At 43.7% G+C, this 72,089-nt stretch overlaps 1 protein-coding gene across 1 annotated transcript; it reads left to right on the top strand.

The window, feature by feature from the left end:
* The first annotated feature begins 21,937 nt into the window (after nt 1–21,937).
* LOC148008355 (uncharacterized) lies at nt 21,938–56,289 on the top strand. The gene is made up of 6 exons (XM_087674284.1): nt 21,938–22,125; nt 51,505–52,719; nt 52,798–52,898; nt 53,031–53,145; nt 53,395–53,472; nt 56,101–56,289. The coding sequence occupies exons 1-6, from the start codon at nt 22,057–22,059 to the stop codon at nt 56,287–56,289; spliced, it is 1,767 nt and encodes a 588-aa protein (XP_087530410.1). The 5' UTR covers nt 21,938–22,056.
* Nucleotides 56,290–72,089: the final 15,800 nt, after the last annotated feature.

Raw genomic sequence — 72,089 nt, 5'->3', positions numbered from 1 at the left:
ACCTATCTATCATTGGCTTTGAAATCAAATGTAGAATAGAATAGTCATGGAGGCTCATAGATAAATAAATCCGTAAGTTTGATAGAATGAGAAAAATAGAGACACACTTTGCATAGAGCTTGTCTCTTAAATAGGCATATAAGTACATTGGATACATTGTATTGAGTCCTCTTTGACTTGCCACCTCAGATCCTTATCCATCCAACTAATCATCCTCATCTCTTCACACTCTAAAGTCTAGTTCATATTATATTTGCATACAAGAAAGGCACCATGCATATGGAGATGCATATTAATATTTTACCATTTATGGGTACATCATCCAAGAAAGGCATAATTAGATGCTCGATATAATCTCTGAGCACTTTATTCATGGCATTCATCATATGGATCATAGAGTTGTAGTTGCATGAGACAAAGTACACATGTGAACTAAACCCAATGGAGTCTTCATCATGGTAAGATCTTTGCTATCAAGTGCCAACTGAAACTAGTCATAGCCTGAGTACAAAGCACCTAATGAATATATGGCTCTTCATACAAAAACTTCAAGAAACTCATCTACAATTGGTCCTACTCCCACATTCTTGATGGTCACCCTATTCACTAGCTGCATATCTTATATAAATCTCAACATCCCATTCTTCTTTGACACAGTGAACCACATGTTGGAATATGGAGCTGAAGAGGGCTCTAGTATTCCCATTCTTATCTTCTCATTCAAAAAATCTACTAGTTTAGGCAAGTGTGCCCTCAAAACTAGAATAGGCCTAAGTTCTAAGGTATATGTGGAATCGTAAAGATAACCATAGTTGCAACAACTCTTAAATCATCAATCCTATCTCATGCAGTTGAAATGCAAAAGCTTTGCCATGCTTGGATAGCATATCCTCAAAGGGTCCTTAAAGCATTATCTCTCCATTGGTAATAGAAAATCTTGATATCCAATTTTCAATTGTTTGAGCAAATCCAGAATAAATTTATGACTGATCTTCTTTGGATCCCTCAAGTTTTGGTTGTTCAAAAGCCAATCCAATCAATTTCTCACTATTAGGAGGCGATGGTATTGCAACTAGTTTCACCTTCTTGCCCATTGTTGTATAGTTTGTATACACTCTAACTTCAATCCTATAATCTTATAACTCTTTTTGTATCACAAAATAATCAATAACTTGAAACATATCCAAATAATTCATATGTATAATGCTGGACTCAAAACTTTACTCAGATCCTAGTATGGCTGCAATTTTTGACACTGTATCTACATCAGAAACTCCATCATACAAACCAAAAACACATTCATCATCTTGAAATAGTACATGCTCTCTCATATATTTCTCAATCTTGTATACATACTATTAAAGGGGACAATAGTTAGTAGCCTTTTAAGCTAGGAGTCGCTAGCAACGCATTAATCAATCCATGGGTGCAAGAGCAGTGATGACTATCTGGCACGGCACATGGGCGGAGAGAATGTTGCAGTAGGCAACGGGCTATATAAGGAAGGGAGCGATGAGATAAAGGGTTGCATAGTCCAAGGAGATCAAGGGATTAAGTATCCAAGGAAAATTAGGATTCGAAGACAAAAGGGCTCCCATGCTCGACTGTTAGATCTTTTGAGTGTTCCTTCGACTAGTCCTTTGAGACTGGTATACTGAGTGCTATCTAGTAGCAAAGCTAACACTTGTATTGTACTTAGTCACAACATTTGGAACTAGTATTGACATTGTCTTATATTCATCGATTGTCTTGAGTTCATGAAGGTTCTATGATCCCTTACTGGTTGTCCCCAAGTACTATGTCTTTATCTCTTTCCATCTCTGCTGAGACAGTTATATTGTTTTTCATATAGTAATATACATTCGGGTTTGTTCTATTGAGTGCATTTTGGTATGTGATTTTTCATTGTTGTGACTATGTCGAGCTTTGTACAATAGATGATGACTGTAGAGTAGGATGTCAGTGTCCACCTATGTCAGCTTTGAGTATGATCACACTCCATTCTATGGCAGTAGTGCTCAAACTTGATCACACATAGTGACCATGATTTGTTCCTTAGTACACTAAGCTGAATGCATATGCATTTTCATGGTCTGCTCGATGCAGTTTTGGCTCTAGGCCAAGCATGGCAGCCTAAGTCTAAAAAGTACCCAACAATACCATTTCCTAAGGCTTCTTTGATCCTCAGCGATTATATATCTCAAGTGCAATAATCTTCTCCCTAGTTTTGAAGGCACCGTTCACATTTTACTCCTTCGACTGGTAGAGAATCTGATCTTTCCCTAATTTCGCCCACTACTCCACTAAACCTAACAAGTCATTTCTTGGCTTTTGTTAATCAAGTTGTTGTCCCCTCAATACCCCCAACTCCATCCTCACTTTCCATTCCAATGGCTCACCCACCTAGTATCTCCTTTCCTTTGTTCTTTGGAACTTACAATGAGAATCTGGATGCCTTTATTTATCAGTTTGATGTGGGATACATGGTCAACTTTCTTGGTCAAGTCAATGAGTCTCATAAGATTTCCATATTCAAATCTTTGATGTGGCATACATGGTCAAATTTCTTGGTCAAGTCAATGAGTCTCATAAGATTGCCATATTCGAATCTTTGATGTGAAAAGAGGTTGCGACCTAGCCTAGAACATGGTTTGCCAACCTAGAATGATGCACCCATCGCATTTTGTATTCAACAAAACAGATGTGTAGAAACTTGAAAGACTCTGTCACTTTAAGCAAGGAGATTGATTAGTCCAGGCATATATTGCCAAGTTCACTATTCTCAACAATAGAATTGACCCCAATTCTCAACCAAAAGATAAGATGTTGAATACATTGTATGTTCAATGTTTCAATAAACTTATTTGGAAAGCATTTGCTTCTGATGATTTATTGAATTATAGAATAGATCCATTCTATAAGAAAGCTCTTAGATTAGAGTAGTTTCTATCCAAAGAAAAGTTAGGAAAAGGAAAGGAATCCAATAAGTCAACTCCAAAGAACCATAATGATGACAATAGTGATTCCACTTTTGATTCTGACTTGGAGGTAGAATCCAACAATGAAGAATCTGACTCGAAAGAGGAGGGGAAAAGGCCCACCAAGAGTAAGAAGAAGGACAAGGGCAAGAAAACATTAAAAAACACTAAGCAAAATGAAATAAAAAATCTATGTTGCACATAGTTCAATAATCCCAGACACAATTAGGCTAAATGCGGCCTAAACCAATGATGGAGCAATATTTGCAATATGGCTACTCATAACACCAAGTACCACCAGTACAATGGTAGGTACCAGATGACCCATCCTCAAGGATGGTAAGGTACCAAAGCATCCCCCTCTAGCCAATGGACCACACTCCAGGCCAATCGAGCTTCGAGATCGGCAGTTTCTTACACAATTCAGGAGTAGTAGTAACCTAGCGATGGCCATGGTACCGTTTTGCATGCAAGAAGGACATTGGAGATTTGAATGTCTAGACGCTTAAGCTTATGATGCTTAGATGGGAGGGAATGCCACATGGGGGGAAGACACCACACCCAACATGGAGTCACTGAAACCCCAAATTGGCTATAGGCCCAGAGTGTATGAAGTTCAAACTGTAGCACGAATTTGCACAAGGAGTAAGAATCCCAAAACAAGAGAAAAATAAGCAAGTTGTGAGAGAGGATCCACAACCCAATGGAGGGAAGAATCCATGTAGTCACTCGGGGATTCACAAAGAGAAGTAGTGAGAAGTTTATCCCTAGCAAGTAGAAGAGCCAATTACTGAATGATAATCCTGGTAAAGATTGCAAGATGAATTTGAAAGACCACCCTAGTTAGAGATAGAGTAAAACCCCGGATGCTAATCTCGGAGAAAGTAGAAGCCAATAGCATAATGCCAAGCCCACAACAATGGAAGGGAACATGCCAAGCACTTCAACTATTCTGGACTTGTCTGAAGTATCAACCGGATGGGGGTTAGTGAATACTATTATGCTACTAGGTGAGCTCTTGAATCATATCCTGACTCTCAAGGATCACCTCTTAAAGTTGATTAATCTAGAGTGCTCTATCTTAGGAGAATGAGAAGTAGTGGCTATGATGGCTCATGCTCTAAAGGCAACAATGCGTAAAATCCAACAAGAGCCAGTGCCATCACGTCCTACTTGATAGTGGATCCGATGTCAATATCATCACATTGGCTATTTATTAAGAATTGGGATTGATGGATTGGGAACCATCCCCCTTCTTGGTAAGAATGGCCAATTGGTAATGGGTAAGACCTCTAGGTATCATCCACTTTGTACTTTTGGAAATTGCTATAATTCAATTTTTGGTTTTCTTGGTTGTGTTGAATATGGAGCATATTGGTGAAGATTACCACCTACTATTGGGAAGACCTTAGCTACTCCAGCCATAACTAGGATAAAGACAAACTTACAATCCGTAGGAATAAACATAAAGTGACTGTGTTCTTGATCAATGTTGCCCACTTGCACCACACTGCAAACCGGCTTCATTGAAATAGTCAATATAGTAAAAGGCTTAAGTGATTATGAAGAAGAGGAATTCTTAAAGACTAATGTTGATTTATAGCCATGGTGTCTCATTAATGTGTTGTAGATTAGTGAACAATACATGCAACCACAAAGTTTATTGGACAAAGTCATGGAGAAGCAAGAGAAGGACAATAATCCAAACAATTTTGGAACACAAAACCTGGATTGTGAGCCAAAAAATAATCATATTGTTGACATTGACATAAAAGAAATCCTAAGTCAAGAGCACAAGTTTGAGATGCAAATGCAAAAGGTCATTAGGGTAAAGGAAGATGAATTGGACATAGTATATCTTGGTCCGCCAGAAAAGACAAAATGAGTTTAATGATGGAGTTTAACGATATTTTCACTTGGGAATACTCAGAGATGAAAGGACTAGATCCTCACTTCTATCAACATCGGATTCCTCAAAAATTGGATGTTGTCCTAGTCCAGATGCAATGCTATATGATGAGCCCTCACATGCCCAAATAGGTCAAAGAGGAGTTAGATTGACTACAATGAGTTGGGTTCATCACTCCAAAAGATCAAGTGGATCGGATTTCCCTGATTGTCATAGTTCCTAAAAAGAATAAGAAGTTGCTAATATGTGTGGTCTACAGAAAGCTTAATGTAGCCACAATTTGGGATCCCTTTCCCATTCCCTATCTAGATACTATATTGGATGGAATAGCTGGCCACAAGATGTACTCTTTCCTTGATGGTTTCACTAGATACAACTGAGTTCAACTTGCTCCAAAAGATCAATCTAAAAAAGCTTTTATCACAGCATGGGAAGTGTATGTTTGTATGGCAATGTGGTTTGTCTCAAGAATGCTTTGGCCTCTTTTTAGAGAGACATGTAGGAGACATTTGGGCCTTATTTGATTGATTTTATGAGAGTCTTTCTAGATGATTTTAGTGTCTTTCAGAAAGCCACGCTTCATTTGATGCCATCCAACTCTGCCTCACACATTGCCACGAGGTATGTTGGGCGAAAGCCTTTCATGTATTTGTTGATGCCTCTGACATGACTATTGGTAGTATGCTTATGTAGTAGGATGAAAACGGATGGTTTTGTCCAATGTTTTATGCAAGGTCCAATGCATAAAGAAACTATTGAGTCAACGAAAGAGAATATCTTGGCATGATTTACTCAATTAAGACACGCTTTCTTTTTCATGTAAATCATTCAGCTTAAGTCTACTTGGTCAAGTAGCAACATGTCATTAGGTGACTTGCCAGATGGATTCTTATGCTACAAGAGTTCGAATATATAGTAATACATCACCTTGGAACACCTAGCATGTCATTGTTGACTTTTTATATTGCCTTGATTAAGGAGAACCTCCAACTAGTGTCGAAGATTACTTCCAAAATGCACAATTATTTGCAGTAGAAATAGATGTACTAGAGCTTGAGCCACAAAACCCTCCATGATCATGGTATTAAGAAATGATGGCTTTCCAGGAGAGTGAAGTACCTTCACCCCATCTCCAGAAGGATCAATGGAAACGACTGGCTCTTTGGAGCCACCATTTTGAGGTTATTATGGGCCAATTGTATTATCGCACTCTCTCTGGAGTGCTACAAAGAGTAGTACTCCCAATGGAGCAAGCAACCTGTTGTCCTGGAGGAAGCTCCTCAAGGGATTAATGTTGGTCATTTCGTTGTTGAAGTAACAAATAAAATCCAGCAAGCTAGCTCGTGGTGGTCGACCATGCATGGTGATGCTCATCGCAAGTGGGTCTAGCATTGCGATTTCTGCCAAAGGTTGGATTGGCCTGGTGCTAGAGACTGCTTGTTGCTCCAATCAATCCTACCTTTGAAACCCTTCCAAAAATGGGATGTGGACCTCATTGGTCTAATCTATCCTATCACTGCTTGCATAAAAAATAAGTATCTCATGATTGTAATAATTTATTGTATGAAATGGATAAAAGCCTGGGCTCTACTAGACAATACCACCAAATCAGTTGCTAAATGTTTATTAGGGATATCTTCACCAGGTATGGAACTCTAATTGAATTGGCCAGTGTGACAGAGGTACACACTTTGTCAATAAGGTCATCAAAGAGCTCATCTCATTTTTTCTCATTGCACATAAAAAGTCTTCTTCTTATTACCCACAAGAGCCAATGGCTTAGCTGAATCAACCAATAAGGTCCTGTGTAAAAATTTAACCAAGTTGTCAGATCAAAATAGAAAAAATTGGGATATCAAGCTCCATGTAGCACTATGGGCTTTCCGTACTTCCTTCAAGGTCGCTACTAGCATGACTCCATATAAATTAGTATTTGGTCTAGAAGCCATTATGCCCTTCGAGTATGCAGTGCCAAGTTTTCGACTCTCAGAGGAATCATTTCCATTTGGGATGGAAGCCATTGCCTAAATAGAGGAAGAACGGATCCACAACACCTACATTTTATTCGAAGTGCAAGCTCAACAAAAGCACCAAGTGGATAGACTATCCAAGAAAGAACTTTTCTAGAGGGCCAACTCGTCTTGGTCTTTAAGACATGAATGGGCAAGCTTTTGGGCAAGTTGAATTTCAATGGAGCAGTCCTTTTTGGGACTTTCATGATTCTGACACTAATTCCTTCCATCTAATCAATCTACTGGGTAAGCTGCTACTTGCTGAAGCTTGTTAATGGATTCCAACTATGTCCCTATCATGCTAAAGGCTTCCAATGCTTGCCCATTCCCTATCAAACTAGGTTCCCTCAACACTCCTTCACAATTGAATTTTGAATTTTATCCCCCACTAGTTCCCGACCTACAGATTGACTAGTTGCCAAAATTAACTACTCTTGCTGACATAGCATTCATTTATGAGGCCCACTCATTAGCTCATACAATGGATGGCACCATGATATCTTGAAAAATCCATTCTAATCATGTCTTGTTATGGCCTATGTTGTTGATGTGGTGCGCATGCATTGGCAATAGTCCTTTTGCATTAACCATACAGTTTTTAAAGAAAGATCCTCCTTTTCAACACCCTTATTTCTTGCCCAACACTTGTACACAAACCTACTTCCACTTCTCTTTTTTTCTATGTGTCTTGCCCTTCCTTCATCTTATTGCCATGGCAACCTTCCAAGTCACAACTGAGGAGGTTTCCCCCCAAACTTTGAGGCCCTTGCAGATGCCCAACTCCCTATAGCTCACCACGTTTGTCAACCTCCCATGGAGCTGTGCGTTGAAGACCAAGTCCTCAAAAAGGAGGACAGTCGGCTAGCGATACCGTCAAGTAGCCTGTTGAGCAAGACAACCATCCTAGGAGCACCAATCTTGCCAATCCCCTAGAAAATCCACCTCTACTACTAGCCTCTTTGTGGAACTCGCCCTACTCAAGTCCAAGGGTCAAAAGAGATAACAGGAGGAGGAGAACCCAAAAGACAACAAACCCCCTAGCCTCTCTCCTACCCTCATCAGTCAAGATGGCACCTCCTCCTCCCCGCTAACTTGTCTCAACAACTAGTGCTAATCCCCCCAAAGTTCAGCTGAGGGATGGCTCACCAATCATTGAACTTCATCAATTGGTGCTGATCCCCCCAAAGTTCAGTTGGGAGATGGCTCACCAATCATTGAACTTCATCAATGGGTTCTTGACCAAGCGCACCAGCATTAGCAGCAGGACCTCATTGCCCAAGTGGATTACCTCAAGCAAGCCAACATCGCCCTCTCCAAGAGCAACTCTGATAGAAGGAAGGACACTGCTCTCTAGGAACATGGACAAAGGTTGGAGGCATGCCAATAGGTGTAGCTGGCCTTTGCTGATGATGTCAAGAGTAAAGAATAGTAGTTAGAGTTGGAGAATGTTGCCATGGAGGAGCCCATCAATACCCTGAGACTGAGGAGGATACGTCTCCACAACCCTCGGCTCTAGACTTCTTTGACTTCCTCATTGGCATTAGTTTTGTCAAACCAAAGTGGAAGATCACGATGGAGCACTACCAAGCACTGGAGCAGCGGAATGCCAAAGTAGAGGAGAGGATCCAGGTGCTACAATAGACAATGCTTGACCTAAACTGACGAGACTAGAAGGCAGAATTTGAACTTCTTTGGGTTGGCAGCACATTTGAGAGGAACAATGAGTCAAAGTAGTACAAAAAATGAAGAAGATTGATATTCCCCGTTCGGGCCAGGCTTTAGAAGACCGACGTTCTATACCAAAGTGCCATCCGAGTGCCTGCCTCCAGCCCACCACCTCTAGTCTAAGGCCAAACTCACGAGAGAATCCTCCACGAATCTAGGAGAAAAATCCAAAATCCTAGTGATCTAAGCAAGGATTAAGGAGGTAGAGATCCTAATCTTGATGATCCGCTCTCTGAAGACCCCTCTGCTACCACCTTTGACAGCCTGAAGGTAGCCACTATTAACCAACTCTAGGACCGCTTGACCAAGTCTAAAGCCCTCTCCCTTAAGCGATGGCACCACATCCATGCCCTCTTCAATGTCGAGTCCAGGTATAAACTCGAACTAGAACCAAACCCCTCACCCCTTACTGCCTCCCATCCCATCTCCGACCCTCATCGCCCCACCTCTATCCCCAGACCAGATCCAATAGGACGATGCGCTCAATATAGAGGATGAAGGTGACACATGTGAGAGTAATTTTGTGGGTCCGAGTCCACCGTGTGTGCTAGTGTTAAAGGCTGTAGTAGTGAAGTCCACCAACAACTCATTAATGAGCCAACTGGTGAAAAGGTAGTGAAGTCCATCTGGCACGGCATATGGGCAGAGAGAGAATGTCACAGTAGGTAATAGGCTATATAAGAAAGGGAGCAATAAGATCAATGGTTGCACAATCTAGGGAGATCAAGGGATCAAGTATCCAAGGGAAATTAGGATTCGAAGGCAAAAGGGCTCCCATGCTCATATGTTAGAAGTTTCATGTGTCCCTTCAGCCATAGTCATTTGATGAGGACTGGCATCTTGAGTGGTATCTAGTAGTACACCTAACACTTGTATTATCCTCAGTCACAACATTTGGTAGTAGTATTGCCATTGTCTTATATTCATTGGTTGTCTTGAGTTTATAAAGGTTTTGTAATCCCTCATTGGTTGTCCTCGAGTACTATGTTGTTATTACTTTTTGTCTTTGTTGAGAAAGTTCTATTGTTTTTCATATAGCAATATACATTTGGGATTATTTTGTTAAGTACATTTAGCATATGATTTTTCGTTGTTGTAGCTATGTCGAGCTTTGTACAACAGATGATGATTGCAGAGTAGGATGTTGATGTCCACCTGTGTCAACTCTGAGTATGGTTGCACTCCATTTTATGGCGATAGTGCTTGAACCCGATTAAATTATTGTCTTACTACCATATTCATGTTTGCAACTCTTTGATAACATATGGAATCTTTTGTTGAAAATTCTAAAGACGGTGAAGAAAAAGCACATGCACCTATAGTGATAGGTGAGAGCTTTTTCCTCTTAGCACCACCATAGTTTTGCATTACTAAAAACTCGATTCTCTAAACACTTTTGCATTGGGCCTAGCATAATTTATATACAAACAATTAGATCTTTGCTCTTGATTGGCGTATAATCTAAAGTATCATCCAAAACCTTAGTCTCCATATGCGAAGAAGTAATGTAAGGCTGTCTAAGAATTGTGGGATAAGAAGAAGTATTCTACACAAAGAAATGATGCTCATCTTGGACATCATCTATAGAAACCTTCACATTTAGATAGGCCGCATATGACTCTCCTACTGAGTTATTGGTTGCCTGCATTCTCCATCTATGGTCAACATCCACTGGCCATTTTCCATTTGCATACAAACTTCTAGTCATACCTAAAGCATCATCATTTGTATAATGCATAGGCCACATACCCTTTATTGTATTACTGCAATCACTGCCTACCTTGTGTCTACACTGTCAATTATGACATTTTCAGCTTCTTCACAATCATTTTTAGCACCTCTATCTTCTTCACAAATCACATGTATACCCCCCCGTAAACATGTTTCCTCTTCATCCAATATCATAGCATATGATGACTGTCCAACAAATTGTCTCTTTCTTTTGATAATTTATGTTATCTCCTCATGAAACTCCCTCGTCGTGATGCCAAGTATCTTGCCATAGTAAATTCAACTTTATTGTTTAGAATACACTCCTCTTGAATCTTGAAATATTTTGCAATCTCTATATTTGAAAGCAACATGTAGCCTAGTTCTTTGCACTTTGGATTTTCTTGCTTTTTCCCCTTTTGCTCTTTTTAAATATCCTACATGGCATGTTCTAATGTAGGCCTAGCTGAAGACATAGACTGCTCAAGCTTAGTCTTGCCACCCAGTGTAGTTACCCTCTTGGAAGTCCTAGGTTCACCGTCTTTCCTTTTCTTTTTGTCTTTAACAATAACATATGTATTTTGTATCTTTGCCAAATATGCATAAACTAAATATGAATCCATAGGTGAATCCCCTCCAGTCTTTTCCATGATATTCCTCATGCATTATTCAACTTTTTTTAAAGGAACTTTCCCTTACCCATAGTTTGCATGATACGAGCTCAAAATTTAGCTTTCTTGCATGAACTAGCAATATTATCTAAAGCTTCTTCTATCAAGAGTCCATAGGTTGTAACATCCACTACTAGATAGGCATTTCACATAAATAAATCATCAAGAATTTTCAACATACCTCCCTTTTTGAAATTCATCGCAAGGGGCAATCCTATCTGACTAGCATGAATCTTACCTTCATACAAGAAAATCATATTTTTGCACAAAGCCTCTCTATACAAATCACATATCTATGATTATGATGTAGACTATCACACCAAATACATTTAAGATTCCCTAGGCAAAGCCTTTAGAGCTTTTGATCTTTTTGGATCTTTAAGTATTGCAAGCATAATATGTAAACCCCACATATTCTTGATAAGATCATTAATTACATCATCCTTTGAAGGAACAACAAAAGGCATTGTCTGCGATTTCCTTAGCACTAGAGCTCTCCATGATAGACTAGTAATATCCCTAGGCATAGTTCAATGCTCCCTTCTTCTCTGCCATTTCATTGATTTAGAAACAACTTCTTGAACATCATTTTACTTTGTCTTAGGACCCTGCTATGTTGTATCATCTTCCAAGAGTTTTTCCAATTCAAACTATAATGGTGGTTTTGTAGCTTGAAAGAATAAAATAATCTTCCTTGTCTCTAGAGTAAAATGCTTTATAGCACTCAACTAGTTATAACATTATTTGAATGCCCTTTGCAATTTTGAAGTAGAAAGCCCTTTGGCAAGTCAACCCACTCAAGAAAATACATTTTCATAACCTTGTTAGCATTCCTAATGTAATATTTATCTTTTAGGGCTTTCTTGGAATTGCGACCCAAGTCCATCCATGCTTTGTGTAAATTGCATTTGTTTGGGTTCATAGCTCATAATCCATAATCCTATTAAAATATTGAGGCATATCATTAGCTGAAACACTGGCTATCTCTAGTTTTTTTGCATAAATATGTAGAAACCTAGATATATTGCTCTCATCAAATTTCTTCATCTTCGCAATTACTTATTACAAAGTTTTGGTAACCACCTCTTCATGTTTGATCATCTCATAAGTGCGTATGAAATCCTTGATATCTCTTGCTTTGACAACCTCTTTAGTTTGGTCTCCCATCTTTCAACTATGGAGTGTGCCTTTCACATCGTGTTCACCAAATGTTGGGGGGACTTGTTGGGGGTAAAGGCGCCTCCGCTGTGCCGCCCTGTGTATTACTACACTGACAGTACCCGCCACTGCACACTGTAGGTGGCGGGCGCCCGTCACGTTACTTTATTCTTTATTCTTTTAGTGACAATTTGAATAAAGGAAGGCCCGGTCACACATTGTGACTGTTGGAGTTCCCATTTCTTGTCTCTCTCTTTCTTGCTCTTGCTCTCCCGCCATAGCTCGCGTGCAAGCTTCGATCCTTCTCACCTTTCAACTGGTATCAGAGCTTGGCATTCTCTTGCTCAAGCTCGACTCGATGCTTCCCGACCTTCGCATCGACTCGCTTCATGCATTAGGTCTCCATCCCGGCAGCCATAGCCGACCTCTTGAGCTCCCGACTCTCCCCGGCTTCCCGAGCTCCATCCCGGCCTTCTTGAGCTTCATCAGGGCCTTGCCCTTGAGGTATTGCTTCAGCATTTGCAGGCATTTGAGTGTATTCTCAGTTTGAAACAGGGCAGGAACAAAGGGCAGCCACTCTTCTTGAGCTCCATAGCTCATATCTTCCCTCCCCTTTGCATTGGGCCTTCATGGCTTGGTATGTGCCTACCTTGGGCCATCATTGAGCCCCCCCACACTCAACATTCAGCCACGTGATTAAAGCAGGACTCCAGGCCTCAACACGCTGAATATGGCACCCATTTTCAGACTTTGACCTCCACGTTTTACAGATGAATGCTTTGTTGCTCATGGAGCACTCATCATTGGGGTATTTGGAGGGCATTTGAGCCATTTTTGGATGTCATTTTGATGCTTTGGCTTGACATTGAGGTTGGGAGCTGATCATTCTCAGTTTTGAAACTGTCATTCACTGCATAACAGTGCTGGAAACAGGGCAGCACCCCTGACACTGACATTTGTTGCTTATGCCTCATTCCATTGGAGCTATTTGATGCCCGTATGCGGTCTACTTCCTACCCGGATGTATTGGGGATGTATGCATTTGGTTTGACCATGATTTTGGCTTGAATTTGGGACTGAAATCTATTGTTTAGAATAGTAAATACATGCTGGAATAACAGTGGGCTGAAGGTACTTTACATGCTTTGGCACTTACCTACCGATACCAGATGTATGCTTTGAGCTTTGGCATGATGTCTCTGACATTTGGGGACGACTTGGAGTGATTTTGGCTTGAATACGGGGCTGAAATCTACTGTTTAGAACAGTAAATACATGTTGGAATAACAATGGGCTGAAGGTACTTTACATGCTTTGGCACTTACCTACCGATACCGGATGTATGCTTTGAGCTTTGGCATGATGTCTCTGACATTTGGGGACGACTTGGAGCATATGTATGAGATTATGGGATGCTTTTGAGCTTCGCATTAGCTCCGTCTTCACTGGCATTTGGACCGACTAGGCATGCTCGTGGACCGCCTATGCCTCATGTCTCTGCTTGACAGTTAGGCTTTTGCATTACATGCTTTGGTTCGTGACATATGCTATTTGGTTCGTGTATGCCATACCGACATTTGGAGCTTGGATTTGGATGTATTTGAGCATTCCCGGCTTACTTGATCACTGATCTTGGTTGCTATTTGAATGTCATTGAGTTGACCGAGAGCTTATTTGGGCTTATGTATTGCTTCATGGTTAATACGATTGGTGCTTCATGTATGTCATGCTCTCTTGGATGCGCTTGATGCATTGACAGGGTCACTTATCACTGGTGCTTTCTCTTGGGTTGTTTGAGCTTCTGAGCTCGCTTTGTATGCCTTTTGTGCCAGTGGGAGCATTTTACATGCTTGCTTGACCTTTGACAGTTGCATGCTATTGGAGCACTTACATGTATTTGGAGCAGTTTATGTCTTGAGCAGCTACATACGCATTGAGACTTTGGGATCATACTCCGATCTTTATGGATATGCATTGATGTACTCTTGGTTCACAGGATGCTTATGAGTTGAGTCTCATATTTGGATCTTTCTCTTTCAGCAGACACCTATTTGTGTCAGGTTTTTGGCAGTTACAGGAACACCTTGCCTAGAGTGTCTGGGGGTGTGCCTTTCACTGGCAGATGTTATTTTGACATGCTTCGATGTTGAGCTCATGTTCTTTTCACTATCATTGGCCTTGCTTATGTCCGTATTATGCCGGCTTTGGACCTAGCATTGTTTGCTTGACATTGGATCCTATTTTGGGACAGTTTGCTCTCTAGACTACATACCTGCAATTTATTACAGCAAGCAGTTATTGGTGGACTGAGGTGTACTTTTCATGCTGAAATATCCTGATTTGGTGTACCGCACCTAGTACTAAGTGGGCAGCAACTTTTGGCACACTCTGCTCGCCCTTTGGACCCCGTTTTGGTCATTTTTGGGCAGTTTCTGCAGTAAAATAGCAAGCAATTTTGGACTGTTTGGGCATTTCCAGCTTGCATAATGGCGTCATCTTCGCATGATAGTGCCATCTTTAACATTACAAAGTTGGATGGTACCAACTACTCTTACTGGAAGAGTCAAATTTGGCAAGTCTTGGTGCAGAAATCTCAGATTAAGCCACTTCGGTTGAGTGGGGAGCAGCCTGAAACAATGGACAATGACGACTGGCTTGAACTTGATGAGCTATGCAAGTCCACGATTGTATTGTCTCTCACTGAACAGGTACATTATAATGTATTTGAGGAAGCATAGAGTGCATGGGATCTATGGAATAAGATCAAGAATCTTTATGATAAGAAAGTCCGGCGAGTCAGATGTACTGGTTGAAGCAGCTTATGGATCTGCACATGAAGGATAATGTGACTATGTCTGCTCACTTGAGCCAGTTCCATGCTATACTGAAGAACCTGACTTCGCAGGATATCACCTTTGGAGAAGAAGTAACTCCTCTTTTCTTGCTTGGGACTCTGAATGAGTCATGGGATGTATTCCGCACGGCCCTATGTGCCTCTAGTGCTACTCTAAATTTGGCAGATGTTGAGAGTGCTCTTCTTCAGGAAGAGGTGAATCGCAAAAACTTGGATGCCTCTCATGGTAGTCATGCTTTGACAGTTAGAGGCAGGAATGACAGGTATGACCGTGGTAATGGCCGAGGCCGTGACTCGCAGAAGGGTCGGTCTAAATCTCGTGGCAAGTCGCGTAGTAAGTCGCGTGGGCGCAATGCAAATGTCACTTGTCATCATTGTGGGAAAAAGGGCCATATTAGACCACAGTGTCATGAGTTGCTCAATGAGAAGCTCAAGGATAAGGCAAAGAGAAAGTGCAGGAGAAGTCCTCTGATCGCAGCATAGTACCTGCGAAGTCCAACGTCAAGATTGAAGAAATTAATGTCATGTAGACCGAGGATTCCGATGGTAGTGATGAGTTCATACTTGCAGCTAGTTCTTCTGATGCTTCACACTTGACTGAGACACCTAGTATGTATGCACAGTGCTGGTTATTGGATTCAGGTGCGTCCTTCCATGTGACACCTTATCGTGAGTGGTTTCACTCTTACCGTACTGTATCTGGATCAGTCAGACTTGGAGATGACAGGTCTCTTGATATTGTGGGCTGTGGAGATATTCAGTTGCAGTTTTCCATTGGCAGTTCCTTTTTGCTTAGGGATGTACGTCATGTACCTGCGCTTATGCGCAATCTTATGTCTGCAGGACAGTTGGATGATGCAGGGTTTCATGTCTGTTTTGGGGATTCTGCGTGGAAAATTACCAAAGGCAGACTTGTGCTTGCTAGAGGCGCCAAGGCTGGCAGCCTCTATCCTCTTGTTGTATCTGGGTCTTCTGTAGACCATGTTTTGGCAGTAAGATCTATCCCACATGTATCACTTTGGCATGCCCGTTTGGGGCATATGTCTTTGAAGGGAATGAAAATGTTATCTGGTTTGCAGTATCTTCCGCCTTTGGACTATGCACGTTTTGACTCGTGTGATCATTGTCTTTATGGTAAGCAGAATAGGTCTACGCATAAGAAATCGGGTAGGCCATGCATGAATGAGCCCTTGGCTTTGGTGCATTGAGATGTTTGTGGGCCCATGCCGTGTATGTCTGTGGGTGGCGCGAAGTACTTTGTTACCTTCATTGATGATTTTTCTAGGAAAGTGTGGGCTTATCCCATAAAGCAAAAGTCTGATGTCTTGGCAGTCTTTCAGCATTGGCTTGCTCTTGTTGAGAACCAGACTGGGTATAGGCTGAAATGCCTTAGGACTGACAATGGGGGAGAATATGTCTCACGTGCTTTTGAGCAGTTTTGTGATGACAGGGGTATTAAGCGTCAGTTGACCGCTCCTTACACCCCCGCCCAAAATGGTTTGGCTGAGCGCATGAACATGACTATTCAGGAGCGTGCCCGCTCTATGCTTAGCCATGCAGGCCTACCACAGAGCTTTTGGGCTGAGGCAGTTAGTACGGCAGTGCATGTCATAAACCGATCGCCTTCTAGTGGATTGGATTTCCAGGTTGCAGAGGAAGTTTGGGCTGGTAAGCCACCCTCTTATGCGCATCTCCGTGTCTTTGGATGTGAGGCATTCTGCCATGTTCCCAAGGAAAAGAGGAGTAAATTGGATCCAAAGAGCATTAAATGCATATTCCTTGGCTATGGTGAGTCAGGAGAGATGGGCTATCGCCTATGGGATCCGTAGGCGCAGAAAATAGTACGCAGCCATGATGTCGTCTTCCATGAAGACAAGATGCACAGGCAGCCTGAGAAGGTGGTTGAGATTCGTAGAGTGATCTTTCAGGAGGAGCCTAGAGCTCCAGCACAGCCAGTAGTACAGCCTGCAGCAGTTCCTCCACAGGGCCAGGGTGTTGGACAAGCAGTTAGACAGGCAGCAGAGCCTGCGGTGAGACGGTCTGCTAGAGACAGACGTCCACCTGACAGATTTCAGCCCTCTATGCATTATGTTTTGGTTACAGATGCAGGAGAGCCTTTCACTTATGATGAGGCTATGCGCAGGGATGACCGTCACTCCTGGGAGAGGGCTATGCAGTCTGAGATAGACTCCCTGCATAAGAATGAGACTTGGGATTTGGTTGCCTTGCCTAAGGGCAAGAAGGCTTTGCCATGCAAGTGGGTGTACAAGCTGAAAAGTACTGTTGGACACCCCAAGCCGGCATACAAGGCTAGATTGGTAGCAAAGGGTTTTAAGTAGGAACATGGTGTGGATTTTGATGAGGTCTTCTCTCCTGTGGTTAAGATGACCACCCTGCGCTTAGTCTTGGCTTTGGTTGCACAGCTTGACTTAGATCTATATCAGATGGATGTCAAGACGGCTTTTCTATATGGGGACTTGCATGATGAGATCTATATGGATCAGCCTAAGGGCTTTGCAGAACCTGGCAAGGAGCACCTAGTGTGCAAGTCGAAGAAGAGCTTGTATGGCTTGAAGCAGGCACCTAGGGAATGGTATCATAAGTTTGATGCCTTTATGCAGTCACAGGGCTACAACAGGAGTGCTATGGATCCGTGTCTTTACACGAAGAAAGCCCGTGATGGCAGTTTGCTTATCTTGGTACTCTATGTTGATGATATGCTGATAGCAGGGAAAGCTCATGATGAGCTAGATGCTCTTAAATCTCAGCTGAAGAAGAGCTTTGAGATGAAGGATTTGGACAGGCCTCACATATACTTGGGATGCGCATTAAGCGCGATAGGCATCAGGGGCTTTTGTATCTCTCACAGCGGGAGTACATTCATAAAGTCCTTGAGCGCTTCCGCATGTAGGACATAAAGCCTATTGGCTGTCCATTACCTTCTTATGTGAAGGTATCACAGGCCGATTGTCCATAGACAGATGAGCAGAGGGCCGAGATGGCCAAGATCCCTTATGCTTCAGCTGTGGGCAGTTTGATGTATGCCATGATAGCCACTCGTCCAGATATTGCACATGCAGTTGGTGTTGTGGCACGCTATATGGCTACACCTGGCAGCAGACATTGGGATGCCGTGAAGGGTATCATGAGGTACCTGAAGGGCACAGCAGATATGTGTATTTGCTATGGCAGCCAGGATACAGGGGTCGTGGGGTACACTGACTCCGATTATGCAGGACATGCAGATAGTAGGAAGTCCACTTCTGGCTATGTATTCACCCATGCTGGAGGGGCTGTCTCTTGGATGTCCAGGGTTCAGAAGTGTACGGCTTTGTCTACCACTGAGGCTGAGTATGTTGCAGCCACTGAGGCTTGCAAGGAGGCCATATGGTTAGGCCGTCTAGTTGCTGACCTTGGGATTGATGCTACACCTACACTGCATTCAGATTCTATGAGTGCCATTCAGTTGGCTAAGAATCCGGTCTTCCATGCGAAGACGAAACACATTGAGGTGAGGTATCACTTCATACTTGGTGTCGTGGAGGACAGGTCTGTTGATCTTGTCAAGATCTCCACTGACGAGAATCCTGCAGATCTGCTCACGAAGAGCCTCACTACTGAGCGCTTTGCCTTCCTCAGGAGGTTGATGGGCGTTGGATGAGATGTCACCTTTACTCATCCCTTGTACCTATATACATTTGTACTGTCTTTTCTTTTTTCTTTTCTCTCTCACTAGGGCAGATTCGCCTTTAAGTGGGAGGTTGTTGGGGGTAAAGGCGCCTCCGCCGTGTCGCCCCGTGTATTACTACACTGACAGTACCCGCCACTGCACACTGTAGGTGGCGGGCGCCCGTCACGTCACTTTATTCTTTATTCTTTTAGTGACAGTTTGAATAAAGGAAGGCCCGGTCACACATTGTGATTGTTGGAGTTCCCATTTCTTGTCTCTCTCTTTCTTGCTCTTGCTCTCCCGCCATAGCTCGCGTGCAAGCTTTGATCCTTCTCACCTTTTAGGACTGTCAAGCCTAAAACCACCAAGGTCTTAAGAATATGATTTGACAGATGAGAGACAAAAGAAAATGTAGGCAAATAAATATGCAAGAGAGAAATCAAACAATATATTGAATTACTTGCAGATCCATTGCTTTAATCTCTATATAACTTCACTATAATTTCCATACTTACAACCTTGTGACCAAGACAATAGAGTAGCCAAACAATACTTCTAGGTGGATAGCTCAAATATAAACACTTTAATCCAAAAGCCTTAGTGACAATAGTAGACCAATTTCTACATAAACAATGCATGTAGAGCCTTAAAATAGGCCCAATATAGCACTATGACACATTTGAATCAAATCAGCCCAAAGAACAGTGTACTCGATGAATAAAAACTTCAAAACCCATGTAATTTCAGCATAAAATCCTTGCATTCTTTCACCTACAATAGTAGGAAAATAGAGATTCAAATTTGTTCGCAAAAACCCTCTTTTTGAGTACTCAATATGTAAGGGATAGGACCTAAATTAAGGTAAAATCCTATGCCAACTCTAATCATAACACTTCAGCCCTGCAATTCCCTATATAATAGTAGTATAATAGTCCCAAATCTCACCCAATTTTGTAGAGTACGTGCATCCACACATATACTATGAAGTTCTCCCTTGTGTTTGACCCTAGTTTCCCTGAGTTTTAGTTCCAACATTCTTGGAGGCATTAGACACTTCAAACCTCACTCAAAATTTAGCCTTGGATATTGAAGTGGCTATTTAGATACCTCGCAAGGTATACATGATATATTCGAACGCAATTGATATGTGAAATGACTTTAAAACTCCCAACATACATTGGCAGATCAAGTATAACTATCATGGACATTGACAGGCACATCCCATAGACATACACATGAAATCTCAAAAGAAATAGAGATCATGTAAGGTTTCAACTCGTAGACATGAGATATCACAGCGATGTTGTCATAGATCATGTCATGTGTGCAGTTCTTGTTGTTCTTCTATTCCTTGGTTTTCTATATCAAAAGAGATGAAGATATGGCTTATTGGTGACAAATGATAGATTTTTTAAAATTTTCATGATGTTCTTTAGAGAGCTCCACTTTCATGATTCCATTTGTAGAAGCTCAAAGCAAGTACATGCTTAAATTTTTTGTTATTCTGATTCATAAGACTTTCATGTTTGTAGACATTTAAAGATAGTTCATGCTTAGATTGTATGTACTTCTTGTATACATATTTGTGTTATTCAACTTCTTTGGCTAATGACAACATGACATGAAATTCTTGGTTTTCTAGGCACATTTTGCAAGTCCAACTTCCCATTGAGTACTTGAATATGCTTAATAGGCCAACTCACAATTTTCTACTTTCAAAAGCAGCATGTAGAACATTTTGTCTCACAAAGTGCAAAATTTGAGTTCAATTCATGTCAGTGCAACTCCATCTTCACTCTTTAGTTTGATGACATCTTCTTCTTCACCTTCTGATATTTTAGGGTCCACATCCTAATCAATTGTATAATGGCAAGTCCCAAACTCCACCATTTTTGTGTGCTTACTTTATTTTCAAGATTGTCTATTGAGAGTTGCTGAAGTGAATTTAGCATAACTAGGTGATGCAATCAACCTTTCTTAACACTCTTATTGAAGTAATATGTGCTTGAGACAACAACTTGTATTACCAAAGGGACCGCAAAAAAAAACAATATTTAACATTCATAGTTGGGTGATGTAATCAACCTTTCTTAACATTCTTATTGAAGTAATATGTGCTTGAGACAACAACTTGTATTACTGAAGGGACCTCCAAAAAAAAACATCATTTAACATTACTTGTCATTGAAGTTTGCAAGCTTGGGATCTATGCATTTAGGCTTGATGATATTATAGAGGGATTGCATGCCTCCATCCACTTGCTTGCATACTAGTTGTATAAAGTATTGATATAGATGAGATATAGATTGCCTTTAGTGTTTCTCTTTCAAATACTTATATGGAAGCCTTTAGCCTTTATGCTCATTTAATGCTTGTTTATCTTATGTTTTGATGTATTGGTAAAAGTTTCAAAAGCCTGTACATGTCACTACAATGCTCCTTATTTTTGATACAAGAATGCTTTTTGTTGTCTCAGGTTGTTTAATTGAGTTGAGAATGGATTCTTGTATCCTAGGGGCTAATGGCCTACCCTTGGGAAGAATATTGCATTTTTATTATTTCTTCCCAAATCTCTCTTGGTGATAGGGAGCCCTTGTTATAGGGTAAAAACAAAAAAGAATGCACATTGTTTTGATAGGAAAGGGTATAAAAAAGAAAACACGTAGGCTGTGAGCTTTGAGCCTTCACATGTGCACAAATTCATGGACTCTAATATTGGTGTTATATTATATAAGTTCAATAAAGCAAAAACGACACCAAGGTGTCCAAGACTAACACATGGTCTTCCTAGTACCATCGACGACTAATCAAGATATGAGGTAATGTGGCCAATTGCTTAATGTCCCCTATCCATTTGCACACGTCATTCTTCAATTGCATTAGTGGTATAGTTTTAGTGACTTAGGCAATTTGGATCCGTGGAGACATAGGTTCAAATGGTCACATGACTAGTTCTCTCTTGTCAAAAAAATGAAAGGGAGTCGATGTCTTCCTCCCCGCGCATGGGAATGCACTCCTGCACCAGACAGGAAAAGTGGAGACATAGGTTCACTCTCTCATGTCAAAAAAATGAAAGGGAGTCGATGTCTCCCTCCCCGCGCATGGGAATACACTCCTGCAACACGAAGGAAAAAGTGCACACGACTCACGACGAGTGGTGGATGAAGGAACGAATTTTTGTGGCTGGCACGTGCTATGCTGGAGGCTGACGTGGGAGAGGGGAGCCAAAGGGCAACTGCCAAGGTGGAACCAACATCCAGTCCCTTGATCGATGAAGATGGGCGAGAAAGAATAACAATACACAAGGTCCTCAGTCCAGCTAGAAGCTGGAGGGGGGGCGAGGGTAGGGTCCTTCTCTGATTCTCGGCCATGGCGCTGCAGTCCACCACAATCAACGCTCATCATCACCAGGCTGCCGGACTCGGTTCCTTTCCTCAGGTGCTCCTCTCATTTTCCCATACATTGATTGGTTTTGTCTCTGGACTATACACGCTTATTGCTTGAACTCTTCAATTGCAAGCCAATGTTGCGTCGCATATCACTCTTTTCCTCCGTGTTCTGTTCTTTCGCACCAATCAACCTCTGCAATCTCGAATGCATGGCTATGGCGATCAGCTGCCCTCTTTTGCTTCTCTTGTGACCTTTGAGGCTTCAATTTCACTCTAATGCCTTGAGGTATGGGAGGGGGAATTCCCTTCTCTGCTGCCTCGGCCATGCTAGATGCAGTTAATCCCACATTTAATAATCTCAATGAACAAGAGATACTAACGACATTTCAGCACCACAATCAGAGCATGAGAGAGAAGTTTGACTGGTCTTTGTTGTTTCTTCTTGTTTTCAACGTTGGAACTATTCTTACAGTAACAGCGATCGACCTTCAATCGTTCACAATCATCGACAACAGCAGCAACACTCCTCCAACACTCACTAGTGTCCTTTGTGTACCGTTACAATATGATGGACTGGGTCACTGGGTTGGGTGCTGCCCATGTCAAGCTCTGGTGTTTCTGGGCAGGCCCAGGATCAAGGATAACACAAGTTCGAAAAACATGGAGATGAAACACAAAACACATAAAGCATAAAGAACAAATGAGCGCAACAGAACTGAATCAGCTAGTGTGCAACCCAAACAAGTACAATTATCACCTTAGCAAGGCGGAAGCAAGAACACAGTAGCTCTCTCCATATCCAACAGCAAGGATCTTAGGCCCAAGGACAATCACAATGGAGAGTACAAGTGATCCCACAAAGGAAAAAGTGCAAGCACAATCCAAATATGGATGCCCCACAAGGGGAACGCACAAACGGCCCAAAAGAGAGGCACCTGGTCCTCTTAAGGTAGGCACACATGAAACGCAATTATGACCTCTTAACACCTTGTCTCTGTGCATAAGTGGAATATCGAAGAGGAACAAGTTGACAATGGACACTCTAGTATAGGCCTCTACTACATTCACTTCAGAGAAGCAGGCTGAGCCTGAAGCACCACCAATAGGCCCAGTGTAGGAAAATGATGCATAAGCCATCGCACACCAAAGTTACATGCGTCGTGGACAAAGCTCACCACGCAACAAATGTGGAAGTCTTCTCATGAGTATGAGCATACCTGATGGTTACCTTATGTACAAGAAGCATAAAGTACAAGCATGCATGAACTAGGAGATAGCTCATTATCTAAGATTTCTCTCAAGATCCCTCTCCGCAATAGAGGCCCAAAGAACCGCTAGATGTAAATATTGCACTCAAGAACATACATCAAGACCACAATCCCAGAAAAAATAATGTAAGATGAGCCAACAAGGAAAAGGTCTTCTCTCACTTTGATGAGAACATTAGGATGTTTTGTTGCGTGGAGGACTGTGTTTCACTCCCTCCAATGTTGCCCAATCATTGACATGGGTGGATCGCTGTAGTTGGGTCCATTCTTCAGCTTGCTTCCATGAGAGATAGTGACCCTTGGACAACCTCTGTTTCCTGAGACCCCCCGTTATCTCATTCATCACTAATTCTTTGAGTTTCTAAGTTGTTTTATGCACGTTGTGTTTTCGCTCTATAATCCTCCCATTATCTCACACACATCTGATCCCAAATCACCACAGGACTACTTTGCTGCCTGGCAACTATTGTGCTCCTGTGGTGAACATCCTTATTACTGCACGCCTTTTTCCTTTCCCAAAATGCAGGCTTGAGCTGCTTATTGCCAGCCCTAGGTGATCACAATTGCTTCTCTAGGTGTCCATGTTGGTATTGTCCTTTAAATGCATCCTATTTTGCCATTGTCAGTCGCTGCCCTACCATGTCTAGAGTTTCCTTTTGCCATGTGGTTGTAAAGAAATGCTCAAGCACAAATAGAGAAACACAAAATGTACTTCTAAGATAGTGTGTATATTGAACTCAAGATGTAGAGAACTTGGATGAATGAATGTTGATATGTTGAATATGAGACATGGGGCCTCAAACCTCCATGTCTCCAAGGCCAGGGATGAGGTGAGCTGAGAGTGTTGGAGACAATGGCAATAGCTCCAAGAGTGTGTCTTACTTGTGATGGACTCAAAAACACAACAGGATTAGTCCATCAGGCTTGAATGAAGATGATTTTGGCAATAGAGGGAGCAACATGTAGTCCTCCATAGTTATCTAGATCCTAGAAGTGTAGGTGGCAAAAAATGCAGGGTATGAGGCTGAAAAATGCACCAATGATGATGTTGATGATGACGATAGCTGTCTATAAAGCAGCAGATGATGATCTTGACTGCAAGGGGTCTGTGGGTCAGCAAAAAGTGGGGTTGGCAATGGCTAGAACAGTTTGTGATCAAGTTGTCATGTGCCAAAATGATGACATTAGATTAGGTTGCCGGTAGCAGGTCTAAAATGTAGCAACCAGCCTCCAGAAACACATCAAATGAGGTCGTAGCTGTAGGTGACATTAGATGGGGTTACCGGTAGCAACCAGCCTCCAGAAACATAGCAAATGAGGTTGTGGCTGTAGGTGACAGGCTGGACAGCCGGCTGAAGGTGTCCTCCCTGTCCTCCATCAATGGCAATGTCCTCCACATGGGTAGGAGTAGGTAGGATGATGGTGACAGTGAGAGGTAACCAATAGCAGCTCCGGAGGGGGTATGGGCAGCAGTGTGATGGTAGAAAGCTGATGGTTGAGGGCTGAAGTGAGATGATTAATCAAGGGTTAAAGGATGTCCACAGTAGACTCTATTTATAGAGGATTTTGGTGCATTGGTCCTACTAGTAGGCCAAAATTTCTGCTAGAGATCATCATTTTGCTACAAGTGACAGCATATGGAGAGCCCAAGAGATCAGATGACAGCTGAACAGGAGCTGGCGACAGCAAATCTGACCCCTACAGGGGCTGGTGACAGCAGATTTGGCTCGTGTGGACTTGGCTGCTGGTTATTGTCACACCAAGGCGGCAGCTGATTTGATCAGATTTTGGCAACAAAAGTCTGAAATTTCTCTCCCTTAAGCTTTCTTTCTATTCTCTCAGCCAATTCATAGCTTTTCTCAAGTGATCTTAGCCTAATTCAGTCCCACCAGGGTGTGTAATTGAAGAATTTCTGCCGTAAACCCTAATTTACAATAGCAATTGTTGCCACTCTCACGAGCACACCGCCAAGACCCATGGACTGCTTATTGCTTCAAGCGTTTCAAGTTGAGAGCTATGGCTATCTCTCATATAGCTGTGCACACTCTCCCACACATAAATGTAGTGAGCTTACCTTTGAATCACATTGGGTTGCCTCCTCCCATGTATCCGTTAATAGCTCCATGATCCAAGATGCGCTCTCAAACAAGCTCCATCTCCAAGCTCCAAGCTTCGACCTCCATAGCCATACGTGTGAGAAAGGAGAAGAGAAGAAGAAGAAGATGAAGAGAGAAGAAGAAGAGCTTCTCCATGGTCCCTCACTCTTTCACACACACTCTCCCTCTCTTACACTCCCTCTCTCCCTCTCATACATAAGAAGGAAGCAAGAGCAAATAGCAAGAAGAGAGCAAGTTTGGTCACACACCAAGAATGAGCTTCTCCATAAACTTTTTGACTTTTATACATACCCTATTTTCTCCTTGGGTGGCCATCCCATTTTTGGTATGGCCTTTGTCAATTTCTCCATTCTTTTTTCTTCTTATTAGCATTGGCCTTAGTCTATGCCTCTCATTCTTTACAACTTGCATAGGAGAGAGTCCGACGCTCTTTTACAAAATAAATTATAAAATGCTTGGTGCTTTTCTTGCTAAAATATTAAGGTGCGCTTCCTTTTACATTTAGAATTTTTCTTGCATTTCATGTCTTCAAATTTTTTCTGAGTGCGCCTTTGTCTTTCGTCTTCCTCTTGCCTTGGGACTGTCTTCCACTTCCGATTTTCTAGATTTTTCTGTCTTGGTCTTTTGAGGGCCAACATTATCCCCTTTCTAGCTGAGTGTTAGTCCTATGGCACTTGATAGTACGGGCTGAAAATGTTAAGGGTTGGTGTGGAATGGTTCTTGGGGGCCTTTGGAGAGGTAGGTTATATTGGAGACGCTCTGTGAAGTAGGTTTTGAAGGTTGCTGATGTTGAAGATAGATGGTTGGTTGAAAAAGGCCTCCGTAGTTGTTGGCTTGCCACATTGCCGTACAAAGTACCTAAAAGGAAGAAGAGTGTATTTTCTAGGGGGTTGTGTCTATATTATCGTGCAATGCACTGTGCAAGTGATGGTGGAACTGGGAGATGGGTCGACCATAGGCAAGCCTAAGGTGTTGTTCCATACTTGAGGATCTGGTTTGTGTAAAGGAAGGTGCTGTGCTTGATGTGCCTTACGTTGTGAAGTGGGGGAGGGCTAGGGTCGTCCCTAGGTGTAGTGATTGTGATGCTCATAGGGTACAAATGGATGGATTTCATTTTCGTTTTCTTTCTTTTCCATTTCTTTCTCTTCTTTTCTTTTTTAATTTTTTTTTTCTTTAAAAAAATTACAAAGGGAGCACATTAGGTGGCATCTTATTCATGGGCAGGGGCCAAGTTGTGGGAGGCTTAAGGGATTTGCCTAGGAAGGCCCTACTTTGCATGTAGCCCTTCAAGTTAACTTTTACATTGAGGGGCGTAGATGACAAAAATGGGTAGTTGCACCCAGTGAATCTATTGTCACTCGTATCTTCTAATAGGCTCATACAAAATGCTGGCAAGAGGGTGGCTCTCATCATGAGGCAGACCATTGTGCAACTATCTATTCCTGTATTAATATAAAAAAGAAGGGGTGGTAACTGCTGTGACTGTGTAGTAGACTTTTGTTTTAGTAGTATTCTCAAAAGACATAGATAATTACAGGTGGTAATGAAAGCTAGATTTAGGCAAGAGGAGAATTCTCTAAGGAAGCCTGCTATTGATCGGTGGAAGTTCCTTTCTATGAAGGTTAGGCATTCTTCTGGAGACACAGCATTTACATTGTAGATCATAGGAAAGTCATATCTACCATGCACCTCTCGGTTGAAATCAACTCCAAGCCTACGTGGGTAAGGCATGTAGGTAGGATCATCCCTCTCGTGTGGTAGGGTGCTACAGAAAGCCATCCAGGCCTCTAAGTTAGAGTCCTAGATGTTTCTGCGCCACTTAGGTTGAGCCTCATACCCTTTCACTTTCCTAGGCATATCCACCGCCTTGTCTTTTCAATAATCCGCAGGCTCCTATTGCCACCTCATGGGGTCTCTCATTCTCTCCTCCAATGATCTCTTCCCCAACCTCACCAAGAGCTTTATCATGTCCTCCACCATCCTTGGAGATAATACCTTGTCCAACGTTCGAGAAAAGGTGAAGGTGAATTCGAAGGGGTTGCTGCGATTTTTCCACTGCTCCCACATTGTAAGTTCCTAGCCCCAGTTTACTGGGTCGCACTCCTCTCCTTGAGGGATGGCCACATGTGGAACTTGTAGCGGCTTGGCTTGGAGTTTTCTGCGTACTAGTTCTACCTGCTCTCTCCGTTTGTGCCTCATTTCTACCATTCTTTCGGGTGGTATGGCTTCCTCCCCTTGCTTTTCTCGTTGTACTTATGGTTGTAGAGGGGGGCTAGGTTCATGCAGCTGCTCTTCTTCAATGTGGTCAGGCTCAAAGTCTGGCCCCTATTCATGGATTGGCTCTGTCAGCTCTTGTGGGAGAGGCTGTGCTCGTTGCTTCGGCTCCCCAAACCCTAGCAATTCGAGTTTTTGCATGGTTAATCTAGCTGCAATCAAATGGGCTCTTTGCTCCTCCACTCCGAAGCTAGTGCTAGGGTTGGGTGCCTTTTCATGGAGTTCGTGCTTAAGCGCTCTCCTTGCGAGGTCTAATTTCCTTTTGACTTCCTCAATTGTCTCTTCCTCTCTTGACTCGGTTACATTTAGCAATGTGTTTAAAAAGGCCCTTTGTTGCTCCAGTATCCTTGTTTCTACCGTTGCAGCTTTGCTCTTTGCCATGAGGTGTTCACTCTCTGAATGGGCCAATCGGTAAGCTAAGTCTTTAATTCTATTCTCATTCCTGGCTGCCCATTCTTTCGCTTTCTCTTTCATCTGCTCCAACCCTTGGTGGTGATGACCTGCTCTCGGTCTCGTCATAATATATTCATTTGTTCTTTTTCTTGGTTTTGACACTCTACTTGTTTCTTTAGGATTGTCTGCTCATGGAGAGCTACTTGGGATTGGTTGTGCAATTCTGCCATCTTTCTCTATGCTTCGTGCTCCCTTTGTGCCTTTGTTTCTTAAAGTTCTTTTGATAGATGTTCTCTTTCTTGCTTCAACCTATCGACCTCTTCTTCAAGGCGTTGCCTGTCCTAAGATACAAGAGCGCATTGTGCCTCTAGACAATGCGGCTGTCCCTTTCTTCATCATATAAGTCTTTTAGACTTTCTTCGCCCTGCCTTGCCTTTAAAGCTTCTTTTAATGCTATCACCTCCCTAGTTATTATGGTATTCTGCCTTGTTTTTTGTAGGCAATAGGTTGTGAAGGTATTCTTTTTTTCTTCTAGCTCAGCGAGTGCGGCCCTTGTCAAGTTGCCTCTATAGTTCTTTTACTAGCTCGTTGTACTCTTTTATGTTGTGCATGGATGAGGGCACTGAAGTAGTTGATACTTCTAGGCGGACCCCACCTTCAGCCCTTGGCGTGATTCAGCATCAACTGCTGCTAGTCTTTTAGTTTCTGCAAGTGGGGCTCCTTCGCTTGGCGTAGCTGTGATTTCTTGCACTTTGCTTACAAGGTAGTGCACCCAAGCCATGACATTGCTTTCATTAACTGCCCCTTCCGTGGTTTCTTGCGTTGGGGTGATTGTTGGAGTGACCATGGCTGGTGGATTTACGTGTAAAGGGGTTTCCCTTGCCTTCCACCATTGGCCTCTTCTACAGCAGCACTGGTGCTTGGCATGTCCTCCGGTGTGGGGCTCATCATAACCAACTCTTGAGATCGGGAGGGTTACTCCATTGATCTTCTAATGGCGAAAGCTATTTGCTCCTCCTCTTGTCTTAGTCTTTCTTCTTGTTTCTTCTTGTGCTTCTCTTCAAGTCTCCTAGATTCTTCTTTCACCCTTTGCAATTCTCTGTTTTCTTCTGTGGTGGACCGGGTTCTCTTGATAGGGATTTTCAACGTGATCCTTCTTCTTCCTTCTTGACTTGACAGCTCTGAGCCCTGCTGTTTGCTGACTGTCCTTTCACTTAAGGCTTCTTGTTGTTCAGTGGTGCAGCCGGCTTCTTTCTCCTTAGCAGCTTGTTCTGCCTTCTCCTACTGATCTTTGTTGAATTCTTTCTCCCCCTGCTCTTCTGCTGAGAACAAAGCGGGAGGGCTCACTAGAGTGGGGAAGCAATGCTCCTCGTTGACCGGAGATGGTTCAGGGGTTTCCTCTACTACTACTTCTCTTTCCACCTCCCCCAAGGCTGCTTGGATTATAGATGTTAGCACCCCTTAGAGCCCTATGGTTGATGCCTTAGATGCTGGTTTTTTCCTTTTTGACTCTGCTATTGTAGCTAGAGACTCTCCCCTTGCTACTGCTGCCCTTGGCGTTGTTGCTAGCACCTTTGCTGATGGTTGGATTGTTTTTCGGACGTAGATATTCCAGTTCACCTTGTCCAGTGCGTTTGATGCAAGGCTTTCAAGCAAAGGCACTCCTATTTTGTTCATGAGGGCGTTGTATCTTTGGCTTGAGAAGAGGATGTGGATCATCTTCGCGTGGAGTCTGATGGTGGGCTCGGGGATATTAGCCAAGTTGATTTCGTCGTTTGTGTAGACTTTCTTCTTGTCCGTTCCCAATATCCCATAGACATCTCTCTCAGGCCTCTTCTCCGACTTGTCCACTAGCCCCAAGGCCTTCTCCACAATTTCTAGGCTAAGTTCAATTTCTAGTGGCATTTCCCTGTTTGATTGTTACCATGCCACTGTTCAAAGGTCTTCAAGAACTCAATGTATTTGCTATGGTCGATGTCTTGTCCCACCTTCTCCAGGTACTTGGCAAGACTGCATTGTTCTATTATCCGCCTGATTGCCTCTTCAGATGTCACCAATCCTCCCAGGTTGTGGATGCTGCGGTTTTTTAGTTGATTGAAGGCGTGCATCTCCATGGCTAAGCTGTATTTTTTGTGTTTCTCCTTGGAGAATGGGAGCTTGTTGGTTTTATCCTATTGCCTTGCCATTTGGGTTCATGTTACCGCACAATAGCTCACAATTAGTTCTCCTTAAAGGACATTTTTTGCACGGAAGGTAAAGTGATTAGAAAAAACACTATTAGATGATGAAATGTATAACTTACGAAATGAGGATTTCCACATCAATTGATCCATACATTTTACATAGGACTTCATGGAGCATTTTTACTAAATGAAGAAGGAAATTCCATTCATCCTTTTCTTTGAAATTCAACTCCTATTTCGATTTTTCATTCACCTTTCACTTTATCCCCTTCCCCTTGGAAATGAGGAGAATCCTTTCTAGGATTGTGGAAGTAAAGGTGTAAGGGCCTTCAATCCGTCCATGGTGTGCCTTACTTGTACAAGAGCTAGTCGTAAAATGTTGGGTTATACTCTAGTGTTGCATAACAATGCATATCTTGTGGACAAATGCCCACGTGTGTGATGTAAGTCAATATGTCGGTCAAGAGATCACTTGAGTTGATTCGGCTTGCAATGTGGAGTTCCTCCTCGGTTAGGATTCTATCCAAGTATGGATGTAGCATGATATTGTTGTTTAATGGCCAATTTCTTGTCATGGCTAATACCCTAAATGAAGTTGGAGCCACATGTGTCGCGGGTCATACTCGCAAGTCTTGATGCACATCGTTGCTCCACATTAGTTATGATTTGATAAGCCTCTTGAGCCCATGAAATGCACAAAGTATACCATTTGCGTAAGAAGTTAGACTAAGACTCAACTAATCGTTGGAGCTTAGCAAGTTCTTGTGGTGGCATGGGAATTTTGCTCTTCTTATAGAATGTGATTAAGCGTTGGCTTAAGGCTTGTTCTCATGAGATTTCATTGGCAATCATCTCTTGTGCAATGGTGGAGGCCTTAGTAAAAACGAATTTGTATTCTTTCCAAGAACATGGCAAGGAACGTATCTCGTTTGCTATGGGTTCGTCCAGTAGGCTGAGGTCCAAACTTTCGTAACTTCTAGCAAACAGCGTGAAAGTTGAGTCCAATTGTTGGATGCATGTTACTAAGTCATCCCCTGTGTCCATGGCCATGTTGGAAGCTACTTCAAGAATGGATCGTCGTTGCTACGATGGCTTAAGGCTTGCGTGTGGCTTTGGTTTAGTTAGACTGGACAAGTTCGTATGTGGTATTTCCACCTTAGGATTCTCATTGGGTTTGATGAGCTTTGTTTGAGAAGTTTAGAGTTTGGTTGATGCTCAGTCGTCAGTTTTTGCAATGGTGATCACATCAGAGTCATTAGGTGGGAGCTCATTAAAGATTGGGTGCACATTGGGATTGGGTTGAGCTTCTGGTTGATAGACCATTAGAGCACTCATGGATTGAGCACCCTTCCTCTTGGTTTTTCTCCTACCATGTTTGGTGTTACGTTTTTAAGCCTTATTTTTTGGAGCATGAGATGGAGGGGCATACATGGCACTTCTGGGTTTAGGCAGCCACACCAAGGTGTTACCTTCGTAGTAACCTTGGGCATGCAATAGGGCTTTTGGGACCCAATTCGGCCTAATCACCTGTGAATTATAGGAGTGCCAACTCCTTCATTTAGGTCTAGAGTGTGAGGCATGGAAACTATGAGTTTCAAATGATTGGCGTTTGTGAGGCTGTGGTCTATGCTTGGGAACCCACTTGATTGTTTGGATCATAGCTTTGGTTGTGGTCTCCAGATGTTGGTGGGACTTTACTATGGGTACATGTTGTGGTACACTAACCCCCTCCTTAGGGTTGACACTAGGTTTAACTACCGGTGGCACTGCAAGCTTTAGGATGGCCGTGGTGCCCTTAGTGAAAGTTGTTGCTATTCTAACATTGTCTATGGCAAGGTGAATATGTTGCGAGTCATAGTCAACATTATAGTGAACTTGTTTTTGAATACGCGACCCAACAATGATTCCTTGTTAACACTTTGTTAGGTAGCACATAAAAGATGACGGGTAGACTCTCAGTCTCGATAGAAACCATTAGTTTGCACTTTCCCAAGAGTAAATAGGACTGCCCCCCGAATGGGTTGAGTTTTGCATTGGTTGGTTGCAATTGGGGTTGACCCATAGCGGCTCAATGTTCATGTGTTAAGATGTTAGAGTTAGCTCCCTCATCAATTAGTACGTCAAAGGGGTATGCCTTTTGTGTAGCCATTGTTATACGCAAGTAGACTGGTGCTACTGCTTTCTCATTCTCATCCTCTAATTTAGTGATTGTTGCAATGTTCACATTCATTGGTGGTTTTATCATTGGAGGTTCATGGAGTGGATATGATGGAGGGTAATACTTTTTTATGCGAATTCTGTTGAAAAAGCCTATGCCCTCCCCCTCTAGGGTTTTGAGTTTCACATTGCTTGTTCTATTGATATTGCGAACCTGGAAAGATCCCAATCCCTTGAATTTTATCTTCTGCTTATATCCCTTAAGAGAGTACAGTAAGACTAGGTTTCCTTGCTTGAAGTCTTGTTGTTTGATGTGTTTGTCAAACCAACTCTTGGGTCGCGCTTTCTCACAAATTAGGGCATAGGTTACAATGAGACGAGTCTCAGATAAGCGTTCTAGCTCTACTAACCAATTTATTTATGCTTCCTTGCCCTCCCATCTCTCCTAGACTGCTATTCTCAAGTTTAGAACAAAGAACTCTACTAGTAGATAAGGGTTTGCTATCCTATGGCCGTTTTAAAGGCCGTCCTATATGCCCACAAGGTGCCATGAGCTTATTGTTTTAGTCACTGTCGGACACAGAGACTACCTTTGTTAGGACATTCACCAAGATCTGATTCGTAGATTCAGGTTGACCGTTAGCTTGAGGATAATATAGTGAGAGGACTTCCTGTGGATTATCAAGAAGGTGGATAGCAAGTGAGCAATCACTCCATTGATGAAGTGTGTGCCTTGGTGACTGACCAACTCTATGGGACAACTGAACCATGAGATTACTTGCTCCCAAAGGAACTTGGCCGTGGTCCTAGTATCATTTTTGCGAGTTGCTCGAGCTTCTGTCCACTTGGTGAGATAGTCTGTGGTAACAATGATGTACTTGGCTTGTGAGTATTGTGCTCCAGGGCTGATTGGACCAATGAAGTCATTTCCCTATTTCTTGAATGGTTGGCGTGCAATCATTGGGGTTAACTACATTTTGTCCTTACGAATAGGGACTTTGGTATGTTGGCACTCATCATAGTGTTTCATAAACTTAGTTGCATCACTGAATAGCGTTGGCCACCACAATTGAGACTGGAGCACTTTGCGTGCAGTGATGTCTCCGTTGAAATGTCCTCCAACAATCCCGCCATGTGCTTTCGTGAGCACATTATGCATTTCATGTTTGCAGACACATCTTCTTAAGAGTCCATCTTGTCCTAATCGATACAATTGATCGGCAATCAAGAGATAGGGTTGGATCTTCAAGATTAGGCTTCTTAACCTAGCCTTTTCTATGGGTCATTTAGGCAATCCATTCTCTAGGATGTGGATCATGTCATCTGCCCAATACAGTGTGAGGTTTGCTCTAAACAAATTTCGTTCGCTGTATATTCTAAAAAGATGTGCATCCAGTAGGTCATCAATGATGCCTTGTCCAACTGCTTCAATTGTGGGTATGTGGGACATGTGATTTGCCATATAGTGCTGTTTACCTTTGCACACTATCACAGAGAAGTCGAATTCCAAAAGCAGAAGTAACCATCGAGGAATGGGTCTTGTGGCACAGGGTTTGTTCACAAGATAAAGCAATGCTTGATGATCCATGAAGAAGGTAAAGAGCATCGCTAGAAGATAATGTCTAAACTTCTTTATAGCAAACACCATGGCTACCCTTCCCTCTCAGTTGTGGAATAGTTCATTTTTCTATCAGTGAGTTGTGTGCTAGCAAAGCTCACTGGATAATCAAGGTTATGCTCACCAGGTTGGCACAACACTGTCTCGACGGCAAACTTTGATGCATCAATATGTACATGCTAAGGTAGTAGTACGGGGGTTATATATGATGGAGTCGTCAAAGTGACCATGGATGTTTGTATCATAGAGCATGTTTAAGCCTCTCATAGGCTTGCTGACATTCTTCAGTCCACTCGAATACTATCAATAGCTTGTAGAAGGGTCTAGCAATCAATGCATAGTTCAACACAAACCACTAGTAGTACCCTGTGTGGCCTAAGAAGCATTGAACTTCCTTGAAGTTGGCTGGAGAGGGAAGGTCTATGATTACCCTGACTTTCGAGAAGTCTGTGGCTATCCCATTTCTCGACATAATGTGCCCTAAAATATAGCCATGCTTCATCCAAAATTGGCACTTCAAGAGGTTCAGTGAGAGACCGTATTGCCTACACCATTCAAAGACTATTTGTAGCTTTTCTAAGTGCTATTTCTAGTTGGTGTGGATGCACAAGTCATCGATGAATACCTCCATTCATTTTTTGAGCATGTCCTTGAAGATGGCATATATGAGGCGTTGGAAGGTAGCAGGGGCATTGGTCAGGTTATAGCTTGAAAAGCCATTTAGGAAACTGTAGGCTCCATTTCCTACCACTCTCTCTAACATGTGCTCAGTGTACGGTAATGGGTAGTTGTCTCTCTTTGTAGATGCACTGACCTTTTTATAGTTTATGCATACTCGAATCTTCCCATTCTTTTTCATGACTATTACTATGGGTAATAGCCAGTCTGCGTGCTCTATCTCGTAAATGAATCCTGCATTCAATAGCTTATCAATCTCTTCCTTCACTGCATGTGCATGCTTGGGATTCATTGCATATGGTCGTTGCTTAACTAGTATTGCATCGGGGGTCATGGGAATATTATGAGTCATGATACTCGGATCTATTTTTTTCAGCTCGTCTAAGGACCATGCGAACACCTTGGAGAATTCCCTTAAGAGATTTATGAGATCATTCTTCTCCTTCTTAGTTAGGTTGTTTGCTATGTACACGGGTCAAGGCTTGTCCCCTTCCCTTGCCAAGTTGACGTCTTTAACTTTGGCCGGTCCCTCGATGGGTTCACTTGCCTGCCCTTTCCGCCTTGGCTCCTACTAACACCACTATTCTATGACCCTTCTTGAACTTCGCGAAGCGCGTGGGCAAGTCCTAAGATTTCTTTTATCCGTCAGCTTCTGAAGACTTCGACTGTTTCCTTCTCTCCTCTTTTAGCCTCTTGCGTCTTAGGTGAACTGGGAGGTCCCCCTTGTTGCATCTGGTCCCAGGTGGTCAAGGCATTTCGGGGTCACTGTTAGAGTTCACCTTTGACTCGGAGTTGTACTCACAATCCTCGCTGGAAGAGGCTGTCTCCCTTGGTGGTCGTAGTTCTGAGGTTGACTCCACTCCAAATAATGGTGTGGTGCCATACTGGACCAATCTCGCTTGCTTATAATCTACTATCTCTAGACATTCTAGCGAAGTTCGATTGCAATCTACCTTGATAACTCCTTTGTTTACTCTAAAAGTGTTGATCTCTCGAGGTTTTGAATCTGCTTTGATTTGCTCAATCACTCTTCCATTCGTGTCATATTCTATGGTCTCCACTTCCTCTTCACTTTTCTCATTGATGGAACAATAGTCTTCGTACTCATCACATCAGAATCCTCATACTCTAACTACGCGTTGTTTTCAGGGTTCCTATTCTTAAGTTTTTTCTCAGTTGTCATGAGAGTCTAGTTGTATGATAGGATTAAGTCATGAACCTTAGTCCATTGCTACTCCTTACTCTCCATGAGATCCTTGAGGGGCTTTAGGTTTGTAGCTGGGTTGTGAGCTAGCTTACTTGACAGGTACTTGAAGATTCTATGGAGTTCCAATTTGTTAGTTGGGACATGATAGGTGATTGGTATTGGTTGGTTGATGGAACTTCCGGCCATCATGCATAGAGGCACTATGGGTAGGTTAGAAGTGATGGCTTTGTTGGGTTTGCTAGTTGAGTCTATAGCTTGTCTATATTCATCCTCATCATCCAAGAATGGGAGGTCAATGGTTGCCAACACATGCATCTAGTCGCGCTCATCCTCAGGATAAAAAATGTACTTCGTTATAGATCCATATTCGCTTCTACCCTTTAATATGGCAGAGATGACATCTAGGTCCATTGGTGAGGTTTCCCAAGTGTCCATCTCTAATCGGATTGCTTCGTATCTATTGCCTAAGAATATCAAGCCATTACCCCAATCCTCTATCACTTGGGCATTCCTTATCCAAGGTCTACCTAGCAAGATATCATAATCCACTTCTTTCATGACTATGAGGTTCACGGAGAATTGAATTCCTGCTATCTTTAAAGCCAATCCTTCAGAGTCCTGAAGGGTCTAAACTTCATCTTGTTCGCTAGAGTGACATTGAACGGTGCGGTTTCCACCAGTGGGTTTCCCTAAGCTTGTAGGACTGCATGGCTAAGTACACTAACTCCTGCTCCTGTGTCTACTATCCCCTTCCGCGCAGTATCCCCTAGGGCAATAATAGGTAAGATTGCATGCATCTGCCTTTCCAAAAGGCATTCACTTGTAGGGAGTTAGACATTGGATTCAACGTAGGCTTAGTCATTGTTGTCAGGTACGAAAAGTACGGTACGGTACGGTATGATAAATTACGGTACTAAATGGTACCTGAAGCCTTCTAGCCTTATTGAAGTGGCATTTATTGTTTATGGCTGCATAGTCCAGGAGGTCATCACATATTTTAGACCAAAAAGGCTGCCCCTTAACAAGACTGTAAGTCTGTCGATTCCCGGGTGTCTCGCACCAAAACTATCATCTGACTCCTAGGATATCTGGTGCCACAGCCCTCCAAACTATTCCGATTTGAAACTATATTTGTGATAAGGCTGTACAATTCGTAAAGGTTCACTACGATTTGGAGTTTAACACTAGATGAGGTTGGAATAAAACTAGCCATCTTGGTTCTATTCACAATTACCCATGTAGAGTCATATGCTCTCTGTCCTAAGTAATCCAAAACTAAATCCATGGAGATCCTCTTTGATTTTTTATAGGAAGATTTTATAAGATACGGTACGATATTAGTATGAAAAAAAAATTAACTTCATTATTTTGAACTATAGATGATAGAACAGATATTTAAAGTCTAAATAGCAATGCTATTGGAGTATATAAGATCAATACTTGAGGGTAACACGCCAAAACCTCTATGGCATATGCCGCATGCGCAACATGTGCTACAACTTAAGGGTATATACATAGGAGTGGATACATCATACATGAATGATCATACAAATAAGAGGCATGTATGCTTGAGAGAGAAGGTTGAGAGAGAGAGAGAGAGAGAGAGAGAGAGAGAGAGAGAGAGAGAGAGAGATTTACGAAAAAAAAAAGAGAGAGAGAGAGAGAGAATCGATCGAGCGAGCGATGGTGACACGAAGCGATGGTGGATCAGATTAGCCCTGTTCTGTGGGCGCGCCTCCCTGCCCTGTGCATAGCCTGAGTTCTTCCCTCAGGGCCGTACAGGTTCGACTTGGCCCTACGTATAGAAGGAACGCGAGAGTGAGAAGAGCGAGAGAGAGCCGTCTTCCTTGCCCGACGAACCTGGCCCTACGTACAGAAGGAATGCGAGAGAGAGAGAGTGAGAGAGAGCTGTCTTCCCTGCCCGACACGTCAAATCCTGCCCTTGCCTTCCAGAGGTCCTTTTTCTGTCCTGCACGCACTCTGTCCCCGCACCCCCGGGTATCATCATCGACCTGATCTGCATCCTGACATTCCTCTGGCACACTGCCTTGTGTTTGACTCCGAGGATTTGTTTGTGACAGCCTGCTCTAATCCCAGAAGGAGACAGATTGTGTTAAAGTCTGTACAAACAGTACTGCAGAATATAGACTTGTGTAGAGGACCTAAGGTACAACGGCCTGCACAAAGAGAGAGAGAGAGCGCCGTGTAAATAGCTTTAGATCTTGGGTTAAAGTGGTGATACAATATGGCTGGTCTAGACTTGGCCTTTATCGACCAAACGGTGGCAACCCTTGGTCCGGATTCTGAAACAGAGGAACCAAAGGATATGGTTCCTTGCACAGAGGAGATGTCACCTGGTCCTGACTTCCAGCTTGCGGGCAAACACACCAAGCATACTTCGGAAGACACAATGGATCATCAGGAACGTTCTTATGCTCAGGTTGCTTCTGATTCTGTGGATTCTCAGGATGTTGACTGGGAGCATTTGTTGGAATTTGCCAACACTCTGCTTGGTGATTATGTTCAACATAATCATGAAGAGTTTTTTGGCTCTGAAACTGAAGATGTTCTGGAAGTCACTGTGGATCCTAAAAAATGTGTTGCGCTCATTCTTAGTGTTTTATGAACGTGCGGTTATACTCTTCTTCACTAGTAGGATCCCAGTGCTTTCCTATATTCGCCAGTGGCTGCAAAGTCTACTACAAGGGGAGTGTGTTGAAGAGATTTTTGTTGGGCCTCGAGGCTTTTATGAGGTGTTGTTGAAATCCGAGCGGCATCGTGCTGATGTGCTGACTAAACTGCCATTGTTCTTTGATCGCCGTTTGGTTCATGTTGTGCCATGGTGCCCAATGGCAGATTTTCAGCGTTTGCTTCAACGCGAATGCCCGGTGTGGATTGAAGTGAAAAACTATCTAGGTATCTACTGGCCATTGTTAGAGGATGCCATGGCCATTGTGGGCACTGTTTTGGTTCCTCCAAGCCTAAGGGCCACGAATCATAACCGTTTGTGTATGTTATGGGACACTGCTCGGAAAAGGCCTGCTTGGTTACGTCTTAATTGCTCTGGCATGCATCCTTTGCACTTTTGTTTGAAATGGGGTAACTTTGCAGCGCATTGTTTCTCGTGTGGAAAATTGGGGCATTTTATGGCTGAATGTCCAATGAAGCAACCGACTTCAGATGCTGAGCATGTTTTGCCTCCCATGGAAGATATGGTGCTTGATGCTCCGTCGCAGGATGCGACCCAGCCACCTAAAGTTTTGGATAAATGCAAACAACATGTTTCGGGTTTGGATTCCCGTGACAATGATTGGGTAGATGTACGTGCCAAGAAAGGTAAAAGGTTTGATGCTGGTATGGCGGATATTGTGCCTAATGCTTCACAAGATTCCTTGCGTACTTATATGCGCAGAAAAGACATGTTGTCTTCAGAGCACACTGCTCATGCTATGGTCTCTTCTGTTCCTCGCAATCAGCCCACTAGGAAAGTATTTGATACTAGAGGTAACGTGATTACCCCATGGGATCGTCGTTATCCCCATTCCATTCCCAAGACAATGGCTACACCGTCTACCTCTAAATCTGCTCGTTAGAACTCTTTTGCCGTGTAAGCTGATTTTCTGGATGAGGGAGTCCTTGACATTCTAGCAGAAAAGGTTCAATCGAGGCAAGCTTTGCCTCCTTCCTGATTTCTTTTTTGAATACACATGAAGATAGCCACGTGGAATGTGCGAGGCATTTGTTCTCGCAATAAGCAACATGCCATGTGGAGTTTATTGCATGAGAATCAGTGGGACGTCTTGTGCGCTGTTGAGCACAAGAGTCACGGTGAAGTAGGAAAAGTTGTGGATTGCCATGGGGTTCGCTTGTTTTATGCAGGGACACATGCCATGCATTATTCGGGTGAGCTTATGATTGTACATGAGAAATATCAGCCTATTCTTATTAAAAATGATGTACATGGTCGTTTTGTGGTAATTGAAGTTTTATTTGAAGGAGAGATCTTATGGTTACTTGGGCTCTATGCTCCAAATGACCCCTTATCCTGCCGGGATCTTTGGAATACTTTGCAGACCTCCTTGTCACTTGGCAGACGGGGTTTTTTGATGGGGGATTTTAATATGTGTGTTGATTCTTCACAGTCCACATTAGAGCATTCGGTGATGGATGCTCCGGAAAGCCTTGTGTGGAATGCGTTTACTCTTGCCGTACTTGAGCAAGATCTCTGGTCATGGCTACACCTTTCTTCTATAGGGTTTACTTTTCATTTTGCGCAGTATACAACTACATGGTCGCGGTTGGACCACATGTACATCATGCAGGATGATGCTTTTCTTCCTGAGATGCTAGAAATGAAAGTGTTGCAGCAATACGCCTTGTCGGACCATTTTCCTCTACAGCTTGAGATGCTTGCACAACCCATTGCACCTTTTAAGCAATTTCTGGATAGACTTCCTTTGCGTTTCAACTCGTCCTATTTGAAGCACTCAATCTTTCAGGGTTATATGCAGCAATTGATTGATAGATTTTTATTGGACTTTTCCTCTGAGGGCAATGCTTCTTTTGAACGATTGCTCTCTAATGTGCAGCGGGTTGTTCGCCAGTATGGGATTCATCATGCCTCTCTTTGTCGGCGGCGTCGACAAGCAGCGGAGGAATTATTGGCTTTGGTTCGTTCTCTACTGGTGGAGACTCCAGATGATGTATTTCTGCTGCCATTGGCAATGCGTTTGGCTGATCTTATTAAAGAGTTTCAGTTAAAATCTTATTAGCAGGCCAAATTGCGAAATTTGATTGAGAATTTGCAAGATAGTGCTTGTCAGACTCATAAGTTCTTTCGAGCTCTCCATGCATCCCCTGCTCGAGAGAATATGACTAGACTCCAGGATACAGACGGTCAAATGATCATTGATCCTCAGACTATTGTGAATATGTGCAGGAATTATTTTCTAGACCTTCTTGGTTCTACTTCTTCACCTTCTGACCAAATTACTCATGCCCGCTCAGTTTTCTATGATTTGGTCCGCAATTAGGTTCCACATGACATGCAAACTACATTGGAGACCGACATTCGTGAGGAGGAGGTTATGGATGTTTTGTTACGCTTGCCCAACGATAAAAGTCCCGGTTGGGATGGTCTCACCAATGAATTCTTTGAGGTTTTTGCTACCCGACTGGTGAAACCATTGACGGCTATGTTTCAACAGGTTTGGGAAACGGGGTTCATGCCCTCCTCATGGAAAGGACTTATCAAACTGCTTCCAAAAGTTCCTTCGCCGTCTATGTTGAAACATTGGCATCCAATTTCTTTGATGGGTTCTATATATAAAATCTTTTCCAAAGTGATGGTGAATCGGCTCCATAAGCATCTTCCTGTCACTGTGCATCCTCTTCAATATGGTTTCATCAAGGGCCGAAACATTCTGCATAATGTCTTAAATGTGCAAATGGCTATTGACTATGCAAGGCACTCTAATCAGGAGGTGGTATTGATCCAATTGGACTTGGAAAAGGCTTTTGATTATTTAGACTGGTCTTTCATTGTAGAACTTATGTCTACTATGGGCTTTGGTACTCGGATGTCTCGTTTGATCTACACCATTAGTGCTGCGGCTTCTTCGCGAGTTATGTTGAATGGTGGCGTTGCCAAGCCATTTGTCCTTGCACGCTCTGTGAGATAGGGTTGCCGTTTGAGTCCTCTCTTTTTTGCCATTGCGACTCATCCGGTTCTTTCGATGTTATCCCATATGGCAGATTCTAATCAGTTGGCTGGATTGTCTCTTCCTTTTGGATAGCACTTTATTAGTCAATCATTGGCTGATGACAGCTTTATGATTTTGCGTGCGGACAAGGATAAACTTCGCGAAGCATTAGATGTTTGGACTCTCTTTGATCAGGCTTCTGGTCTTCATATCAATGCTTTGAAATCAGCCATTCTCAGTTGCACGGAGTCAGATTTGCAGTCATTGGATTGGTAGGGAATGGTTGTTCCCCATGGTTCCATTGTTAGGCATCTTGGGTACCCTTAGGGTGTTTATGTTTGGCCAAAGCAACTACTAGAGTGGATTTCACAGAAACTGGCAGCTAAGTTTCTATATTGGAAGTCACAGGCGTGGCCCTTCCATGTTCGCCTCAAAGTGGCTCAGACAATTTTGTTGCCAATGCTCACATATTTCTTGCCGTTGCTGCCTTGGACTACTGCTACATTGAATGCTCTTACTCAGTATATTCGTTTCATGTTATGGAAGAAGGATTCCTTGCATGCAAGCATTTCATGGATTTCTTGGTCGCATGCATGTACCCCCAAACGCATGGGTGGTGGGGCTATTTTGGATGCCGAAACTCATATGTTGGCACTCCATTGGTCTCTTTTTCGTGCCATGTGCTTGGATCATCACCCATGGGTCTTTATAGCCCGTTATTTTCTTGAGGATCACGGGCTTGTGCATGGTAATACCCAAATTTGGAGCTCCTGGTGGCATGTTCTTAATGCAGACTCTTGGTTTTCTAGTCCTTCATTATCCTTGCTTGATCATCTGGTATGTTCCTGGAAATTGGTTCTCCAGAAGGCTCAGTGGCATCCTTCGGAGGACCGCTTAGCTACTAACTCTTTTCAACTGTAATTGTTGGCAGCCTCGCGATTACTTTCTTGGGAAGGCAAACATGAGCTCAAACCAAAATTTAACCGCATAGCACGCTTGGGCTTGACTTCAGTTGTAGATGCCACCCTTGCTAGTCGCAATGTGTTGATATCGTTTCATACAACTAGGAGGCTTTTCAGGATCCCTCGTGGATACCGTGATTTATGGGGACAGCTTTTGATGGTGATTTATGGAATCTCAGTCATGGTGGAAGTTAACTATGATGGAGGGCTGGTTGAACAAGACACCGTTCAAATGCAAGGTCTTTCTTTGGCAGGTGATGATTGGTGGTCTTCCTCTTGCTTCAGCCCTTTCCAAGCGTCGAATCTCCAACGGCAATTGTTTCTTTTGCACCACCAGTGTGGAATCAGCCCGTCATTGATTTATTTCTTGCCCTCTCGCTAAGAAAATCTGGTCACTCTTGTCAGCGGTTTGGTGAGTAGTGGTTGGCTTCTCGCTAAGCCCTTTTGATTGGGTTTTTTGTGCGGCCCAAATACCCCACACTGGCACAGTCGCATATGAAGATCTTGTTTCACTTTCTTCGATATTGGGGCTGTTGGCACAATTGGACCATTTGGAATGCTTTTCTTTTTGATTCAGCCTCTGATGTTATTGTGAAAAATGATGGGACATCAATTAGAAATGTATGGAACTGCTTGAATACCTTATGTATGGCCTTTGGCTCTAGGATAAATCATAACAAAACATGTATGAGGAGTCTAATCAAGCTTCCACCCCCTTTCTTGGTTGATCGATCAAGGCTACAAAATCACCACCACCACAACAACAACAACAGTCAACAACCCAAACCACCACTAACAACAACAACCACGCACAAAAAAAAAGAAAAAAAAAGCTTGTTTTTTTGTACAAATTCGTTCGATACGGTACGGTACGAACCGTATAGTACGAAGGAGTTCGTACTACGTACGAGTACAACTATGGGCTAAGTATGTGCGTCATAGTGTCATGATCAGGCAAGTCTTGCGATTCATGTCTATCAGTTGTTCTATCCATTGCTTTAACCCTTGCCACAATGTAGGATTTTGCCTAAGCAATTCTCCCAGTGGTAATGTTACGGGCGTAGATATAACTGTGGTCAATAAATTACCAACTGTTTTTCCCTCTGCTTCATGGGCTTCTTGCCAATGCTATTGGGCGGCCCGTCTATTCATGGCATCCATGCTCTACCTATGGGGCTATGCATGTGGTGATGCTGCCTCTCTTGCTCTCAAGTATGTGGGAGAGACTGGTGGGCTCATGGTTGAGAGTTCATTGATCTCATTCTCAATGATAGGTTCAACATCTTGCAAGTGAGCTTGTGCTTCTTTTATCCATTCCTTGATCTTATCCACAGTCTTTAGTTGCTAGTTGGGGTTAGGGTACTCTCCAACCTTAGCAGTTCCCTTCTTTCTTGTCTTAGGAGTAGATGTTTTTCTTCTGCATCAGTAACTTGCTTTCCGTTTGTTAAGGTGGTTACACTCTCTGTTTTGAGTGCTACATTTGCATTAGTCCTCTTTTTTCTCCTTGGTTGACTCTTCTTCCCTATAGACGCTGCATCTAGATTGCAAGGTTCAGGTAATGAGATACCCGTCTACTTTGTTTGGGCTCGTGTCATGACATTTATGGGGATGGATGTGGCATTGTTGTCCGGTGACTCAACACAAAAGAGTCTGAGTGGCAGTATAGATGACACGATTGCCAAGCTAGTGGAGGGTTTTCGCCTAGGGCAATCTGCGAAAAGATGTGTGACTTTGCATTCGGGACACCTCATGTCGACCTTCTTTCTATTTGCTTGCTCCTTTTGAGGGCGGCATGATGAGATATGCCCTGGATGGCCACACGTCCAACATGCTATGGGCTCATGGTTTTGACCTTCTCCTAGGCCTTTACCTCTCCCTTTGCCTAAAGCCATGTCCGGCATAGGCTTAAAGTCCATTAAGTTGGGATTATCCTCCTCGTTATAAGAGGCATAAGGATTCACGCATGAGTCTTTCTCGAGTGGTTCCTCTATAAAGTGTACTGGAGCATCGCTTGGTGGGCGGACCACTATAGGTCCTAGCGGTCTAGGGATTCTTATTGGGTTGATGTTGATTCTTGGAGCAACTAGCTTTGAATTGTTAGGTGCAGGTAAAGCTAGAGGGGCTTCCCTTCTGAAGTAAGGCTGCCTAATGGTTGACTATAGGGTTGCTGGTATGGTAACCGTCTTGGCAATCGATAGTGCATAGCATCATGTTCGAATCTTTTGCTGTTGGCACAATATCGGGATCTAGGATCGGGACATTTAGATGACAGGTGGTTCCCTTCACAATGCACACACTGCACGTGAGGTTGTACTGGCCTTCATATTGACTCTTGCAGTTTGGTCAACTCAGACTTGGGTTTAGTCGACACTCTTTTCTTTATCTTGCTTGTTGGGAGCTGCTTGTTCGTTAAGTGTTGCGGTTCTCTCAGTGTTTCTAAACGTGTTGCTCCCTTGCTGCGTAGCCCTTGAGCTTCTCTTTGAGCAAGTCATCCACTTGTATGGCCTCCTCAAAGACTCTTGCGAGCACATCCCTTTGCAGGTTCGAGTTGCTCGCTAAGGTCTTATAGAGTTCTTCGTTGTGGATCACGTTAATGAATACAGTGGAGATTGCTCTCTCATTGGGTCGCTCAGTTGCAGATATCCTCTTGTAGAGACTCCTCACATGTGTAATGTAGTCTCCATGTCCTCTTTGTCTTTTTGGTTAGCATTCCTTAGCTTAACAATGAGGTAATCAGAGTATCTTGCCCTCTGAGAATCTCTTGATGAAGAGATCCTTTAGATGGGTGAAGTTATTGCGTTTGATATTATCTAGATTGGTAATTAAGTCCATCCCTTGTCTCCCATGCAAAGATCGAATGCTTGTGCTCGTTGAGTGGGGTCCATGAGGTTGTTAGCCTCGCACACCTGCTTAAACTGTTGATGAAGTTGTAGGGGGTTATTGCCTGCTTGATATTTATTGAGTTGCTTGACCACTATGGATATCTTCATTTGGCTCTTGGTATTTGGGGTGACTCCCAGCCTATCGGCTAGCAATGATGCGCTATCCTTGTCTGCTAGTTATACTGTGTGAAAAGTAGCCGAATGTCATCTGGATACCCTGCTACATTGAAGTTAAGGTCACGGTTAAGGTCATACTTGTTCTAGTTGGTACCTGCCATGGTTGTTGCCTCTTGACCCACTGGTATTTCTATGAGGTCGACTAGGTCGGCTAAAGATGTGTCTCTAATCTTAGCTAGTCCTTTCTTCCGTCAGTGGTTTGATGGCTTTGTCTCCCCTAAATCTTTGTTTCTAGTGTCTTAAGTCAATCGTTTGGTTCTCGGGGTTGCACTCCTACTGGTGGGTTCGTTAATCCCCTTTAGTGTGTTTTTTGTTAATCCAATTAGTCTGCAAATGTATACACACTTACATGCTTGAGTAGTACGACTTGATGTGAACTGTGCGAAATCGAGATTTTTAGTTTTCACATGCACTTAAGTGTTTATGGTGCAGGGTGCGATCTTCGCTGAAGTCAATCACATCTAGTCAGTTTCACGCAATTGCAGCTCTTTTGTGCAAATTGTGATTACTCCTAACAGTTGATTTTGGGTCCCTTCCAGGTTGCGATAGGTGGTCTGATGTGTAATCGGCTTAGGTGGTCAAATTGAGTCTCTATTAGGGGTGAGTGGTCGGTGGTCAGTAATTTCAGTTACTCTTGGACTGTTAGGTTAAAGTTCTGGTGAGAATCAGCTCTATAGTCTTGTTTGCAAGCTTGGGTTCCAACCTAGATTGTTGGACAGCTAGGTGTTGGCCCTAGCAGGTCTTGGAATGATAAAAAATGGTCAAAATTGGTATTCACGACAACTCGTCCGAGTCCCAGACTGGGCCGTCCGAGACCTAGATTCGGCTGTCTGAGTGGGCTCTTAAAAGAAGAGGCCATCCGAGTGGTCAAACTTGGACTCGAACGAGGGGTGCTCATTTGAGTGTTCGAGTCGGCTGTTCGAGGTTTGAGGGTCGGCCGTTTGAGGCTCGAAAATGGTTCGAGTTTGAGTGGATTCTTGTTCGAGTTGGACGTTCGAGTGTACTAAAGGTACTTGGACGTTTGGTCTGAGGAGGATTCGACCGTCAGAGGCCTGTGGTTGCCATCTGAGCGGCACATGGCAAAACACGGAATGGCACAAAATGGACACAAACCAATCCAATGCACTGCCTATTAATGCACCTAGGGTTCTGACTTAATGCAACAAACATCGGGGGAGACTTAGTGCATACCTAGAACACTTGAATGTGACGATACTAAGGATTGCTATTGTTGTTGCCTCTCAACCTATAGCTCTCTATCTCTCTCAATCTCTCAGTGTGCAAATTAGCTCTCTCTTCCCCCTGTCTCACCTTTTGTTTCTCTCTTTCTTCCCTTACTCTCTATTTTCCTTCCCAGACATTAAAAATATTTGCCATTTCTTTCGCTGTTCCCCTGTTTCCTAGTTATATAGAGACTTATTGTTTTCTTTTTTTCTCCTTATTTCCCAAACCTCCTATCTAAAACCAAGCGCCGTTTCGGAGACAAACACCTACTCTATCACTCGAGCTTGAATTTGTTGGTCTCGGCAATAGAACCAAAATGTTGCCACTCTCATGAGCTCACCGCGAGGACCCATGGACAGCTTATTGCTTCAAATGTTTCAAGTCGAGAGCTATGGCTATCTCTCACATAGCCATGTGCACTCTTCCACATACAAATATAGTGAGCTTACCTTTAAATGAGATCGAGTTGCCTCCTCCCATGCATTTGCCGCCGGTAGCTCCATGATCCAAGATGCGCTTTCAAATAAGCTCTATCTCAAAGCTCCAAGCTTCGAACTCCATAGCCATGCATGCAAGAAAGGAGAAGAGAAGAAGAAGATGATGAAGAGAGGAGAAGAAGAGCTTCTTCACGGTTCCTTTTTCTCTCACACACACTCTCCCTCTCTCATACACAAGGAAGCAAGAGCAAAGAGCAAGAAGAGAGCAAGTTTGACCACACACCAAAAATGAGCTTCTCCATTCACTTTTTGACTTTTATACATGCCCTATGTCCTCCTTGGGCGGCCATCCCTTTTTTGGTCCGGCCTTTCCTCCACTTTTTTTCCTCCTTCCTATTAGCATTGGCCTTAGCCCGTGCCTCTCATTCTTTACAACTTGCACGGGAGAGAGCTTGCGCTCTTTTACAAAATAAATTATAATGCGCCTGGCGCTTTTCTTGCTAAAATATTAAGGTGCGCTTATTCTAGTGTGCTTCCTCTTACATTTAAATTTTTTCCTGCGCTTTGTATCTTCAAATTTTTTATGAGTGCGCCTTTGTCCCCTGTCTTCCTCTTGGCTTGGGACTATCTTCCACTTCGGTTTTTCCGGATTTTTCCGTCTTGGTCTTTTGAGGGTTAACAACAATTACGGTTTACCAACCACATCAGGAAGTGTGTCCAAAAATTGAAGGCCTAGCACTTGAAATTCAGTAGCTAAATTTTTGAGATTTCAGAGAATTCAAGAGGCCAGCCAGTCACCATCAAGTTTGGGGCAAAATTGAAGGCCGACCCCTTTCAAATCAAGGGGTAAATTGGTTTCGACATTGAAGGCTCGTTGGTCTTTAATGATAGCAAGAGGCATTGTGGAAAGTGAAAGAGATTGGAACAATCTTAGTGTACTTCATCCGATTGCAATACAAGTTAAAGAGATACCACAATGGGAACCAAATTTGGGGGCCAACCCTGTTCACTGTCCAAGATTGATCGATAATTTCTGTATTTCAATTTATGTGAATCTTATGCTTGATGTAATTAGTGCTTAGTAAGGTTATTTACCACCCTTTTGAAGGAGGAAGGCTAGTTTCATTAGCTCCCTTAGATGCAACAAAAGTCCCCCCCCCCTTGGGTATGCAAGTTCCCCAAGGAAACTTGGGCTTCAAAATGAAATGGACTCTCACCCTGACCCCGTTGTTTGCACACACATGTTTGGAGTAGTAGAGATGAGTACATGATAAAACCAAGAAAAGGCTGCCAACATTGAATTCAGACTGCACTCCAGCCCACCATCTCTAGTCCTGCACACCCCGTGCTCTGTTGTCACAAAGGATGCCTGTTATCCAGTCCTGGACAGGTCTGTGATCAGCCAAGGTCAACCATGATCACTCTTGCTCTTGATATCTCGAACCACAAAATGGACCATCTGGATGTTTGTGCCATCGTCACTTGTGCCAATGATGATGGAAAAGGGAGAAGATCAAAGTGCTCATTTTTAGGAGGTGCCCCAGACCAGCCAGCCACCGACCGGCTGCAGTTGGCATCGTATGAGACTGCCATTTCACCACTGTGCCCACCTGGACTGCATGCCTGCACTTAAATTTCTCTGGCTGGTGCTCAAACTATTACAAGCTGAACTGGAAAAAAGATCAAGTTCTTGGCAAACATAAAAAAGATGACGATGATTGAGTGCAAAAGATGGCAGGACCTGGTGAAAACAAACATGGCAATAAGCACTAAACTGGTTCAACCCCTCATCAAGAGGCTTCCAGATTGGTCCATAATACACCCATATATACACGTGTGTGTGTGTGTCTGTACATATGGTACTGTACCCAGTTTCCACAACAAGAATAACACTTGTATGCCCTACCCCTCACCCTTGTGCAATAATCTGAAGCATGATATTGTGTGTAGCACTTGTAGAACTCTTTGATTATCAAGCCCTTAATCCTCAAGGATAGTGCAAAAGCACAATGTGCTAGGACCATAGTCTCGTACACCAAGAAGCCTTATCGGATAATGATAACCAATAATGGTAGTAACAATGACAACATTAAATACAGTATTAATGACCATAATAATGGTAATAGCAAGGCCTATAAAGAACAATAATAATAACAGCTAGAACAATAATGTTAGCTCCAGTAATATCTATACTAACATTAAGGCCATATGAATAATAATAGCCATTCTTATGATGTTTATAGTTGAGTTACGATTAAGTAACAATAATAACTATAGTAGTAAAGTATAATAGCTATTAGAAGAAAAGATAAGAAGTAAGATGAAAACATCAAATACTACATTAAGCAAGATTCAATACAAAGGCATTGAAAAAAGGTGATTAATATGCCTTGAGGAGGCCATCAGCTGAAGCTGCTATGAATTGTGCGAGTGCTGCCATGCACCTTGCAACCTTCACCACTTAGTGATCAATGGACTTGCCATCATCACCATAAGCTGCAGCTTCATGATCATCAGTATTAGTGGGTGTCCTGGTGGTTGACTGATTTGATAATAAGGATAATTACTTCTTGAGGGGAGGATTCTTGCTCGATCTAAAGGCGTGCCTGGTTCAGACTCAGCCACTATCGTGGAAGAGTTTCCCCACTTAAGAGAGGCCCAATAAGCTGGAGCTAGATGGATATGCCCTGTTTTGACCCCCACATTGCATTTTGTTTTAGAACAGTTTTATACCTGCATTAATTACAGCAAAGAGCTTTATACAGGCTGAAAGAGCTTGTCATAAGCTACCTTTTGACATGGGGCATGCCCCATTCGGAGTAGGCTATCAAAAGTTATGGCAAATTTACCTCAGCAGGCTTGTGGTGGATAGCATGCTGTCCATAGTCTTCATGTCCTCATTTAAGATGAATTGGTGGCCCTGTTACCTTGTGCCCATGCCCAATGCATGCAAGTCTGGTTGTGGAACCATCTCCATGGTGTGACAGAACCCAAAGGGCACTACTCGATACGCTGGCTGAAGGTCAATTGGTGAAAAGACCACCATAGAGTAAGATTCAATCTTATGGCAGCTTGAGAATTAGGGAAGCTCTAGGCATTCTCAAGCTGGTCCTACAATGGAGATATAAACTTCTATGGGCCCAATGTCTGCCAGCATTGGAAGACCTAATTCTAGAAGGGATGAGTCTAGAAGGATTGGTTTATGAGACTGTGAGGTTTGGGGTATTTGGTGAATGGATATCTGTCCTTAAGGGGGCATGCTGTACGTGCAACTCAAATTGTTTTCAATGATTGTTTCCTAAAGGATTGTATACAATTGTTTTTGGGTCAATGCCTAAGATTATGTGAAGGAACTAGTGTAATGGGCTAATTAAAGAAGATGATTGTATATGTCCTCATAGTGCATTAGGACTTAATTAGATAGCTAAAGATGCCTTGTGTGTTTCCCATGGGATTTGGATGGTCCTACTCATTGAGAGGAGCGTGACTACTAAATTGTTACATCTTTGGCCCAGCTAGGGCAGGTATGTCTTTCATATATACATACATATACACACATACACACACATAGACATACATGTATTTATATACATTTATGCATATAGATGTATGTATATAAGAACAATATTCTAAGTGGGTTCGTTTTGGTTAGTGGGCTTGTTTAAGTTGTGCTTCCTTTCGAGGCTGATTTGGTACCAAGGCCCACCATGAGGTCAGTTTAGTTTCCATCTTTGGAATACATCTATCTACAAAACTGTCTTTTTGAGTGTGAAAGAAGAAATATGAATTTTAGTGCTCGTATGCAAAACATTACAAGCTACACCTTCACAGAGTCCATGTTTAGGCAACATTCCTGTCTAAAACATCTGTAGAAACTCTCAGTTTTGTGATAGTAGGCATTATCTGTATCTCAGAGATAACACTCAATACAAGGGTAAATGTCTTTTTTGGGCCATGGGTACTGGTAGAATTCCCCACCTTGCATGATTTCCAGTGGATGCTTGAGAATCTTATTAATTACAAGCTTCAAGTGTGATTCCAAGGCTTTCAGTCAGTACCTAAGTCAAAGATGAATGATGTCTGGTGGTTAAGATGCTCTGTATGATCCTGTTCTCAAGATTGCTTCCTCATTGAACTCTTGGTGTGCAGATCTTCAAACATGGTTTTATGGGTGCACCACATCTCCACCTTCAAGTTGAAAATCTTCAGCTTGGTACACGAGTACAATCATTACGAAAAAGAAGCACAAGAAGGATGCAAGCATATACTTACACTTCTGAAATGGCCCAAACATCACCTGATTCCTCGTCAGAAGTCCAGACTTCTCCTCCAGAACTTCAGGAAGGAACTTCACCGCTGGAAAGTTTGAAAGACCCTGCAAGTGCAGTGCTCAATAGAGAGCCAGCAGAAGGTCAGTTTTCTCCTTCAGAAATGCAGAGAGTACCTTCTCTGATGGAAGACTTGAATGAACCTGCGAATGTAATAGTCAATGGAAACCCAGAATCCTTCAAAGATACAGTGATCAAAGGAGAAACTGTTCCCTTAGAACAACTGCAGTTGTCGCCTTCAAATATTCAGGGATTATCTTCTGTCATGGAAGACATAAAGGAACCTGCAAACATAGTTGTCAATGGAGAGCAGGAACCCTTCAAAGATGCAGTTCTGCCATCTTTTGAAGCCAGCTCAATTGACCAAAGCTTAGATACGGAAAGTCTTAGGTCTAATGCAAAGACACCAATGAATTCAGTTATTGAAAGCTCTCAGGAAGCTTTAAACAGTGCAAAGGACTCTGTCCTCAACGAGCAATCAAAATCAATCAAGGAAGCATATGAAGCAATGCTCTCTGGAAAAACTAGTTCCATGGATTCAGAGAGTTCAATAGATTCAGTATCTCAGGCTTCCAAGTCAGTTTCAGATGGCATAATGGAGGCCAAGTCTGCAGTTGAAAGTACAATAAGCAAGCTTGAAGATTCTATTCAGAATTGGGTAGATGGTGCAAGCATGGCTCTGAAGTCAACATATGACAATGTCAATGGATCAATTGTAGAATTTTTAAAGCGTACAACTGGGTCAGAGCCTGACTCTGCTCTGCCCAATGAAGTAGTTGTGAGCTCACAAGACAGCCTTCTTAATGCATTGACAAGTCCCTTCCGGATAGGCACACCGGCAAATAATGTGCTTAAGGGCGTAGTTACAACTGTTGAGAGCGTGACTGGCACAGCTCTCTTAGGGGTTGGAAGTTTGGTTACCAAGGGGTATGCTGCCAGCAAAGAGTTTCTCCCAGAAAATTTGCGGGTATATCTTGATAGTGTAGAGAGCAGTTTGAACTATATCTCTGGACCTGTACAATCTGCGCTGCAGCAGGTACGACTTGCTCACTGGAGGATTATTGTCTCATGATGGATATGCTCAAACTCTTCCTTCGTGGCATATTCCCTGCAGGTTTATATTGTTGTAACAGATGCAGAAAAGAATGTTGGTATCGATCCTGAAAATCCAATTATTTCAGTTGTTGTGGTCTTTGGTGGAAGTGTATTCTTAGGGTTAGTACAACTGAGCCTTTACATTGGATACCTTCACACTATAACAGCTTGTAATATGCTTGTTTTTTTGTATAACCAAAGCTTATTTAACAATGAATGAGAATCATACATCTTCCCTTTGTACAAACATAGAGTACTTTACTGGAGATCGAGATATGGTGGCTATTCTGGTGATTTGGCACCGGCTGCAGCATTGGACCTAATAAGGAAAGAAGGCAACATTGTCCTTGTTGACACAAGATCCGAGGCTAGTATCAAACTAGCTTGGAATGTGTGTTATAAAATTATGATTTACGTGTTCAATCCATCTGCTTGCTATGTTTTTTGCTTGAACATACTCATAGTTCCTGTGGTTATTAGAGGAGTTGTCCTTTCCCAAAGAGAAAGTTGCAGTTGATGTGCAAACACTGCCACAGTTTTACTTCAGTTCCCTGACATGGCCACACTATCTTTTGAACAAACTGATTAAACTGCACATTGGTTCATGATTATGTAGGCTTTAAGGGAGACGGAAGGCATCCCAGACCTACGCAGGCAGGCCAGATCTAAAATGGTCAATGTAGAGGCAGTTAAGGTTAGTATTGGTCATTTAACTATGCATATCCGTGGACCATTTGCAACCTAAGCAATTAAGTGAGCCTCTTTAAAAATCTGTGTCTTGGTGAACCTCTTTCATGACTACAAGATATACTTGATTCTGCCGGATGTGTCTCCTTAATAGGTTTCTATCTTGATTAGTGATTTGACATTGCTTATTCAGTGCTCCTTGATGGAATAGCTGCAAGGGGTTCAAATTGTGTTGCTAGCAACATATGTTCTTTGTAAGATTTGCAGGATGCTGTTTATTAAAAGGCTGTGACAAATATTTATGGGCCTTGTGGTGGTTCTTTCAGTTGTCTTGATCAATCCCCTATAGCTTGAACCAAGTTTCTTAACATGAAATTCCATAACAATGGGTCCATGGGGTAGGCCTGGCTTCCCTTTGTCCATCATTGTCATAATACCAAGAAGAAGAAAAGAGTGAACCTCTTGGATATGAATGGAATCATAAGTAAGGGAAGATTATATGTAAAGGCAAGTGGACCTTTGGTGGAACTTAGATGTCCACGTTTCTGGCGATGACCATATAACTGATCTCATTGTCTCTACAAGACTGGAACGAGCTGACTATTTGCAGCCCTCAAAAAGATAGCTGACCAGGCTGGCAGTAATCTGGTTGACTGGTCACTTGGACTGCCGTGTAGCAGCAGATCAACCTTTCATGTCATCACCTCCAATCTTGGTTGCTTCTGAATGGCTGCTCCTGCCACCTATCCAATTGCCTGCCACATCATCAGGTACTATGCTGGTAAAACTCTCCTCTACCAGGACTGCTGCTCTCTTTGTAGAGGAACAGAGCCTGCAGTCCCCATCCTTGACCATGTCTAACTTATTCATTGACAAGGGTTCACTGATTGGCCTCATGAATTTGACCAGGAATAGGAACTCTTACAGCAGGGTGCTGCGCTTGAACTGATGCAGAAGAAACTGTTCTGGCTCTATGACAAGCTGCAACTACTTGTTTTTGCGAACGACATTTTGAGCTTATAAGGGGAGAACTAGAGTCTCGGAGCCATGGTAGGTGAAGAGAAGGTCAACATGAAAGGTAGAGTGCATCTTCCAATGAGTCAGAAGTCTAACGTATAATTGAACAGTGAAGGCTTGTCAATGATCTTGAAAGGACCCAACATGTATCCAAAGCTCTTCAAGTCTTTGTTTAAATCTTCAAGTACATCCAGTCACCACATTGATAGATGGTTGTTGAGTCTTATAGGTCTGTGTCATGGGGATGTGAAAATTTGAGGTGCTTTGATCTTGCCGATAAGATTTGATTAAGTTATTAATCAAATGTGCAAGGTTGTTTAGCACATGTGATAGACATCGTTGTTATTTCACGGTAACAGGCGAAGGACCCGGAGAATGTAGTGGGTGTCAAAGGAAAAAGTTGTGATAAGTTATGCCAACTAGGCTTTTGGGGTTAGTTAGTGTCAGTTTTGACCCTAGCACAGTTGTTTGGCAAATAAGTGTTAGTGGGGGATACTAGGGACTCGCATTAATTAATTAATTAGTGCTAGTCTAAGGGTCAACAAAGGTTGGGGACCACTGTAGGTTGCAAATGGCCTAGCCAATTTAATTATGGATGGGCACATTTAATTTTGGGCAGGGTTAGAAGGGCTGAAATTAATTTTTAGGATGATTTAATTTTGAAAATTGATTAAATGACTGGATAATGGCTGCCACTTGGCAAAAAAGCTCATGCAAACTCAGAGAGCATTTTTGGGGGTTGGATGAGAGAGAGAGAGAGAGAGAGAGAGAGAGAGAGAGAGAGAGGCCCAAAGGAGATCCTGAGAGAAGGACGTGATGGAGCCTGACCTGAAGCCGCCTCGCCCTTGCTCGTGTTCCGCTGCTATCTGTGGACTGCGCCATGCTTGACGGCTGCCCGTCTCGTTTTGCCTCCTATACTGCGGTTGCACTTCGGCCTTTTCTTCTTGGGCGTAGACGGAAAAAGGTACTGTGGGTCCCTGCTTTTGTGTCTTTGCTTGGTCCGTTTCTGCCTTTCGCGATCTTTGCCCCTGCACGCCTGCAACTTGTCATCCGCGAATACACCTGCTCTGCGGCCTGCGGTTTATGTGGCGTCCAGATCTATTCCTGAGACACAGACACTGCCTTGGGAGAAGAGACAACTCTGCCCTAGGTAGAAATAGACGTGCTGTTCGGGCAGTCTTCAATGCACCCTCTGAGCGCCCCTATACAGAGCCTGCGGTCTGGACTTTCTTCTATTCCATGTGCAATCTGCCCCTATGCATTGATAAAGAGAGCAGACCTGCGCTTGTACACACACACAGAGAGAGAGAGAGAGAGAGAGAGAGAGAGAGAGAGAGAGAGAGAGAGAGAGAGAGAGAGAGAGAGAGAGAGAGAGAGAGAGAGAGAGAGAGAGGCTTGACAGTGAGAGAGAGAGAGAGAGAGAGAGAGAGAGAGAGAGAGAGAGAGAGAGAGAGAGAAGTGATCGATGACGGGCTGCTGCTCCCGCCCCGTGCCGCCCTGCCATCGCTAGGTCTGGCGCGACCTGCGGGCGCGTTTTCCTGCGCCGCCGCCGCCTGCAAAACCCTATCTGTCGCCGCCCCGCGTTTGCCTCAGGCGCGTCGTCGCCCCTGTTCGCCAGGCGTTCGTGTTCGTCGCCACCATCGCGGCCTGCGTCTCTGCCTCCTCCGACCAGCCACGCTTGCGCCCTGCGCTGCGGGCGTCATCCCTGGTGCCGTCGTCAGGCAGTCCTGCTCCTGGAGCCGGCGGGAGCAGTCGCCCTACCCCTGGAGCTCGCATCTTCTGTTCCGGCCGCCCTGTCAACGCCTAGCTGCCCTCTCGCTGTTGCCCTATCCAGGATAGCATCCTCCTGACGCCCTGTTCCCGGACGCTGCTGACGGACCCCTAACCGACATCCCAGCCTGTCCCGTCCTGCTGTGGAGACCGCCCGGCCTGTGTTTCGTCTGTCTGCCCCTGCACGGAGACAGGTAAACCTCGGTTTTCATTAGCTCTCCTTGCTGAGTGCACCCCTGGACAGCGCCTCGGTACAGGAAAAAGGGAAAGCGAGAGAGACGGCAAAACAGAGGGTCAGTCCTCATTCGAGAGCAAATCATCATCTACGATGGCTGGTTTGGATCTGGACTTCATAGATCAAACAGTGGCAGCACTGGGCCCGGATTCTGATGCGGAGGAACCCGAGGATATGGTTCCATGCAATGAAGAGATGCCCCCTGGTCCTGACATCCAGCCTGCGGGGAAACGTACCAAGCATGCTTCGGAAGAGATAGGCGTTTCTCAGGATCGGTCCTATGCCCAGGTTGCTTCGGATTCGGTGGACTCTCAGGAAGTGGACTGGGAACACTTGCTGGAATTTGCAAACACTTTGCTGGGTGATTATGTTCAACATAATCAGGAAGCCTTTTCCGACTCTGCACCTGACGATGTGCTGGATGCCACCGTGGACCCAAAAACGGTCCTATGCTCCTTTTCGGTATTCTATGATCGCGCTGTGATACTTTTCTTCACTGGTCGAATCCCGTTGCTTTCCCGTATTCGCCAGTGGTTGCAACATCTGCTGCAAGGGGACTGTGTTGAAGAGATTTTTATTGGCTCCCGGGGTTTTTTTGAGGTCCTGTTGAAATCAGAGACGCACCGTGCTGCTCTCCTGTCGAAACTGCCTTTGTTTTTTGAACGCCGATTGGTTCATGTGGTTCCATGGCGTCCAATGGCAGATTTTCAGCGTCTGCTGCAACGTGAATGCCCGGTCTGGGTCGAGGTGGAAAACTGTCCGGCTGTTTATTGGCCACTATTGAAGGATGCTATGGCCGCTGTGGGCACTGTTCTGGTCCCTCCCAGTCTCCGGGCTGTGAATCGCAACCGCTTGTGTATGCTTTGGGACACTGCAAGAAAAAGGCCTGCCTGGTTACGCCTCAATTGCCCTGGCATGCACCCTTTACACTTTCGATTGAAATGGGGCAATTTTGCAGGGCATTGCTTCTCCTGTGGACAATTGGGGCACTTTATGGCCGAGTGCCCGGAACAGCAACACACTTCCCATAATGGCCATGCTGTGCCGCCCATGGAGGAGATGGTGTGTGATGCTCTATCACTGGATGCTACCCATCAGCCCCAAGCTTTGGCCAAAGGTAAACAACAGGTTGCGGGTCTGGATTCTAGTGCCAATAATTGGGTGGAAGTAGGTGCAAAAAAAGGCAACAGGGTTGTTGCGGCCATGCAGAACAATGTGCCTACTACATCTCAAGATTCCATGCGTACATACATGCGAAGGAAGGAAATGCAGTCGGCTGAGCGCTCGGCTCCTGCTATGGTTTCCTCTGGCCCCCGTTATCAGTCCGCCAGGAAAATGTCTTCGGATCGTTCTAAGGGTCCCTCTGCGAAGCTCGCATTTGATACCAGAGGTAATGTCATTACCCCGTGGGACCGTCGTTATCCCCGGTCCATCCCAAAGCCAGCAGATATGCCGTCTACTTCCAAATCTGGTCCGCAGAACTCTTTTGCAGTGTTGGCAGATTTCTTGGACGAGGGAGTCCTGGACATGCTCGCTGACAAAGTCCAATCGAGGCAAGCAGTGCCTCGCACCTGATTTTGCTTGGAGTATACATGAAAATCGCCACGTGGAATGTGCGTGGAATTTGTTCTCGCCACAAGCAACATGCTATGTGGACTGTGTTGCATGAAAATCAGTGGGATGTCCTGTGCGCTGTTGAGCACAAGAGTCATGATGAAGCCGGAAAAGTGGTAGATTGCCAGGGCTTTAGACTGTTTTATGCTGGGTCACAGGCCATGCATTATTCGGGTGTGCTCATGATTGTCCATGACAAATATCAGCCTGTTCTGATTAAAAATGATGTTCATGGCCGTTTTTTGGTGATTGAAATTATATTCGAAGGCGAAATCTTATGGCTACTTGGCCTCTATGCTCCGAATGATTCCATATCTCGTTGGGCGCTTTGGCAAACTTTGCAGGCCTCCTTGGCACTTGGTAGACGGGGCTTCTTCATGGGGGATTTCAATATGTGTGTGGATTCCTCCCAGTCCACATCGGAGCATTCGGTGATGGATACGCCGGAAAGTCGTATGTGGCAGGCGTTGGCTCTTGACGTCCTCAAGCAAGATCTCTGGTCCTGGTTACACCCGTCCTCTACAGGGTTTACTTTCCACTCTGCCCAGTATGCAACAACATGGTCGAGATTGGATCGTATATATATCATGCAGAATGATGATTTTCTTCCTGAGCTGCTCGAAATAAAAGTATTGCAGCAATATGCCCTGTCGGACCATTTCCCTCTGCAGCTTGAGCTGCTTGCGCAACCCATTGCCCCGTTCAAGCAATTTCTAGAGAGACTCCCTTTGCGTTTCAATTCGTCTTACCTGAAGCATGCCCTCTTTCAGGGCTATATGCAGCAATTGATCGACAGATTTCTCTTCGACTTCTCTTCTCAAGGCACTGCGTCATTTGACCGATTGCTCGCTAATGTGCAGCGGGTTGCACGGCAGTATGGGATCCACCATGCCTCTCTTTGTCGGCAGCGTCGCAAGGCAGCTGAGGACATGCTGGCTTTGGTTCGTTCTTTGCTGGGGGACACTCCGGATGATGCCTTTCTGCTCGCACTGGCCATGCGACTGGCGGATCTTATTAAAGAATTCCAATTGAAATCATATCAGCAGGCCAAACTGCAACATCTGACAGAGACGTTGCAAGATAATGCATGTCAAACCCATAAGTTCTTTCGAGCTCTTCACGCCTCTCCTGCTAGGGAAAATATGACCAGACTTGAGGATGCAGAAGGTCACCTTATCATGGATCCGCAGACTATTGTGCAGATGTGCAGGAATTATTTCTGTGACCTTCTCGGCACCACTTCTCCACCCTCAGATCAAATCACTCAGGCCCGTTCGGATTTTTATGACCTGGTCCGCAATCAGCTACCGCAGGACATGCAAGCTATTATGGAGTCGGATATTGGTGAGGCAGAGGTTATGGACGTCTTGTTACACTTGCCCAAGGATAAAAGCCCGGGTTGGGATGGTCTCACCAATGAGTTCTTCGAAGCTTTTGCTACCCAACTGGCGAAACCAATGCAGGCCTTGTTTCAGCAGGTATGGCAAACCGGGATCATGCCTTCCTCATGGAAAGAAGGCCTTATTAAATTGCTTCCAAAAGTTCCTTCGCCATCTACGTTGACATAGTGGCGCCCCATTTCTTTGATGGGTTCAATGTACAAAATCTTTTCCAAAATAATGGCGAATCGGCTTCATAAGCATCTCCCGGCCATTGTGCATCCTCTTCAGTATGGTTTCATCAAGGGCCGAAATATTCTGCACAATGTATTGAATGCTCAACTAGCTATTGATTATGCAAGGCATTCTAACCAGGAGGTAGTACTGATTCAATTGGACCTGGAAAAGGCTTTCGATTATCTGGATTGGTCTTTCGTCGCTGAACTTATGTCGGCTATGGGCTTTGGTCCCCGGATGTCTCGTCTAATCTACACCGTTAGCGCTGCGGCATCTTCGCGAGTCATGCTGAACGGAGGTGTTACTGAGCCATTTGAACTTGCCCGCTCCGTCAGACAAGGATGCCCTTTGAGCCCGCTATTCTTTGCCCTCGTGACACATCCAGTTCTTTCCATGTTATTCCATATGGTAGCCTCTTCTCAGTTGGCCGGTCTGTCGCTTCCTTCAGGACAGCACTTCATTAGCCAATCCCTGGCGGATGATACTTTTATGATTTTGCGGGAGGACAAGGACAACCTCAAGCGCGCATTGGATGTTTGGGGCATCTTTGGGCAAGCCTCCGGCCTTCGCATCAATGCGCTCAAATCAGCCATTCTCAGCTGCACGGAGTCGGATTTGCAGTCCTTAGACTGGCAGGGTCTGGTTGTTCCTCGTGGCTCCATTGTCAGGCACCTTGGGTATCCTTTGGGTGTCGACGTTCCACCAAAGCAGCTTCTGCAGTGGATTTCTCAGAAAATGGTGGCCAAGTTTATGTATTGGAAATCTCAAGCCTGGCCCTTCCATATTCGTCTCAAAGTGGCCCAGACAATTATGCTGCCAATGCTGACATATTTCTTGCCATTATTGCCCTGGACTACTACCACTCTCAATGCTCTTACTCAGTCTATTCGCTTCATGCTATGGAAGAAGGACTCATTGCATGCAGGTATCTCCTGGATTTCGTGGTCGCATGCCTGCACCCCTAAACGCATGGGTGGCGGAGCTATTTTAGATGCCCAAATTCACATGCAGGCACTCCGTTGGTCTCTTTTCCGCGCCATGTGTTCGGTTCATCATCCATGGGTCGATATAGCCCGCTATCTCCTTGAGAGCCATGGGCTTCTACATGGCAATACCCAAATCCGGACTTCTTGGTGGCATGTTCTTAATGCTGATTCGAGGTTCTCCAGTTCCTCTTCGTCGCTGCTCAATCATTTGGTATTTTCCTGGAAACGGGTTCTTCTAAAGGCTCAGTGGCATCCAGCGGAGGATCGCTTGACTACGAATTCTTTTCAATTGGAATTATTGGCAGTCTCGCGTTTACTTGCATGGGAAGGCAAAAATGAGCTTAGACCACAATTCAACCGGATGGCTCGTTTGGGCTTGTCTTCGGTCGCGGATGCCACCCTTGCTAGTCGCAATGTGCTTATCTCATTTCGTACAGCCAGGAGGCTTTACAGGATTCCGCGGGGATATAGGCCTTTATGGGAACAGCTTTTGCGGATGCTCCAGAGCAGACAACCCTTTCCTGCCCTTGCTTCAGATCATCCCTGGCAGGATTGGGACCTACAAGGCCGGCTGCCTTTAAGCAAAGCTTCTGCTAATCAAGTTTATCATATTCTGATCAAAGATCAACAATGGTTACTTACCAAAGCCAATGCTTTATGGGGCCTACGAAAATCCCGGTCCTGGTGGAGGGCAACTGTGATGGAGGGCTGGTTGAGCAAGACCCCCTTCAAATGTAAAGTATTTCTTTGGAGAGTGATGATTGGTGGTCTTCCGCTTGCGTCGGCTCTTTCCAAGCGACGAATTTCCAATGGCAACTGTTTCTTTTGCACCACTGCGGTGGAATCAGCACGCCACAGATTTATTTCTTGCCCTGTCGCAAAAAAAATCTGGTTCTTTTTGTCGGCTGTTTGGCAAGGAGCGGTTGGAGTCACGCTGCGCCCCTTTGATTGGGTTTTCGGGCAGCCCAAATACCCCACTCCTGCACAGCCACATATGAAGCTCATGTATCATTTTCTTCGATATTGGGGCTGTTGGCATAACTGGACAATTAGGAATGCTTTTCTTTTTGACTCCGCCTATAATGTTCAGCGACATATTGCGAGGCTTAAGGGCCTTTTGTATTGGCAGTTAGATCTTCTCCGGCATTCTGATTTGCTCTCTAGGGAGGACTTCCGTCCCTGGCTTATGGCTATTTCATCTGCCCCCTTGCCATAACTTTGTAACATGTAGCACTTAGCCCCTCTTTACATGATGGCCTGGATTGGCGTCATGTATCTTGTAATCAAGTTATCTTGTACCTTTTTTCGTAATTAATTACCTTTTACGAAAAAGAGAGAGAGAGAGAGAGAGAGAGAGAGAGAGAGAGAGAGAGAGAGAGAGAGAGAGAGAGAGAGAGAGAGAGAGAGATTGAAAAATTTTTTCAGGATCCCGCGCGGATACCGTGATTTATGGGGGAAGCTTTCCTCGGAACTTCAGGGTAGGCAACCCTTTCCTGCCCTGGCTATGGATCGCCCTTGGCAGGACTGGGACCTTGCAGGCCGGTTGAGTCTGGAAAAGGCCTCTACTAATCAGGTGTATCATCTTCTCATTAAAGATCACCAATGGTTGGGCGTGAAAGTTAATGCTGTTTGGGGCCTGCGGAAATCACTGTCATGGTGGCAGGCAACGCTGATGGAGGGATGGCAGAACAAGACACCTTTCAAATGCAAGGTCTTTCTGTGGCGGGTAATGATTGGTGGTCTTCCTCTTGCCTCGGCCCTTTCCAAGCGTCGAATCTCGAATGGCACTTGCTTCTTCTGCACCACTTCGGCGGAATCGGCCCGACATCGTTTTCTTTCTTGCCCGCTCGCCAAGAATATCTGGTCACTCTTGTCACGAATTTGGCACGCGGTGGTGGGGTCTTCACTGACTCCCTTCGATTGGGTTTTTGTGCGTCCGAAGTATCCCACACCACCACCGTTACATATGAAGATCTTATTCCATTTTTTCAGATACTGGGGATGCTGGCACATTTGGACCACCCGAAATGCTTTTCTCTTTGATTCGGCTTCTAATGTACCGCGACATATTGCAAGGCTTAAAGGGCTCTTGCATTGGCAGCTAGATCTCATCAGGCACTCTGACTTGCTCCCTCGGGAGGATTTGTATTCCTGGCATTTGGCAATTGCCTCTGGGTCCTTGCCATGATTGGTGTAACTTTTTAGTACCCTAGTCCGGGGATTTCCCACACGTTGGCCTATGGCCCTCGTGCCTCTTGTACTCGTGTAATCATGTAATCTTGTACTTTCTTCGTAATTAATACAATTACCTTTTACGACCAATTTACGAAAAAAAAAAAGAGAGAGCTTGAAGGCCACTTCAGACAGCCTGGTTATAGCGAACCGTTAGTTTGCAGTTCCAAGACCTGTGCAGAGAGCCTGCAGCACATTCCGTGGGTTTTGCATTGAGGGAGAGAGAGACAGAGGAAGAATTTTGGGATTGGAATATGCTTCTGCTATGGCAAACTTGCAAGAATCTAATGGTATCGATATGGCATTTCTCGATCAGTAGATCGGGCAAGGGAATGACAAAGACTTGGCTAATTGGGATGGTGATTCGTTGGCAGATGAGCTCGGGCCGTTGCTGAATAGTGAAGAGATGGGCAAACGTCTTACGATGTCGGTTGAAGAACCGGCCTTTGGCCCAAATTTGCCTCAGCCTGAGGTTCATGTTTCGTGTTCACAATCTAATGGGTCTTTATAGTTTATGCTGGCCATTGCCAATCATCTTATGTCAGATTATTTCCACAGTAATGAGGATAAAGCTAACACATTACCAAAAGGGGATCAAGTAGTAGCAGTCGTGAGATTCGACCTGGTCCTACAACAGATAGCTGCTTTCCATGAGAGGACAGCCATATTTTATTTTACTGGAAGGACTCCTTTGATCACCAGAATTCGTGCTTGGCTGCAGTCTATGCTTGTCAGTTTTGAACAATGCCCAGATGATGCTTCAGGGCATATGCGGGTTCCCCTGGTTGAAGAGATTTATGATGGCCCGAAGGGGTTCTTTGAGGTTCTGTTTCATTCTGCGGAAGTACGGGCTCTTGTTATGCAACACATTCCTTTGTTTCTGGATGGGCAGCTAGTTCATGTGGTCCCTTGGAGGCCCATGGCTGAATTTCAGGACATGCTGAGACAGGCTTGCCCAATTTGGGTAGAGGTGATGGATTTTCCTGCGCATCTTTGGAGACTCCTCCTATGGTACTGAGAACCCTTGGTGAGGTTTTGGTGGAACCTCGGCTGGCTTCCCACAATAGGAACAGGGCATGTATGCTGTGGGATATAGGCAAAACCTCGCTCGACAAAAATTCGTTTTGAAGTTTAAGGCTTACAAACGTTGGTGTATGAGTTGAAATGGGGTACTTTTGTAGGACACTGTTTCAGATGTGGCCAGTTGGGCCATTTCGTTTCAGAATGCGGCAAGAATACGGAGGTAGTGCAGGGCCCTATGGATCAAGATAGGGAAATGCAAGACCACCATTCTCAGCACATGTTTCAACAAAGAGTACCTGATCCAGAGCACCTTCCCCAACAAGGTGGTGAGGAAGCCAAGAAGAATGACCCCCACGAGTGTGGGGAGCGTCCTTCGACTGTGGTAGGGTAGAATTTTTCTCCTCGGGAGGATTCTTGGGTCACTGTGGTTTGTCGTAATGCTAGGCAAGATTCTCGATTGAATCTTGCCCATTCTTCGCCGCTCCCAATCACTCGGACCTTCCAATGCAGAGGTAGAGGTTTTTATATGAAACCTCAATCTTTGCGTACCCCAGTAGTGGAGGATAGAAAGACTTCTACAGCCTTGCGATTCGATGCTCGTGGAAGGCTTGTGCCTCCTTGAGATGTTTTCCGCTCCCAGCAACTACAGTTTCCTTCCTGAGCTTCGATTGCGGGTCTGCAAAGAGCAGATCTTGTAGATGTTATACGTACTGAAATGGAGAGATTCTAGGCTGCCAAGGCTATTGATGTAAAGGGGAAAGGGAAAGCGATGGTTCAATAGTTTTTCTTATTTTCTGATTGATCATGAAACTTGCTTTGTGGAATGTAAAAGGTATTTCTTCGGGTAGCAAGTAGTATCGGTTGTGGAAAGTTGTGCTTGCCGGAAATTGGGATATTTTTTGTGTTGTGGAGCACAAACAACATTCTTTGATTGGATCCTCTTATGTGTATAAGGATTATGCGGTCTTTTTTAGTGGTCGCGCTCCATGTAAATCGTGAGTTATGTTGTTTGTCAAATCCTCCCTGCAACAACCAGCATTGGTTTCTCAAGATACTTGCGGCCGATTTCTAATCGTGGAAATCTGTTATGAGGGGGAGGTTTTGTGGATTGTAGGCGTATATGCTCCTTCTAATGCAAGGGATCGTCGTCAGCTTTGGGATGATTTGCATTGCCTTGCCTTGGCTCGTCAAGGCTTTATTATGGGTGACTTTAATGCATGTGTTTTTGCAGATCAGGTGACCTCTCCACATTCGGTTATGGATGGTCCTGAGCGACAAACTTGGGATGCTCTTGCAGCGGTATCTTTGAAGTAGGATATGTGGTCTTGGATGTATCCATCACAAGCCGGATATACTTATCACTCTCTGCAGCATCCAAATACTTGGGCCAGACTGGATAGAATCTACATCTACCAAAGGGACTCCTTACCTCCTGGAGATCGTCGCAATGCCAGCGGTAGTCTTCTCCCACTTATTTTCAGGTACAATGGCTTCCACGACCTACAGATCTGCAGTCCGCTTCATCAAGAGACAGTGATTGTTTGATACGGTCTCCTCGTTAGTTTGCTCCTTCGAGCGACAGTGGTTACTCGACTCCTTCCTCTTCTTCGGCTACCCAATCTGCTCCACTGAGAGATGGCGACTATTGCCCACCTCTTGCTCATTCTGAGCCCCATCTTTTCCCACCCTCGACTACTTAGGTTCGAGAGGCTACCTATGGGAGCTCTTCGGCACCCCAAATACCTTCTTCGACACGACTGGGAGCACTTTCTTCATCATCAGACATTTCAGAGTCCGTAATCTATGAGTTTTTGGACTCCCTATCTACTTCAGAGGGAGATTCAGAGGGGGATGTTATTTCTTTGCCCTCAGAGGGGGCATCTACTTCTTCTTTGACTTCAGCGGGGGCCCCTCCACCTCCCACCTCAGAGGGGAAACCTACTCCACATGAAGTTCTTCACCCATCCTCTCCTTTCTTTGGGTGGCTATCTTCGACCAGTCATCTCTTCTAGTGATACCGTGGATCTTCAGGATCTACCTAGATCGGGGCCCTTGGATCTTCAGCAATGACTTGGTGACTAGGCCTTCATATTCCTTCTAACATGGGTGCACGGAGCTAGTGGCTTCTCTCTTGAGGTTGTGTTTTGGGTTCTACAGCTTATCCGGTCTCCTGATTATCTTCAAAGGTCTCCTTTGAGGTGGTATTCTCAGATTATAGGGTGGATCTTCTTCATCCCTTAGTCAACATGGAGCCACCTCCCGAGATCGAGTACGGGCATATCCTTATGGTTCTCGGCACCACACAAAGTCCGACATTCCTCCTATGCATTGCATGTTTTCATCATCTTTGTACCAGGGTGCTTGGGCGAGTGAACAATTTCTCCACGAGAGACACTGTCCAAGTGGCACCTACTGCATGAGCATTCTTCAGCATGTAGCATTGCATCTCCACCTCACTCTACTCTTGTTCCCCTTTTTGGGCCTGAGAGGGGGTGTTGAGAAACCCTTCACCCTTCACCCGCAGTTTGCGTTTTTGTGTTTTTGCGTTTTGCGTTTAGGGTTTGTAGTCCCAAAAAGGGGCGCCATCCTAGACTGACTATGCCTATTTATAGGCCACTCTCTCATTCATTCCTCACGGCTGATTCATTCAGTCCGTCATCTCTTCTCTCGAGCCTCTCCACTACCCTCACACCCCTTTAGGAGGACATTGTGGTTCGTGGTTCGTGGTTGTCTTCATCATCTTCCTTGTGCTACGGCACCCTTGTTCCCTTGTATCACATTTACTCCATGATTCAGAACTTTCTTATTCCATTCATCAGAGTTTCTACTCTCTTCTCTTCTCTTCTCCATGTTTGCTGAGTTCACTCCGTGTTCCTCCCCGCAAACCCTACTGTCTCGTTGGTACGTCATCTTTTGACAAAGGCTAGTCAATTGGATGCAATGTTGCATATTAGTTAAGTTGAAATTGCAACAATGTGAAAGTATAAAGCATCGCAATGCGTAAGAGAAGAAAGACCTATAACCTAGTGGAGGTTTTGAGGCAAGTTAAGTTTGAGGTAAAGTTTCCATATGCTTCTTGGTGAAGCTTTAGCATTGTTTTATCAATAGATGCAAAGTGGATGGAAGAGAATGACTTGGTAGATCATCCTTAGTTGTTGCAGCTTGACCTAGATGTCTTTCAGTTATAGCCGACTTCAGTTTGGGTTCAGTCAGGTTTAGTAGAGCATAGGTTCGGAGTATTGCCTGATGCTCAAGGAGTAGGTAGCACTTCCACTCTGCCAGTTGTGGACAACTCTCATATGTAGTGGATCTCAAATGTATTCAGCATTTATGCAGGGTATTGTGCTGTCAGTATGCCTGCTAGCACTATTCAGTGTATTAGTCACTATGAAATGTATGTAGATGAGTATGGTTGTTACTGCGGCTCAGAAACTATGCTTTTGTATAAGTTTGGGATCAGTGTTGGAAAATGATAGCCAACTATGAAGGAGAGAAATAGAGACAATGAGTGTGTGTTGAAGCGAAAGAGTAGAGTGTACTTGATGAACTGAAAGAATGGTAATGAAACGTATAAGATAGGTCTAAGATAGACCTAGGTCTAACTCAACTAGAGTTAACTGTCTCTAAAACTCTAGGAGTGGTGACACAACTTATAACTTTAGTTGTGTTAACACTAAGAACTGAAAAATAATTAAACACTAAAACATTGGGCATTGCCCATAGAATTGGCAAATTCTAACACCCCCCTATAGTGCCAATGTGGTGAAGTACAGGAATGATCAATCATGAAAGGGTAGCAAGTTTAAGGACTTGCGAAATGCCTCAAACTTCTCACAAGGTAGTGCCTTGGTGAAATGTCTCCAAAATTTTTCTGTGTAGAAACATACATCAAGCTGATGTCTCCTGCATAGTATCTCTCTCTGACATAATGGTAATGCACCTCAATATATTTCGTGCGAGTATGAAACACAGGATTTTGTGCCACTGCAATACCACTCTAACTGTTAGAAAGAATGGGTGTAGGATCCTCTGATAGTAAATGTAGATCCTCCTTTGAGGCTGAGTACATGGCAGCCTTCATGATAACAATGGAATGTGTAAGGTTGCACACATTGTTGGTAGCCACTATAGGCTGTTTCTTGCTTAGCCATGAAATGCATGAATGACCCAGAAAGAAATAGTGTCCACTAGTAGACTTCCTAGTGCCTACATCACTAGCCCAATCTGAATCACTATAAGCCTGTAATTGCAAGTCTCCCCCATGGGCTTGTCAATTTTGGCGACTCTGCTCCTCTTGAAGCAATTCGTAACCATCCGATGACGAGTGTAATAACTGGCATCCTCATGGCAACCAATCTCGATGTAGTACGAAAGGTTTGATAAGGGTCAAGGAGTCTATTAATATAGCGGACACAAGCTGACTGTCCAAAACAGTTTCATCAATGTTTGCAAGTTGTTCTTCTAAATCCTTGACACGTGTCAAGTAATGAATGCATCCATCCCCTCATCCATCTTGATATCTTCTAGTAGCAACTCTCGCTTCATTGCAAACCTTGTACGAAGAGGCTGACTAATCCAATGCACTTTTGGCTGTTTTGCAAGATCTGGGATGAGGGATAATAGTTCTCTTAACTGACAAGCAATTAATGCACATGCTTGGGCCTCTCTGCTCCCATCTAGTCCACTTTGCAGTAGGTGTAGCAACAATAGTGCTCAGGATGTTGAATTGGTGGATGTGACACCACTAGCAACACCACTAGTAGTAGCACCACCATTACTAGCAGTTAGGCCTTCAGGCCTCAACTCTGGGTCAAGCATTATGCTCAGCAACAAGGTATCCACTTTGAGGAAACATTTGCTCCCACATCGTCGCATTACTATCATTCAGTGAGTCATAGCTATGCTGCTCATATGCCTCTGAATGTCTATCAACATTGGCTTTGAGGTTCGAGGTTCTGAAACTACTGTATGCCCATACAAAAGGCCCTTTATGGCTTAAAGCAAGTGACTCCTGAATGGTATGCAAGATACATTTTTATTTTCTACAGCATTGGGTTTCCAAATAGTCCTACAGAACCTACACTTTGGCTTTCATTTTTCATCTATTTTGACAGTGATCCCTTTCATGCCACTTTGTATCAACAAGTAGTTGGATGCGTGATTTATTTATGCCACACTCGTCTTGACATTCAATATGTTGTTAGTCAGTTGATCAAAGTCATGCATAAATCCAGTTCACAGCATTGGCTGATAGTGAAATGTTTCTTCCTATTATGTGGAAGGCAATCAAAATTTAGTCCTTTTCTATAGGGCTGACACTTCACTTACTTTGCATGCTTTCACAGATCGTGATTGGGTAGGATGTTATGACACAAGGTAAAAAGGGGGGTGCCAGGGGGTGTTTATGGGAACCCTTGCCCCCACTTGGGGCTTTGAACATATGTATTGGTGGTGGGGCCAAATGCACCTATATAGCGGGTAGTGGCAAGCTTAAGCAAGAAACTCTACAAATGATGCCCCATACTCAATGATGATCCCTCACATGTGCGGCATCATGAGGGTTTAGTCTTGAGGCATACCACATGTCTTGTACATTTCTATTTCAATAATACAAGGTTTCCTTATTGTGATTCTGTGTCCCTTTCTATTGTGTCTTTTCCATGCCATTTGACAATTTTCCATTTGAAAGTTCTGTGAAGGTCCAAACACTCCGGTACTTCCATCTGGGTGGTGCTGGGGGGCGGGGGTGTGAACTAGAGGAGTTGTTTGTGAGGACACCACTAATGCATTGAAAGGGTGGAGGTATGGATGCTTGGGCCTTAGAATCATATTGACCTTCAGACGTGATTGTTTAAGCTAGGGTTTCACCTTTTGATCAATCAAGAAGATATTGCTAAATTTGCTTTGAAGAAGCTTTTCATGACAGCAAAGCTTTCAAAATTCAATGGTGAAAAGAAGACTAGAGAAGATCTTGGGGTAGTGGTGCATACATGTATATAGGTTAGCACAACCAACAACAACGCAACAATGAGGGAGGGTATGGTGCTAAGAGGAGGGGGGTCAGATAGTGTGTGGGCAGAGAGGGTGTGGTGTGAAGATGGGAGGGAAGGGTGAAAGCACGAGTAGAGGAAATGGCTATGAGATAGTCTAATGGAGAAGGGAGGCAGGGATAGTGACCCCTTATAGTACACACCAAAGAGGATAAGGTTGTTTTCCTCCAATATTATATTAGTAATTGGATGGATAATACCTGATCATATACTTCAAACCAAGAGGAAATTTGTTTTGATGGCTCTGATCAAGAATTATCTTAGTGGATCTTTCCTAATCACATTCCCCCAAACCCTCCCACCTTATCCCCAATCACGTGTGATTTCACAAGCTCGCACCTTATCCTCAATCACCTAATCATATACTTGAAGCCAAGAGAAACTTTGTTCTGATTGCCCTAATCAAGAATTTTCTTAGTGGATCTTTCCTAATCACATTCACCCAAACCCTCCCACCTCATCCTCAATCACTTGTGATTTCACAAGCTGGAGCACATTTAGTGCTAGTTTTAAGACTTGATCACAACAATTGCACATTTATAATATTCAAAGAATTTATAAGCATAACTGATAAAATGAACCAAAGTAGGGGATAAGTACCCTCTCACCTTATCCTCCATCGCCTATGGTTTCGCAAGAAATGATTATTTTATTACTAGTTTCATGACTTATTATAACAATTTGTTCTTGGAAAAAAAAACCACCATTGCGCATTTATAGCACAATCTATAAGCATAGCTTAAAACCTGAACCAAAATATGGAATGTGTTGCCTAGAAGGCTGGAACCAACACCAATCTAGTCACAAGCAACCAATATACAGCTCCCTTGTGTGTTTTATAATGAAAAAAAGATCACAAGAGCAAACAAGCTCCAAGAAGGCCTTACCCACACACGTTGACAGTTGTTAGTGACGGTGAATCAAACAATAGTCCTAAAGTGCTTGCACTTTGTCGACAACTCAAACATACATCCAAAGAGCACAAAGAGTAATCTTTCCAATAGCACCATTACTTGAAAACCTTCAAAAATAGTTCACATGAGCATACAACTTTTGCATGCGATTAAGGAAAAATCAAGTTGGTACCCAAGAATTGTACAAATTTTGCATGCAACTAGAAGGAAAAATCAAGTAGGTACATTTGCTACATTTGGTAAACACTATTGGCTATTTGGCATTATATGCCCAATTCTTAAGAGTTTTTTCTCACTTTTTGGCCTAGGTCAGATTTTGGGCAGTTTGGACCATTTGGAAAATAAGAAATCATATAGTTTGTGGTAATCTTTTACCTTTTTTAGAAGATCTCATCAGCAATCATTGTATAATTGCTTACAACTGTTACCATATTTTGGTAGTGATGTGTGTGAACACACTTAGGACCACTGGGCAGTTTTTTCCCTCTTTAGGAGGTCTTTTTCCCCTAGCCTTGTATATATGCCTATTCACTTTAGGACATACTTAGTCTTGTAAGTCATCTCCTTACACATCTCTCAATACATTTTGAGTTATGCTCTCTCAAGCTTCCTTTTCTCCTAGCTATGCACTTGCATTCTTGCAACCCTAAATCTAACAATTGGCAGCCGGCTTCGACCTCTTGGGCATAGAGTCATCAACAACCTTAGCTTGATTCCTTAGATTGGGACGAGATTGGAATACCTAGGGTCAAAAGTGACACCAACTGACCCCCAAAGCCGAGCTAGCATAACTTATCACAACTTTTGCCTTTGTCACCCCAGTGCATCACATGTGCTTAAACAACCTTGTACATTTGATTAATAACTTAATCAAATGTTATTAGCAAGATTGAAGCATCTCAAAATTTCACGTCCTCATTATAGAAACAATAGGCCAAGAACGTAAAATGCCTTGTATGGACTTTGTTTAGGGGCAGTCGTAGTCAGATATCGATTAAGGATGCACACTGAAGTGTTAACAGCCTGAACCCAAAGGCGCTTAAGAAGCTTTGCTGCAAATAACATAGAGCATGCTATGTTTATTATTGTCTGGTTCTTACGCTATCTGACTCCATTCTGTGTAGGGGAGTTAGTAGAGGTGAGTTGGCGTGCAATGCCATGCTATTG

Source organism: Lygodium microphyllum, unplaced genomic scaffold (genome assembly GCF_053477565.2).
Source record: "Lygodium microphyllum isolate KBCC unplaced genomic scaffold, Lygodium_microphyllum_v1.1.10 scaffold_167, whole genome shotgun sequence".
In the NCBI taxonomy this organism is placed as follows: Eukaryota; Viridiplantae; Streptophyta; class Polypodiopsida; order Schizaeales; family Lygodiaceae; genus Lygodium; species Lygodium microphyllum.
Note: the sequence above shows the minus strand (reverse complement) of the source record. Positions and strands in the feature narration are given on the sequence as shown.

What these genes read in the sequence shown, in the direction of transcription:
- LOC148008355 (XM_087674284.1), top strand. Translation starts at nt 22,057, where the DNA reads ATGGCGCTGCAGTCCACCACAATCAACGCTCATCATCACCAGGCTGCC. An exon ending in TTGTTGACACAAGATCCGAG is followed by an intron (nt 53,146 to 53,394) that starts GCTAGTATCAAA and finishes ATGATTATGTAG; the next exon opens with GCTTTAAGGGAGACGGAAGG. An exon ending in TCAATGTAGAGGCAGTTAAG is followed by an intron (nt 53,473 to 56,100) that starts GTTAGTATTGGT and finishes CCTGTTCGCCAG; the next exon opens with GCGTTCGTGTTCGTCGCCAC.